Source organism: Anas platyrhynchos, chromosome Z (assembly GCF_047663525.1).
Source record: "Anas platyrhynchos isolate ZD024472 breed Pekin duck chromosome Z, IASCAAS_PekinDuck_T2T, whole genome shotgun sequence".
In the NCBI taxonomy this organism is placed as follows: Eukaryota; Metazoa; Chordata; class Aves; order Anseriformes; family Anatidae; genus Anas; species Anas platyrhynchos.
This window is the reverse complement of record NC_092621.1, coordinates 28,571,119-28,643,207: the sequence shown is the minus strand read 5'-3', so window position 1 is coordinate 28,643,207 and position 72,089 is coordinate 28,571,119. Positions and strand designations below refer to the sequence as shown.

The following is a 72,089-nucleotide window of genomic DNA, read 5'->3' as shown; positions in this document are numbered from 1 at the left end:
CTCAAGCTGATGTATATTTGCCACCTGTCTGCCCATCTCATTTCCCAGGCAAGCTGGAGGAGTACCTGCCCACAGCTGGTGGGAGATACAGGCTTAAAATGTTTTAAAGCTCACCTATAGCACAGGGCCCACTCCTCTAACTCAAAAAGATGTAAGCATCTAGTTCCTTGGGCACTGGGACAGACTCCCCAGCAAAGTGGTCACAGCACCAAGCCTAATGGAGTTCAAGAAGCGTTTGGATAATGCTCTCAGACACATGGTCTGAGTTTTTAGTTGGTCCTTGGGGGACCCAGGAGTTGAACTCATTTATCCTTGTGGGTCCCTTCCAACTCAAGATATTCTATGATTCTATGAGAGTAGCTGCTGGCCTGACTTTGGAGCGCTTGCTTTGGGGTATGCTGCTCCTGAGCTGTTCTTCAGTGTTTGGAGGGTTACAGTCACCATGACAGTCCCCTTGAGGAGCCCTGTGGGGAGGAAGGCAGGAGGCTGGAGATGGAGAAATCAGTCCAGATGGAGCAATCAAGGGGCAGTGGATGCTGTTCATGCTCCCTGAATGTTGCTGGGCTTGGATCCTGGGGATAAACCATTTGGAAAGCACAAACATTTGAGGGGATGCTTTGCATTGGCTTCACATGGTTTGGATACTCCTGAGTTTAACTTGTGAAGATTTCTTTTTCCCACTGGACAAGTGAAATATTAGAATCCTCTTCTTTCTCACTATGACTCTGAGGGAATCCATCAAAAATGGTAGATTTCCTTGATGCTTTTCAGTTAGTAAAGTTGAGTAATTGAGCACATTGGTAATGCTGCAGGAGCTGGAGTTCTCAATCAGCTTCTAGAGCAGAGGTCTCTGTGTCACAGTGGACTTTACATGACATAATTTTAACTCTCAAAGGTCATAGCCACCCACCCAAATGACAACAGCAAAGATTTCAGATTTTATCACATGGTGAGAATGTGGTCACATAGTTTGTTTCTAGTAGTTAAGCCTGTTTTCTTATTTTTTATTTTTTTTTTACTTTAAAAAAATATCAAAAATAAAAAATCTGCTGCCTGCATTTAGTACCCTAATTGGTATACACTGAAATCTCCACTTGCAAGATACAGCCAGTGCTGTGTTTATGAGTACTTATCATATAGCAACATGTCAAGTGTGAGCCAGCTTCCTTTTTTGAGAGACACTGTGCACTAAATTAAACCTTGACTCAAGGTATCTTTACAGCAGCAGCAAGGAGCCAAATGCAGCACATCATAAAAAGCTAGGGCTTATTGAATAGGGAAAGCTTACTGATACAGAAATAGGGATGTCAAAGTGCTATTTTTTTTTTGATTAAAGCAGAGGTATGTGTGATTTAGAAAAGCGGTCAGGAGCATTGATCCTTGAAAATTAGACCACAAATATCTGAAGTACACAGGCTCATAGCAGACCCAGGGTTGTTCAGTCTCCAGTCTGACAACCACATGCCCTGTCAGGCAGGCCACCGCCCTACCCAAAACCAAGGATGACTTAGGTGGAAAAAGGTGTAGACAGATGATTCTCTGCTTTCCTACATGATTTATCTCTAATACCTGCAAGAGAGGCTGAAGTGGTTTCAGTTTGTTTTGTTTTTGATGGAAACATTCAGTAAAATAAATAATTTTGATCTTCCTTGAGGCAAGTTATTTAAACAAATAGCAACTGCCAGGGCAATGCTGCATGTTGATGTACAAGACGTATTGTTATACTTACTGCATCAGTCTTAAAATAAAATAAAATAAATAAAATAAAACAAAATAAAATAAAATAAAATAAAATAAAATAAAATAAAATAAAATAAAATAAAATAAAATAAAATAAAATAAAATAAAATAAAATAAAAAAGTCAGTTTTGTGGTTCTCCTTCTGGTGCATTGCCTTACTGTACTTTCAAGGCATTTTTCTTCTTTACATTGTTATTGCAACTCTTTGAACAACAGACCAGTCTTTATTTATATGTGTACATAATATTTGTTTATTTATTTATTTTATTTCTGATTTTTCTAGAAAATAGATATTAAGATTTTAAATTAAAAAACAACTCATTATATTCAGGTATCTTTCATTGACCACACAGGATAGACAGACAGAATGAAAAAGTTTTACATCCATTCGCTTTCATACATTTTATGTCACATTTTGGGGTGTGATTCCAAACCTATTATGTGCATTCTGTTAACGTCAGCAGGACTGAAGTACAAAGTATCTCTCAGCATCCAGGTCTAAAATGTCAAATGATTTACTGTCAGGTTCAAAAGCTGTTTGATACATCAAGATCTGATTAGCAACCTTTGGGAATTCTCTGAAAGAAAAAGACACCAGGGAATGGGTTAAAGTATTGCCATACTTCCACCAAGAAGACTAAGAATTTTCAGCATAAAATTTGAGATGTGAACACACTGTAAGGGGTTTATCTGACAGTTTAAAATATGTGATATTTATATGTATATTTATATGTATATGTGATGTTTATATGTATAGTCAAAATTTACTTATACGGGAGGTATAGGAAGGGAAAGTCACTGTTTGTTGTACTAGTTTACTGCTTCCCATCCCAAAGTGGAGGCTGGCGTGGTTTTTGTATTATTATTTGTGGCTGAAAGAAAGGTTATTATATTTAGATTAAGAATGGAAGGGGATACAGTGAGTTACAAATGTGGCAGTTCAGGGAGGAAGAAATTTTAAAGAGTCAGGAGATCCAAACCTGCCTCACCAAAGAAATATTTGCTTTCTTTTTAAAATGTAATAAAACCTTTCCCCTTGGGTCAATTCAGTTAGTTAGGAATCCAAAATTTGTCTTCATTATTTACCAGCTAACCCTGAGAAGAGAAGACAGGCTGCAATCACATCTTCAGCCTTTTTAGTAGAGGCAATGGATGAGATGAAAATACCGCTCATGAAGTTAAGTTCTGGGAGGTATTTCTGGAATTGTTTATGAAAGGAAACACATCACCTTTTTTTTTTTTTCTTTAACCAGCCTCTGTCTTCTTGTCCACAATATACAGAGACACTTTGGTATCATTACAGAATTTCAGCATAATTTGCATGAGTACAATGCTCATGGATTGGTTTTGTGATGAGGACTTTTGAAATGAGCTTTGTGACATCTACAGTTCCCTCATAACCCTACCACAACTATTTTTCAGTCATGTGCTTCACCTCCCCTTTTATATTTCACCCAATACATATGAATTTTTCATCACTGAAACACCTGGTCACATAATTTATTGCAATAGAGAGGAAGGTTAAACCTAGCACAAGATTTGAAATGTGCCATGACTACTCTCCTTGTAAATGCTATGACATGAAGACATTGGTCACAATTTCTTTTCAATGATTTCAGATCTTGGAAGAAAGCTGTCACTCCACAGGGGTGGAAGGGGTTGGGGTTGGGGGGGGAGGAGAAAAAAAAAAAAAAAAAAAAAAAGACAGCTTTGTGATCTTATTCTGATGAAGTTGTAATATTTGCATATTGGGGGGATGACAACAATCCTGCAATTAAGAGTGGTTGCATTGTGTTCTCCAATAATTTAAAAATAGAGATGACTGCCTTGTGGCTGGGGGTTTGATCCCCAAACAAGGATGTTTGCTCCCCAGCAGGATGAGAGACCCTGAAGTAATTCTCCAGCTTCCACAAAAAGGCAAAGAGAAAAACTGCAGGATCTAGGATGATCCCTTTTCCATTCAAAGCCCATGTTCTCAATCTGTTAAAGGAACATAAAGCTTAGGCAGCCTTCTGTCTTTTCTTCTTTGGATCTGAAGTATAGATTGTACTTTGTATGGATGAGCTGCCAGGGCTGGACAACAGGATTACCCAGTTTTTCCCATCACAACTGCATGAGACCATTATTCAAAAGAAAAAAAAAATAAAAAGAAAAAAAAAAAGAAAACCTTATGGGAACACAAATCTAAATTTCAGTCCTAACCATCTGCTCTGATATACAATCAGAAAATGTAACAAAGCTGTTTTCCTGTAAAGACTGAAAGACTGCAAGGCAACGTGTATTAATTAAGTAATGATGAAAGGACTGAGCAAGGATGGAATCCATTTTCATGAATGTGTGGGGATATCTGTATTAAATATTTATTCAGCACCAGTATATAGTAAATACCTGTTTTTGTGGAGAGCATTTGTAAGCTGTTTTATTGAACTAAAGTTATTGTGAAAATCAAATGGTCTTATGGTTTCATTATTTCCACACACATTTTGTTGGAAACGTATGCTAGAATAGGGGTTTGGCATGTAATAACAAAACTTTATCACTCTTATTTATTATAACTACAACACACATGTATCCAGAGCGTTTTCATTAGTTTAGACATCTGCCTGTTGACATACAATTTACATTACACAGAACCTACCCACTAAAAGCTCATTTGGTTGGATGTCTAAAATGTATTTGTAAAGTCTGTATTCTCAACAAGCATGGATTTTACGTTAAAGGTTTCCTACAGCCATTTCAGTTGTAACTACACAAATTCAACATTTGCGATGCATATTTTTTCTTACAAGTTCATTCTGATTTCCAGGATGCTCAGCTGTTTTGTGGAGCTTCATCATAGTGCTATTTTTTATTAACCCTCCCCAACACATACAAAAGTTGTATACACATACACAAGTGCTATGGCTTGCTGATTTCCTTCTGAAATTTTCTATATATGGTGGTCAGATCTGTCATCAGCAAGCAATGAACAAATTCATTACGAGAAACAGAATTCCGGTCAGTAGTGCAAGTGACTCACCAAGAAGAGCTGCTCTTTTATTTTTGATGTCTGTCTCATCTCATTAAACTTCTAGTTATGGGTTTAGTTACAAAACTCCCACATAGGGGGCAAAAAAAAAAAAAGGATCCATTGTGATTTATGTCAGTAAAACAATTTTCTGTATTTTCCTCTTAAATTTCTATAAATGTAATGGTATTTTCAAAATATATATATATTTTAATTCTTACTTTCTACATAGAAAGTGTTAGATACCCTGTTTTGGTTTGATTTGTTTTGGTTTGGATTAGTTTGTTTGTTGTTGTTTTGTTTTGTTTTGTTTTTCCTGAGGGTCAAGAGCCTTCCATTACATGGGAATGGAACAACTTTCTTGCCCTTTCCTGATTGAATCTAACATAGGAGAACCATTTCCACCTACGCAAGTGAGAAACCTACACAAGTGAGAACTGCACTTGAACTTAGCCAGCAACTGTTTCAATAAAGATTGGGTCTCCCTGCCAGGACATGAAAAAAGAAAAAAAAAAAGAAAAAAGAAACGATGAAAAATAAAAATAGAAAGAGAAAGAGAAAGAGAAAGAGAAAGAGAAAGAGAAAGAGAAAGAGAAAGAGAAAGAGAAAGAGAAAGAGAAAGAGAAAGAGAAAGAGAAAGAGAAAGAGAAAGAGAAAGAGAAAAAAAGAAAGAGAAAAAGAAAGAAAAAAAGAAAGGAAGGGAGAGAGGGAGGGAGGGAGGGAGGGAGGGAGGAAGGAAGGAAGGAAGGAAGGAAGGAAGGAAGGAAGGAAGGAAGGAAGGAAGGAAGGAAGGAAGGAAGGAAGGAAGGAAGGAAGGAAGGAAGGAAGGAAGGAAGGAAGGAAGGAAGGAAGGAAGGAAGGAAGGAAGGAAGGAAGGAAGGAAGGAAGGAAGGAAGGAAGGAAGGAAGGAAGGAAGGATTGAGTGCACCCTCAGCAAGTTTGCTGATGCCACCAAGCTGTGTGGTGTGGTCAACATGCTGGAGGGAAGGGATGCCATCCAGCAGGACCTGGACAGGCCTGAAAGGTGGGCCTGTGCGAACCTCATGAGGTTCCACAGGGCCTAGTGCTACGTTCTGTGTCTGGGTCAGGACAATTCCAAGCACAAATAGAGACTGGGCAGAGAATGGATTGAAAACAACTCCGAGGAGAAGGACCAGGGGGTGCTGGTGGATGAAAAGCTTGACATGAGTTGACAATGTGCTCTTGCAGCCCAGAAAGCCAGCCATATCCTGAACTGCATCAAAAGAAACATGGCTAGCAGGGTGAGGGAGGTTATTCTCTTCTTCTACTCTGCTCTCATGAGTAGAGTAGGAGCCTCCCAGAGCCCTGCATTCAGCTCTGGGGCTCTCAGCACAAGAAGGACATGGACCAGTTGGGGCAAGTCCAGATGAGGGCTGGAGCACCTCTCCTATGAAGGCAGGCTGAGGCACTTAGGGCTGTTCAGCCTGGAGAAGAGAAGGCTCTGGAGAAACCTTATGGAGGCCTTCCAGTACCTGAAGGGGGCTTAGGAGGAACTCTTTGCTCTTTGAAAGGGAGTGTAGTGATAGGACAAGGCCTAATGGCTTTAAACTAAAAGGGGGAGGTGGGGGAGGGGGATGGGGGGAAGGGGGCAGCAGGAGCAAACGGCTGTGTCATGCATAGCTAAATGTCAGCTTAAACCACAGCAATTAATAGCAGTAGCACAAGCCTGTGTGAGGGGATAAACTTTATGCCAGACCTTTCTAACTGTGTCTTGATCTCAGGTCATTTTATGAGAGAAGGTACTGGGCTATACAAGCTCAAATAACTGCTGAAAGCCTACCTCAGTGTGGACTACAGGACATGATTCAAAAAATGTCAAGTGGCTTCTTAGGAAATATGCTTTTGACATTTCCAATGACTGCAGCAAAGCACTAACCATTCACTCTTTGCTCCAGTTGAGGAAGCTGGCATCTCCTCATCCTTAAGGATGACCTGTTGGACTTAGGGGAAAGGAGTCTTTTCAAGTTGATGCCTTTGATCATGGTAAGTCTAATTGCTAGCCAATGTCCACACCAAACAGTTAAAAGAGGCCAGAAGGCCAGAAATCAGAGGAATGTTCTCTTTGGTGACCTTCTGATGATGAACAAATGGAAGAGAAATATGAAGGGGGATATAAGGCTGTAAGGGATAAGAATTATGTAGATAGTGGAAAGAAGAAAGTATTAAGTCCATTGTTTTATTGTCCACAAATCTGGTCATTCCATCCTAGAAAAGTAGAATAGAATAGAAATTAGGATAGAATATGATAGGATAGGATAGGATAGGATAGGATAGGATAGGATAGGATAGGATAGGATAGGATAGGATAGGATAGGATAGGATAGGATAGGATAGAATAGAATAGAATAGAATAGAATAGAATAGAATAGAATAGAATAGAATAGAATAGAATAGAATAGAATAGAATAGAATAGAATAGAGTAGAATAGAGTAGAATAGAATAGAATAGAATAGAATAGAATAGAATAGAATAGAATAGAATAGAATAGAATAGAATAGAATAGAATAGAATAGAATAGAATAGAATAGAATAGAATAGAATAGAATAGAATAGAATAGAATAGAATAGAATAGAATAGAATATTTCAGTTGGAAGAGAACTACTAAGATCATCTAGCCCGACTGCCTGATCACTTCAAGGCTAACCAAAAGTTAAAGTGCATTAATGAGTTCATTGTCCAAATGCCTCTTCAACACTGACAGGCATGGGACATCAACCACCTCACTAGGAAGCCTGTTTCAGGGTTTGACCATCCTCATGGTAAAGAAATTTTTCCTAATGTCCGGTCTGATCCTTCCCTGGTATACCTTTGTGCTCTTCCCACGCACCATGTCACTGGGGATCAGGGAGCACAGTCCGACACCTCCTTCTCCACTTCCCTTCCTCAGGAAGTTGCAAAGAACATTGAGGTCACTTCTTGGCCTCCTTTTCTCCAGACTGGACAACCCTAGTCATCACAGTACATGCCCACCCAGTAACCAGCTTTGTTGTCTTCCTTTGGATGCTGTCAAGGACCTTAACAGCCTTTCTGTATTGTGGAGCCCAGAACTGCACACAATATTCAAGGTGAGGCTGCACCACTACTAAAGATAGTGGGAGAAATGCCTCTTTTGACCAGCTGGCTATCTGTTTCTAATGCAACCCGAAATGCAATTTTCCCTCCTGGCTGCCAGTGCACGTTTCTGGCTCATGGTGAATTTATTGTCAACCAGCACACCCAGAGACATTTCTGCTGAGCTGATACCCAGCCACTCATCTTCCAGTCTGTGCCTCTATCCATATTAACTCCTTCCCAGGTACAAATCATGGCATTTTCTTTGCCGAACTTCATGCCATTGCTGACCACCCAGTGCTCCAATGTATCTAGATCCCTCTGCAAGGTTTACCAGCCCTCCAGGGAGCCAACAGCACCTCCTGGTTTAGTATCATCAGTAAACTTGATGAGGATGCGTTCCACTGTTGCATCTAGATCATTGATAAAAATGTTAAACAGGACTGGCCCTAGAATTGAGCCCTGTAGACCACTGCTAGAGACTGAGCTCCAGACAGACATAGTCCCATTCACTACAACACTTTGAGCTCTACCATTTAACCAGTTCATCATCCAGCGTAGCATGAACTTGTTCATCTCACATTTGGACAATTTCATAGAATCACAGAATCATAGAATGGCTCAGGTTGGATGGGACCTTAAGGATCATCTAGTTCCAACCCCCATGCCATAGGCAAGCATGCCACCTTGAACACATCTAGGGATGAGGCATCCACAGGCTCTCTGGGCAACCTGTGCCAGTGCCTCACCACCCTCTGAAAGAAGAATTTCCTCCTTAAATCTGATGTAAATCTCCCCTCTTTTAGTTTGAAACCATTCCTTCTTGTCCTGTCATTATCTGATTGAGCAGAGTCACTCCAAAAATCCAGAAGGATGCCATGAGTCACAGTATCAAAGGCCATACTGAAATCCAGAAAGATTACATCCTTGAAGACAATCAGGTTGATCAGGCATGGTTTTCTTTTAGTAAATCCATGCTGAACGCTCCCAGCCACATTCTCCGTTATCAGAGGACTGATGTTTTTTATTTGCATGTTTACATTAAAGTTGGGTCTGAAACACTTGACAGAACTTGTGTAAACATTTTGTTTGTAAGTCTTCACAACCACAGATGAATATCCCAATCTCTCTCAATTGAGAGAGAGCAGTCAGAAGTTTTAAAATGTTCTTGGATGTTGGAACCATTTTTTTATAGTGCTCTTTACTACATGAAGTAGAATTTAACCTCTTTTTCAAGATTTATACAAGAGTAATAGAAATAATAAGAGATAATGTAACTTTCATTGAATTTCCAGTTTGTGTATGCACAGAACTCAAGACAAGCCTTTCTAAAGGAAAAAAAAAAAAAAAAAAAAAAAAAAAAAAACTCAAAATAAATGGTTCAATAAACACATTTGTTCGCTGCATTTATTTCTGTGACACGAGCTAAGAAAATGCTTTACTTTAATTTCATGCCCTGCAACAGAACATCAATTCATACTAAATTACAGTACAGTCCCTATGTTACCTTACACCCACAGGAGAATCACCCTTTGAGTGCGTGGTCTGAGCAATTTGACATCTATGAACAGCGGAAAAAATAATATGAAGCATCAGGACAAACATTTATGGTGTGAATTTGTGAGGAACTCACACTAATTTGTATGCCTTTTAGCTTTATGTGATGTCTGGATTGCTACATCCAAAAGAACTTCTGCACTTGTCTCTGCTACAGCATAAAGTATATGCTGTATTCTGTATGTCAGCAGTGTATAAATTCCTAATCAGATTGCATCTGATAACACGGCTGTCTGATTGCTCTATTCATCAGCTTTTTTAAAATCTCTTTCAAACCCCATTTGTATTACTGCATTCATAACCCAAATCGTCCCAGCTACAGCAAGCAGGATAACGTGGATTTACATTAATCTGAGATACTCAGCACAGCATAAACTGGAGATTTAGATTCCTTTTGGTTCCTAAACGCTGGGGACCCAGTTGGAGTTACAGCTTACATGCAGAACACTGCTAAGTACTGTTTTACCTATGTTTTAATAGCAAACATCATACTTTCATATTTCTTTAAATCCTTTTCATTAAGCAAAATGTTTCATGCCAAGCTTCCTCTGGGCTCACATTTCAGACATCCCATTTCAAGCTTCTGTACAGAAAGGCACTCAGTGACTAACAAACGAAATACCTTAATGCACTTCATCTGTAGCAGCACCCCAGGAACTGGCCTTGCACTGCTGCACAATAATATTATGTATCTGAATGAGGCTTCAATCTACTGGTGCCAAGAAACAACATGTTTCCAGTGTGGGGAACATCATCAGGTTACAAACATTGAATGGGCTAACAAGCAACCTGCAGCAATGCTAAACTGTAGTTTAACAAAGGAGGACTATGGGTGAAAATCATCTAGAAAACTGGGTAGAAAGATAAGTTTACATTAATCTTCGCTGTATCATCATCAAATCTCTCTCCCTCTCTCCCTTTCTCTCTCTCACACATACACACACTTAGAGACTCATTCCCCCTTCAGTTCCCTTCCCTTATGGTATGAGCACAGCCACTACTAGTAATGGCAGAAGCATATGAGGAAGCCAGTTGACTTCTTGACCCCCAAGTCATTTTGTAGATGTCACAAGGATGCCAAATGTGAAGCAGAAGGCTGTCAAAGATGAGCTGGGACTAAAAGCAAGACTATAAGCTGTAATACAAAGCAGAAGGACCCTCTGGGGAACAATCTGTCTTCCTAAGAAGTCTTGTGAACTGCTTTTTAGTATCAGGTGCATCATCTTGAGAAACCATCGTACATTCCAAGTAAAATTAGTTTAATGTTCCCACATAAAAAGGACCACAGCCAGGTGGAGGATCAGGATAGGAGCACACAGTGTGGAACTAAAAAGTTTTGCATGCTGCTGGAAAAAATTTATGTGGAAATTTAATACAGATACATTTCATATGTAAATCACAGCCACTTATTAAAGTGAGTATGAAAGAAAGTGATTTTATGAGTGCTAAATACCTCTACATTTTAGCCTTTGAGATAGGAATGTTCATTCCCACTGGGGAAATTTTACAGGTAGTGGGAAGCAGGTACTTGTCCTCTCAGATTCCCAGTGTTTCCAGGGTTATGACAGGGTGTTTTTGTTGTTGATGTTGTTTGTTTTGTTTTGTTTTGATTTGGTTTGGTTTGGTTTGGTTTGGTTGGTTGCATTTTTGTTGTTGTTTTGGTTTGGGTTTGGTTTATTTTGTTTTGTTTTCCCAGTGATTTTAACTGGAAAAGGATCAGGTGCAAGCTTAGTTTATCTTTCTGTGAATAAAACATCATGCATGCTTCAATGCTAAGAGTATTAAACAGGAGAAGAAAATGAGTGGGAATTAATTAGAACTACGATAACTGAATATTAAATCATTAATCTTGGCCAAAAAGGTATACCAAAAAGGTATACTTTATTTCACTGTGACCAAGGTGTTTTGAAGCATCGTTGAAACCCTGCATGCACTTAAATACCTACTATGTTAGTTATACATATTTTATCATGTTTTGTTTGTTTGTTTGTTTTTTGTTCATTATTCCATCACTATCTATAGAACTGTCATCAGATGCTGATACATTAACAAATCATCTGAATTTGCTCTGAGTAACCCTGGGAGAAAAAGTGGGAAAAGCATATGGTATAAGCTTATGCTTAAAAATATACATAATAATGGATTGAATTTTGCCTAACAATTGCATTTACAGCTTCTAGACATAACAAGCCATGTCAAGATGGAGCTTTTCTGCTCATTTACTCATGACGAGTGGTTACCACATGTTCCTTACCCATTGCACCATGTCCAAGCTTGTGAGTGCTGTAAGTGTCAAAGTTATGTTACAAGCCATGTGTTTTAGTTCTGTTACAGTGGAAATGCTGTTAGAGCCTTGTTAAGTGTGGTATGTCATGGGCTACAGTGCTAGAAAGCATTTAGGAGGTATGTCCAGTCACTTGAATCAATGTGAAAAGTGCAACATGGATTAAACATAGCTTTTTCTCTGCCAGTTTAAGTAAATGCTCAGGGTCTTCTAGTTAACCTGTTTGACTGAAGGATAAAGTTTCCAGGTCAAGTCATTCTACAGACAACCCACTTCCTTGTTCCTGTCTAAAGTTAACATACAAGGCTATTATAAATGATTCCATTATTACTGCTGTGTGAAAGAGGGGGATTTATTTACTTGGCATTTATCAATGCAGCAGGATAAAGAATTGCCTATCTAGGAACTGTGTGAGGTCCCAGAACGTATTTACTAGATTCAGTTTTTTGAAACCATAATCTATGACATCTCATAGTTCAGATCATTGGCAACGCCTAATGAAAGCTTAATCCAGAATTTGTAAGGCTATAGTATATGTCACGGGTAGAAATGGTAGGTAGGTATGAGCACGTAGAACACAGATTTACTTCTTTTATGCTTCATCACTGTAATACAAAACAAGTTCACAGAAAATATTCAGCTCATTCAGTAACAGGACAACACTTGCATGCAAAAGCATGTCATTGTTAAGTATTATGTTAGGACAGTTCTTTTAAATTAGAAACACATTATAGATTTGCACAAGTGCAAAAATTCAACCAAGCCTACTGTGGAATAACTGTTCTACCATAACTATTCCACTCTAATTGAGCTCTTCTGGATTATTTCCCTTATACAGATTCCCTATATTAAAAAAAAAAAAAAAAAAAAGTGGTTTCATTAGTCCAAAATAATGTCTCCTCTCTCTGAGCAGAGTGCCTGCTCAGGAATGAACTCATTCTGGAGAAGATGGGGAGGACAAAGTTGATAAAACTCCTCACTACAGATCCAGAAACAAACTGTTGAGCCTTGGTGTCCTGTGACAAAGGCTAACCACAACTGGCTTCTGTGTAAGTGACTACTGGGTTGTTTGGCCTGGAAAACAAAGATTTGGTTGTGGCCACATCACTTTTGCATGTTATGTTTGCTTTAAAAATTTGCATGCCTTAAGTACATAGGTCTGATGGGCCACCTAAGTTCAAACAGACAGAAGAGTCACTCTGCTTTGGGTCTTGCTGTCCACACAAAGGGTGACTTGGAGTAGATGTACTCTGACAGTTATTTAGTAGTAGCCGTTCTTATCAATGACAACAAACCCACTGGGCGTGCAAAATTTATGCTTATCCACCATTAGGGAAACTTTTAAATGTTTGACTCTATGTCATGTCTTTGGAAGCACTAAGGAACAAAATTATCATCACTATGATCAAGTTTTCATTTTCTTATTAAGAAAATTTTTTACATTTTCAGTGTAAGTTGCAGCTGAGATAGGAAGAGGAAATTCCTTCATAAACTTCAGCAGAAAAAGTGAACTGCTCACTTGCTGAAAATGGCAGTACCCTTAAACCTTTATAGATTGAAACTGGAAGCCCCAGGTCCATGTAGCTGTATGCTGCAGTTGACTGTAGCTGTGTGGGTACACCTGAAATGCCAGTGTCACTCCATACATCAGAAATTAGAACCCCTGTAAGTCTTATCATACAGGGGGTGAAATTCATTGTATGCCTAATTCTGGAATGGCAGGTACTGTTTGCCTTTTCAGTCTGTGCATGCTGTTGGTGAACTCATGCTGCTGGCTCACACATGCTAGGGATTTTTGCTCAGTAGCTGGCAGGGTTGCTGTTTTTCTTCATATGGATCAAACAGCAATAGCAGGAAGGGCAGGGGATAAATAAAGGTGACAATTATTACTGTCATTACCTATTGGAAGAAAGCATTCTGAAGGAGGATTCAGGCCAGCTGCATATTTGATGTGTGTTACGATTCCAGAAGGAGTGGTGTTGCAGAGCTGTTGTTGCAGAGCAAGGTTTGCCAGGGATAGTGTCTTTTATTGGACCACGTGATGTAGCTGGAAAACCAAGTAGCCAGGATTTCATGTTTTCAGAGTCTAGAAGCTGAGAGAGAGAATGTGGGAGGACAGAAACTCCTCTCTCTCTTCTCTTTTGTTCCCTCTCTCCCTCTCACAAAGATTGTTAAAAGTGAAAACAAGGATAGACTGCTAAATGATGGCCATAACCTGTGAGCTAAAAATAAAAAATAAATTAAAAAATATCAGTGATTTATGCCATGATATCAAAAGAATGGAACTACCACAGTTTGCAAGAAAAATAATGCATACAATGTTCTGTATACATCAGGAACATATTTATGCCTAGATGTATAAACTGTGCAGTAATAACTTCTTCTACTGCAAGACTTTACAGCAGACTACTGCAGCAACAGGCTGTCTTTTCCATATTTACTGTCTTTCAGTTAGTCACCATCTTGTGAATTTTCTATTATCATCAGTTTTACCAAAATATATTATCAATGGGGCTGGTAAAACTGATGTTTTTGAGACAGATTTGTATACTTACAGAAATCAGTTGGGAGCTTTAAGCTACTACTGTCTCTAAAACTAGCTATATCTGTGTGTTTTCTTAAATAGTGAGAAAAAAACAAAACAAACAAAAAAAAAAACACTGTTTCCTTTGGTTTACTTGTTTACTTAACATCTGTTGGTCTCATTTGCAGATTTAGAAAATCATTTTTGTTCACTCTTCCACCTGCATCCAGAAAAGCAAGGAATCCTTGGCTCATGAACACAAAGGTGTGTTTGCAAGGATACAATTACAGGATTTGTTGAAAACATGGATGAACACAAGGAGACATTGAAAACACAAACTTTCAAGAATGACTATGTGCATTCAAGTACAACTTTCCTTGTATGTTGTAGAACTGAAAGTGCCACCAAAAATTTTAAAGGAAAACTGATGTTCTTCGCTCTCTTGGAATTATTTTAAAATCTAATGTTCAATTAATTTTATTCTTCTTTGTGTTTTGCTGTGGGAAATGTGAAAGCATACAAGGATCTGATGAGTCAATATTCAATTATTTACAATCACTTTGTAGTATTTTATACAATGATTTAAAAATTTAAAAAAAAAAAAAAAACAATAGTTATTGCAAAAGTAACAGTTTTTCATTAAACATAGTCTTTTGAACATTAGCACAAAGAAGATAAAAAATGGAACAATCCACATTTGCAGCTCTTCTGAAAGCCAAGTTGCTTAGAAAACTATTAGTTTAAGGATCCTAACACTAGTCACATACTCTTAAATTCTTGACCCACCTCTTCTCAGACTGTCATCCAAGTCTCCTAGTGGAAATAAAATTAAGCATTTTAGCTGTCCCCAGAAAGACAGCTTTTTTTTCATAACCATTTCAGGGAAAAAAAAATAAAAATAATTAAAAAAAATCTTAAGTTTATGCATGTAGCCAAGTCCCATAGGCTTTAATAATATTTAAGCGGAAGAATAAATGTTAAATCATAAACTACAGTACTACCTCAAACAGGAGTGCACTTCTAAGCAGAAATCTCATACTGCAGGTTTGTTGGAGTTAGAAAATACTCTGTTTAGAAGTACAGAGTACTAGTTAAGAGAAACTTTAATGTGCCTAAATGCATTTATGCTTTTCCCTAGCTATGGGGTACAAAACAAGGTACTCATAATGCTTACTCTTCTTGTTGAGTGAAATTTCTTGCTTCCCTGATCTTCATTCAGGAATGCCTGAGCACTAGTAGCACACTCGTAATGTGAAGGCAGTTGCATGACAGGCCTTCACAAAGAGCAGGAGCTGCTTCTCCTGAAACAGATTTTCCACTAGTGGAGAGGGCATGGTGTGTTTTTACAAAGCTGAAGCATTGCAAAATTCTAAAAGGGATACAATAATATTATGGGTGATCAGGAATTTTAATGTCAGGCAAGGCTGGAAATAAGAAACTTTGACTTTGTCAAGGTTAATGATGTTATCTTTATTTACAAGAATGAGGCCGATTTAGTTTCTTCACCTGAAAAGTATTGAGAAAGTCTTTGATTACAGTATTATGTGTCTCTCAGTATTACTCTAAAAGCTTGTTTAATGTGACTATAAATTTCACTACATCTCAGTGCCTCTGATTGGCAGGTTCTGTACATTGACTCATATTCTTTCAAGAACCACATATCATATAGTAAATATTACATCTGTCAGTACTGAGCAACAAAAATAGTTAATAAATTAAAAAATAGTGGATAAAAGCAGGGTTGCAATTAAAGAGAGTCTGGAAGCAAAAAAATACAATTACCTGGCAGCAACCAAAAAATTGAATCCATCAGGAGTCCCAGGAAGACTGGGTCCAATACAAAAATGCCAGAACTGAACAGCTGGTGAAATCTGGTGGTTCACAGTTCTTTGACTCTTTCTTTTAAGTTTCAGTTTTCTTTGCAGATAGGATCAATCAAATTTAAAAGAAAGTTCTTACCATATTGCGGGGCAAAATGCTGCAAAGAAATGTACAAATGTAATACTTAGTGAAGAGCTTATAGCCAAGATCCTGGATAAGAATAGTCTCAAACCTAGCAGTTTAGATCCCTGTCCAGACCTGAATTATATCCCTGGCTATCACTGCTATAACACACTGAAACAAAATGCAATCTGAAGACTCCCTGTCTTAATTCCAGTTCTAAATTTTGTGGGTTTGTTCTATCATTACTGAAATGTAGCTGCAAATATTTGTGCCAAAACCTTGCTGCCTTCCTTGTCCCTCTTTCCTGTTTAATAAATCACTATAATATTTTACTTACCATATATAAAATTCCTCTACAGGGAAGAAATGTCATTGTTTTTCATTTCTTTAAATCACAGAGCATGGCAAAACCTCAGTTACAATTTTGTATCAATTTATTTAAAGAGAAAAATATTAAACAAAGGATCCATTTTCAGAAATGGCCATGGCAACTGGGAAAAATTCAACAAGTACGGGTAAAAAGTCTTGTGTATGTGGTTTGTTATTTACTTCTCAGATTTTATTATTTAGTCTCTTTTTAAATCAGTTATTAAATAAATCTTCCACAATGTTACTTATTTTAGGACCAATAATTTTTCTGTTATGAAAATTAATCCTTATTCCAAGGAAATACAGCTGGTATGAATCCAGGCTCCATTTACTCTTTCCAAAGTCTCTGTTCTTCATGGCTAGCTCTTCAGCAACTATTCTGTGAACACCAAGGGTGGGTTAAGTAAAGCTAGCTAATTTATCACTGAGACAATGTAGAAACCGGTCCACTTTATGGTCCTGCAGATGGACTGTGTGAGCAGTTCACTTATAAGGCTATGCAATAGACAACAATAGGAGGAAAGGCAGGAGCTTCTTACACTGCTCCAGTTAGACCTGGAAGCACATCCCTTCATTCCCTTAATGTATTCAACTTACTTAATTAGTTACTTACCTGCTTTCTTAGTTATTCATTCTGTGGTTCTTAAATAGATACAAAAGCATTTGCTGGATCAGGCCCTTAAAGACTCAGTATGTGTTCCCTATATTCTTTCATGTAGTCTCAATATAATATGATTTTCCAGTTTCTGTGCTAACCCCTTTGTAGCTAAAACTGATAATCATACCAGGTTCCCCAGCTTTTTTTTTTTTTATTCCCTTAAGCTTCAGTTTAGTAACATTTTGGCTGATCAATTGGATATAAAACCCTTTATTTTCTGTTTAAATTCCTATTCCAATAAATAAGGCTTTTAGGCTTAAGTCTACATAACTCTCTTTTGAAACTCTGAGCCAGAGAGTCAAGAATCTAAAAAACAAAACAAAACAAAAAAACATTTTCTACTTTGTGAATGTTTTCAATGTTGTGATCTCAAAAAGAACATGTCGAGGTTAGAACCAAAGAGATGGGAACAGATGTTGCAATTTCCATAAAAGAGCCTTCTTGGAAAACAGTAACTTTTTTTTACTTTTTTTTTTTTTTTTAACTTTAAAACCCCACAGACTTTACTTAACTAATAGTTTTCATTTAAACATCTTAGCAGTGAGACACAAGGGCATTGCAGCTTTATCCTCACCTAATTTCACATTCTGTACAAATTATTTTAAGATTCCTGAGATCCCTTCATACGATGCAGCCTATTCAACAAAGCATGAACTAACTTAAGTTGCTCTACATGTAAAGTCATATTTCTGTATTTTAGTACCCAGTCTGTCACCCAATGTTTGCATATTTGTATTGTACCATTCTACTCTTAGGCAGATTTAAGAGTTGTTATCCTAGATTCATAATAATTGCAAGAAAATCCAGTTCCATCTGTTTCTGCCAACATATGGAAATTAAATGAGAATATCAACAGAAAACGGCACTTGCTCAACATCAATTGCATGCCAGCTATTGTGTTTGTTGTAGAAACTTGTGGTGAAGCAGACAGAGTAGTCAGTAAACTGCCTGTCTGGTAAGAAATCTGGGCACTGATCTTGTTCATGCCAGTCTGTCAGTTGTCAGTTCTAGATTTCGGCTTAATACAGCCATTTCTGTCACTTACAGATGATGTGCTGCTGACTGAGGTCTGGTTCACCCTGCACTGTTTAATATATAGAAAAAATTTCACTGCACCAAAAGACAGATAGGGTTGTGTTGGAAAAAAAAAAAAAAAAAAAAAAAAAAGAGCATCTAATCTGGAGAGGGATAAGAAGCATGCAAAACATAACTCTAGGGCTGGGAGGAAAATAAGATTACTGCTTTATTCACTGCTAAATTACAACATTTAAATACTTTTCATCCTTAATATAGTCATCACATCCCCTTGAGAAGGTACAATTGTGGCATTGTGTCACCAGGATTCAGTTTTGCAACAGGTTAGAAAAATGTCAACCATATTTAAAACACACATGGAAAGAAAGAAGTGAGTTGTCTCCCAAGTGCCGAAGCACTTCAAGCCTTACTCTGCACACACCTATGATAAACAAAAATTCTCCTATAAAAAAGATCCACCTGAGGATCAGCCCATTTCAGATGCTGCTTGCTTTGTGACCCCAGTTAGACCTTTTAGGGTTTTGCTTTGTAGAAATGTTAGAGATACTGTTTTTTCTTGCACACACTATTCTAAGTTTTTGAAATCCAGGTATTTCTGAATAGTAAGAGTGTGCTTAAGAAAAAGTGTGTGAAGGATGTGCAAAGACTGAAGGATTTCTCAGGCAAAGAGACTGGCTTTAGTTGTTACTCTGTAAGGGGGGGCTACCATCTCTCTAAGATATGGGCTGATCATGCACTCTTCATCTATAAAATAGACATGTAAAATGAGTTTACTTAGACCAGCATGAGCATCTGAGAGAGTATGAGTACCAACCTACTAAGTAGATCCACTGATTTACCTATTTCAGTGGAGTCCACATTTTTCCTTGCTGTTGCATAAGTACTAGGAGTTGTTTTTTTTTCCACGTGTGACATCTATAAGACCAGGTTGGGAAGGCATTGTCAGGTAAAACCTATAACTGACTTACTTAGGTGCCTTTGTTTTTCTAAGCCACCTACTGTTTCAGGAGAAGTCATGATAAAAATGTGAGACAAAACTGCCTAACCCATGAAAGACATATTTTTCTTTCTCCTTCTGTACATCTGTGTATCATCTCCCATCAGATAAGCATCAAAACTGTTAAATCTGTATAACCTGGTCCTCTGAGTAAGAAGAGTATATGTGTACACCACAGAAGACCAGTGGCTTGGGGCAGTGCCCCAGAAGGATGTCTGCTGAGCATGGTCTAACATGACTGCCAGTGCTGTCTCAGTGGAGCTCCATGCAGACAGTGACATGAAAACTCCCTAAGCTATTTCCATTTTCCTCCCCCACCTTCTTCCCTGCTCTTTTAATTGTGATAAAAAGCCCGCGGCTTTAAGAACACTTAACTGTAATACAATTTTCATAGCTCAAGTTACATGCTAAGTAAGTGTTTTATGTACCCTGTTTGTGAAAGCCCAGACAAGCTCTTTGTAGGAAGGTAAATAATACTTAAAGCCCTCATCACAATCATCATCCATCTCTGTTATGTGATTTAATTTAATACCGATTATCAAGAGTTTTATTTTTAACAATTCATGTGGTGCTCAGCTGCCAGAAATGTGTATTCATTTCTAGGGACTCAGGAATTAGGCAAATCTAACATACTGGAGTGCATATCATAGTATAAAGCTGCTTTTAAGATATTACTGCCTCCTCAAAGGAGAAAAAATTGTTGGAAGACATTATAATCAGGGAAAATTCCATATCATATTATCTGGATTTCATTTCCTCACAGGTTCTCACTCCATTTTCCTTCTCAAATGCAGGGGTAGTGGAAAGGAAGAATCTTAATGGATCTTTTTCTCAGAAATTTATTTTTCCTTTGATTATTTTAGGTTCAAGGTTTTACTGCTGTACAACCTTCAAGCCTTTTCCACATTTCCCCACAAGTGTTAGGTGCTCTGCAAAGGCCTTAGCAGAATTTTCCTGGCCCCAAAGATCTTACAGATTATAAAGATAAGCAGAATAAAATTTATCGAAAAATTGCAGGAGAAGAAAAACAATGTGTTCCAGGAGCTAACTGAGACAAGGTAATGAATTCAGAGCCTTGCAGTTGGTTTCTTCTTCCCCTACCTCCACCCCCAGCCCTTTTTTTCCTATCCTATCTAAAAGGGACAAATTACATCCACACCCTTCTATATTCCCCACAAAATTCAGCCCTTCTTCTTCCTTCATACCACTGTCAGACTTCACACTTCACATCCACTTCCTTCCCTGATCCTTCTAAAACTTCCCATTCCTTCCTTGTTTTTCTGATTTTGCATGAAGCAGTAAAACAAAAATGTTGCAGGACAAGCAGAAGATGCGGGTCTTCATGAGAGAGTGGAACGAGTGGTTTTGCTCTCATTTCTGCTGGACGCATCTCACATTTCACCCCAGAGCATCCATTAGCTGTAGCAGGGTAGTGCCGGTTTCCACCAGGGCAGCACCTGTCCTGTTACGTGTCTGCAGCCCTGGTGCGTGCCTGCAAGCAGCACACGCAAGTGGGGCAAGCAGCATGCGTGGCAGCTGTGACAAATAGCACATGACGCCCTGCAAGCTGTGCGTTTCCCACTCACTAGCCAAGGGAGGTTGTCTCTGCCTGACCGTGTTCTCAGCACAGTCAAATATCTGTGGGATTGGATGTGTGGGGAACTCCCCAAAAGGTTCTGGATGCATAAGTTTCCTGTTGTAAAAATGACCTATGCTAAAGCAAAGGAAAGATGTAAGAGCACAACCTTGTAAGTACAGGAGACTGAAAAATAAAACCAGGAATGCTTGTTTCTTTTCATCCTGGCAACTCCTTATTAACTTCATAACATTAAATGTTCTGTTGCATTGCCTTTTTAGATTTAGCCTGCGTGACCTAGCAGCTGTTTCCCTTGGCTCAGGGCATTTATGACTTTATTTTGGACAAATCTTTAACATTTTCATTTGATTTTTTCCAACTCTGCTTTGTGCCTCAAAATTTGTTTTAAATTTTACGGTCATTTTTTTCCCCCCTTTCTTACCCTTCTTACAGCTGTAGACTTTGGAACCCAGCAACTGTGGTGTTCCTCTTCTCAGCCAACAGCCTATTTTACAAGGTAAAGACAAAAGAAAGAAGGACATTTGGGAGGGAAAGAAAAGCAAGACAAGAAAGGAAGGAAGAAAGAAAGAAAGAAGCAGGAGAGGTCATTTTACTGGATCTACTCAGAACAAGCTAAAACCTAACACTATATAAATACTGAAGTACACAGTAGACTAAAAGTATTCAATAAACATTTACTGTGAATGGAGGCATTAGGAAAGGCTTAGGCCCTGACTGAATTCCCATGAAATTTATAAATATTTCTTTCATTTGTTCTCCATTTACAATTAGTTGCGGTCAAGCTGATCAAAGACAGAAGAGGCCTGTTGCATGTGAACCAGCATCCCTCACAATGACATTCACAAAGCATAATGAAATATGAAATATCAGGTTTCCACGGATGTATGAACTTGTAAAAAATCTGAAAGAATAGGAGGTTTTTCACACTGAGTAATGTGAAACATTTGGTGAGGATTGTAGGCCTCTGAAGAGGAAAACTGAGAGCCAAAATCCATCAGGCAATAAAACAGAAGCAGGCAAAAGTTAAAACAACAGCCATTCACTAAAATCTATTGATTTAGATATCATGATTGTCCTTGGTATAGGAGAGGTTGAATCTAGCTGGAGCTTCCTTTGAAATCATGATCAGGAATAAAACCCAGCACAGGTCTATGAGTGGGCTTGAATAACATTTATGTCAGGAATCTATTTTGTCTGCCCCCTTCCCTTAAAAAAAAAAAAAAAAAAAAAAAAGGCTTTTCATAGCTTGTTCACACTGCTCCCAAGCTTTTCCAGCCAAACAGGTGTTGAGGTTAATTGGGTAAGTAGCCTGAAGCTTCCAGTTTTCAAACAAACTTTAAGTAAATAAATAACCCCAAGTGGACCCAGAAGGATAGCCTTGCACAAAGCCTCAAAGCTGTGTGTTACAGCACTCGAGGTTCCCTCTCTTATCTCTTTTGCAGACCCAGGCCTTTCAGAAAGTAGGGCCGTCAGCCTTTGTGGCTAAGGCAGGGTGCCTTAATTGCTTCCTATGCTTTTCGCAGCTGTCAGCCCCTAATGGGGTCGGGGTCGGCAGGGGAGGGGCACTCGAAGGCTTTGTGTCCTTTCACCACCTGAAGCACTCCTGGCTGCAGAGTAAGATTGTCCCACATTTGCCAGACCTCCAGGTCCCCAAAATGTGGCCTGTGCCTGCTCACCTTGTCCTGGTGCAGGAGAAAACTCTTTATCAATCTGCTAAAAAAGGTACAGGTGAGTGGAGACAGTGCCCTTAATGCATTCCCCCTCCCAGCCCTCTCTTTCCCCCCCATCCTCCCCGACCCAGGAGGCTCTAACTGCTTCTTGAGTTGTACAAAATTTGTTTATCATCTTAGCCAGCGCTGAACAACAGGGAAGAATGTAAAAATAGACTTTCACATTGTTTTGAGAAAGATTTGGGGGGATTAAAGGTTAACAGGAGCCTGCTAGCATAAACAGAGCAGACGCTTTGTGCTGTTTGTGGTATAAACCTCATTCTGTTCAGTCTGTACCAGAAAATGTCCGAAAAGGAGTAGTAGCTAAGGCAAGCAACAGGAGGCATAAACATGCTGCAGATGTCCTTTCCAAGGAAAGGCTTTCGTGGAAATGGTGTAAGGGGAATAGTTCCAAAAAGGGATTAGATGAGAAGACATATGAGAATATGTACTGTTTCCTTTCCTTCCTCAAACTCGCTGCAACCAAAAAATGCATGTATTCTCAGGTGTGCTGTAGAAGGGGGTCAGGGAACGGATGGTCTTGCTGTTCCTAGTGTTGCCAACCCTAAACACCAAGAAGGTGTGCATTGGGGCCCCAAAAGTTACGAGACCAGCTTACCAAAAATAATGTTTTTTGTGTATGTGTTTTGTTAAACTGACACAGTTGGGATTTTCGTGCTTTTCTCAATGCCCACAAGAGCTAGAAACTGACTCTTTTACAGGAAAACTGAGAGTCTGGAGTAATCACATATCTCCAAGGATCGGGGCTTTAAGAAAAGCATCCAGCTTTACATAACTTGCAGTAAAAAGCTTAGAGGCAGGAATACTGGACGGTGCCTTGGAAGGTTTGTGTCCAGTGATGTGCTCTGGACAGGTAGCTGCAATGCCAACTTCAACTCCTCACACAAAATGCAAAAATGTCACATAACCCCTCCTATCCTTTTGTACCCATCAGGTTTCTGAAATTTCCCACACTAGTAAAGTAAGTTACCTCATCAATCTGTGGCTCCATTTTCCAGCTACAGAAGCACTTTCGTTTATTTAATTATTTTAAATGATTCAGGCAATAAGTATACAGGTGGTTGTATACTTAGTACAGTGAGCAGGACAGTGAGTAGGAAAGGGTTTAGAGTTTAGAGAGATGGGTTCTAATTTGCAATGCTGTATAATAAAATAATGAGTCATAATTTCTTGGAGTAGTAGACACTAGCACTCTTAACAAGAAGTGATACTGAGAGATGAAGTCAGAGTGCTGATGTCTAAAAATTAGCAAAGTAGTATTCTGCAGTTGTAGAGAGGAATTCTTGCCAAATATCTCTGACTGGTCAGAGACCACGAATAGGGGAGAGCACAGAAGTGTAAGAATGGTTACTATTTTCAAAGACATTTCATGAAAATGAAAGCAATGGAGAAGGCAATAGGTCTTTATAATTTTTTCAGTGCAGTACATAAATTTGGAAAGACAAAGAAAAAGCAAGAGGCATAATTTCAAGATCAACTCATTTACCATCCTCCTCAGAGTGCCCATTATTTATAGTCCTCTGCTTGGTAAATCCCACACTAAAGTATAGTCTCTGTCAGAGGAGTAAACACTAACATTCAATGCATTTCTTCTTACAAAACCACTGTCCAAATACCCAACTTGTTCCTGCTCTACACCGGAATTTCTTGGATGTGATGCTTAGGGACGTAGTTTAGTGGGTAATGTTTGTGGTAGGGGGATGGTTGGACCAGATCATCTCAGAGGTCTTTTCCAACCTTAATGATTCTGTGATTACTGCTGTACCTTTCTGATGAAACTCAGTGTACTGGCTTTCTCATGACCACTCTTTCTTCCTCATAACAGATTCAATCTGCTCTCCTGCTAATCGCTGCAGTCTTCTGTCTTGGCTAGTCTTTTTCTTCCTTTATCAATGTCTTTATACATACTTGGGAACTATTTGAAGGCAAACCTAAAGGCACTTAAGAGATGCCTCAATTAGTCTGAATATCAACAGTGACTTCTCTAAATAGGAGGAGGGGGAAAATATTTCACACAGGCAGGAAGTATCTTTGGTACACTGCCGGTCTCTCCCTTAAGTACAATTTGTACTGTGAGACGTGTTGCCTAGATGTTGACTTCTCTCTTTTCTTCTTCCTTCTCCTTGCCACTTCAACATCAATGAAGGTATAAAAGGCACAACTGACGTTTTTTAGAGCTGGAACACCTTGACCAGATTTACTGAGTATTTTAAGGGCCTATCCACTCGAGTCTGAAAATAAGAAGAGTATTTTTTTTGTGCAAGCAGGTGAAGAATTCTCTTCACCGAAATGTAGCTTACATTTTCTAGTCTCCAGGCTTGATGTTTTCTTCTTGTGCTCTCCAAAAAGGCAAGCACAAACATGTGTACAGGAGTTCACCATCCCTAAGGACCATTCATGAAAGAGACCCTTGTCTCCAGATTAACACTAAAAAAAATCAGAAGCCAAAGCAGGCACACATTCCTCAGCACAGATGCACCTCTTTAGGGTTTCTTTCATACTGGCCAGAAGAATGCACTGCAGAAGAGGCTTCTGGGATAAATGCCCTGTACCTTCCTCAGGGGTGGATCTCAGGATTTTATTTTCATTTATTTTTCTTGGAGGGAAAGATGAGAGAAGCAAAGTAGTGTCCAGTGAAATGCTGTCTCTGCCATAAAACTGAAAGCAATTTACATTAAAAAAAAAAAATCTAATTGAGATGATCATTAAACAATCTTGCAGTGGCTGTGGAAATATGTGGTTTAAGCTTCTACTCATTTTGGTTTGGTCCAGCTAACTGCTCAGCTAAGAATTTCCAGAAGAGCCTAACCTTAACAAGATATGTTGTGGACTGTATCAGAATACTGTACTTTGTGTTCTTCCAAAAATCAGAGTTCCCATTTTTATTGGCGTGCATGTTTCAACATTTGTTTTTGCTCAAGTCCACTATAAAAGCATATACATATATATATATATACTTCAGAACTTTTTATGGCAAGATAATACACACAGCACTTCATGTAAGCCTGCCTTATCATGAGTCATAAAGGTCAATGTTCAAGAGACAATCAAGAGGTGGTAATTTTGCTCTCATCCTCTTCACACATTGCTCCTGTCAGCAGGGGAAGGCTGCAGAGATGTGTTGAACTCAGTTAATGAGCACAGCTGAGCCTCTTTGGTCACAGATGAACAGCAGCCACAGCATGGGCATGTCTCCCAGGCACAACACAAGCACAGTAGCATTCCTGACCACTCCCAGGTTAAAAGATTGTGGTGGTTCGCCTTCGTGCAGTATAGGTCCTGTGCAGAACATCAATGGCTGACATGAAGATATATTTTAAACTCATGGGGAGATAAAGAGAGAGTTAGACAGGGAGACAGGGAGAGAGGAAGGGGGATAGAGAGAGAAAAGTGAGGGCATTCAGAAAGGTGACCATCTTGAAAGTAAGATGCACTTTTGCATTTGCATTTTCAGAGGAGTCCCTGTCTAAGGTATGTTGTGCTCTGTACATTCATAGCCTGTGGTCTTTGGATGCCCCTTATTTGTCATGGATAGTGAAAAGGGTTTGGATACCCTTTTTCTTTCCCCAGGAGCTTGCCAGGAAGGTACAAGGTTTGCAGGCTGTCTCATTGATGAAACACTCTCCCACACCCACATTTTTAGATGTGGATTACAAATTTAATTTCATTTTTTAAATCACACTCCTATAAGGAGCCTCATGATACTCCCTTTCGTTCATATGGTCTTAACTTGGTCTGTAAGGTTGTTTTACTGTTTAATTCAGAATGTGAAAAGATACAGAAGTTAATTCCATGTAAGGTGTTATGTTCTCACTTCCCAGTGCATCTTTCACTCCATTGACTCCTGTGAGACCCAGAGCTATCTGCCATGTTTCCGCACCACAGACTGTTATGCAATGTGGTTATGCCCTAGGTTTGTTGCTTTCAAGTCTGTTGTTTCCCAGACTACTTGATGAAAGCAAACTTATATATTCAAAAGAGAAGAGTATATAAATGTATCTGTGCCTTTAGTGAAAAATATATTTGGGGATCCACAAAGCCAGTTAGTTCTTTTACCCAGGAAGAACATCCCAAAGCATTTTGTCAGCACAGTACAAGCACTAGCAGTAGTAACAATAATGTCTTTATTTCCTTCTGCAATTCACAGTGCAGCAATTTGATTCTATTTAACATGTTCTACTATTTATGAAGAATGTCATTAAGATCCCTATTTTTTATTCCTCACTCTGAATACTGTAGGACAAAAATTATTTTCTAAATTCTGCTTGTCTATTGATAGTGCCTGTTGGAAATATGCATCAGCTTATAGGAGATCTGGGATTAAACTTGACAGGAACACTTTTCCCTTTATGATGAGATCAGAACAGATTCCTGAACAAATCATTATGGCTCCGTTTCCAGAAAACATTACAGCAAAGCTTTGTTCATGCTACTATCATAAAGGCTTCCACACGTATTTCTATTACAATCTTTATTTTCAGTGGGTTTTAACTCAGCCAGAACAATTCACTATGGGCTGAAAGTTGTCATTTCATGGTGTTCACACCATGAAGGAATTTGTTTCACCATAAACTCTGAAAAATAATAGCACGAGCTATTTTGGACCTGGAAAGATGCACAAGCTAGTAGAAGGCAGTGGCTCCCCACAAACCTATCATGTAATCTACTGAAAACAAAATCAAAGGAACGCTTTCTTTGCTTTTAAGCAATGATCAGGCATGAGGAAAGATAGGAAGGAAATATCAGCTTTCCAACTGACTGTTGTATAGTAAGATCTCCACCCCTCAAGCAGGTCAAAATGGAAGAAGTCTGCATAGTGGATTTCAGGATTATCTCTGTATCTGTGAATTTGCAGTGGGCCATGCTACCCCAAAAATGGCAAAGCGTAATGTGCAAGGCCAAGTTCTTGGGTGGTGTGAATTGTTAGTTTTAAATTGGTTTTACAAACCAGCTTCAAAGGAGCTCAAGCAGCACCAGATCACTTGAGGGGTCTAGTCCCTAAAAGAATAGGACCTTCATTTGGTGCCTTGCAGACACAGTTGTAGTACTGGGGAACGCTGAAGGACTGCTTGACTGTATATCTGAGCCCATGTTGCCTGCAGACTTTGACTTATATTAATCAATGGTGTATTCTTACTTTCCTATATCTGCTTCCCTTACTACTATGCGTCGTAGTTTGTCTTGCATCATTCGTGAAGAAGAATCTTACTTTCTCTGTCCATTTGTACAGCATCTAGCACTATGCCATGTCAGTTTTACATGAGTCCTCTAGACTTCGCTGTGATACAGGTAATAATAGTAGTAAAGAATAAAAATGGGCTCCGTAGCTTCTCTCATTCACTTCCATGAGAAAAATCTCATCCCTCAAGCCTGGAGTTCTGCCCATGATAAATCCACAAGGTATGAGTTTGAATCCAAACTTTCCATACTGCAGCTCACAAGCTTGGCTCCAGGGTTTTGGTTATGGCCCATTGTTATTACTAAAACATTTCTCTGCCTTCCTCTGAAACATCCTCTCTACACCAAACAAGATTTCCTGGGATAGTGGGTATAATTCACATTATTGCACATGCTTTTTCTGCTTTAATTTTATCTCTGAAAGATATTAAATCTACATTTATTAAATGAAGTTACTTTTCCAGCCTGCAGGCACAAGCCCAGTATCTTGAAAGATGTAACAATGAGGTTTATGATTAAAACCTTTTTTGGAGAACATGAACAAATGATAACCAGTTGTGATAGTTTTCCACATTTTTATAATATCTAAAAATATGTTCAAATATCCAGAAATGATCTTGTGATTTGATTTATTCACAAGTCCCCTGAAGTGTTTAATAAGTACAATATGGTACAACTAAAATCATGCTTATTACTGCTATTAGCTTGGTAATTCTCCAAGATGAAATCATACTTTTCAGGTTATAAATATACATTTTTATTGTTGATTTTATGCTGCATTTTGAAATATTGCTTCTCTGCTTTCATATTTTCAGTGCTGTATTACAGTACTATAAATCAGCCCAGCAGTAAAGGAATTCTAATTGATATCAGGTGATTTTTTTAAAAAACAGGGAAAAAGTTTAACATATATCCTTTTGAATGAAGATAAATTCTCCTGAAGCTCTTAAAAAAAAAAAAATCAGATGTGTCCAAAATATATCTGATTTATCTTTTTGAAAGATTAATCAGATGAAAGTATGCACAGTACACATCAAAGTATATGTGTGAGCTTGAAACCGCTATAAAGGACACTTCTAGATGTCTAAGTACAGAGAAACATTTCCCTGATATTTTTTTTTTCTGTTTTGTATATACTATTCCAGTTTTTCCATCTCACTAACTACGTAGGCTCAAGCTTCTGTTATACCTCCAGCTTATCCGTGTATTTTTTATCATTTAAACAAAATCCAACTGTATTACAGAAATATATTCCTAATGTCTGAACACCTCTATAAAGCCAATTTGCTTCTTACACAATTGATTCCGTCTGTGGTAGACCTGCCCAGAAATGGTTCCTATGTCTATCAGTACCATGTCCAATGCAGTAGTTAGTTGACAATCAACTAAGAATTGTGTGCACAAGATTCTGGGATTTTTCATGACAGCTAGTGCCCTGTGGGTGAGAAAAACATTAGTAAATGAATATGTTGTGGGGTAAAAGGTACCAAAACCACACTATCTGTGGTATATTTCAAAACAACATTCTGGACTTCCCTTTTCCCATAATGAATCCTTAGAAAAAATTGGTTACCTGGGGGGGGGGTGGGGGGACGGAAAAGTGATTAATACAGATTTGATTCTTATGTGATGACATGATAGGGATCAAGAAGAGAAGTTGGGAAAGGAAAGTCATGAGGTGGAGTTAGAGAGTATGAACAGAGTCCATGCTATAATTCATGGGAGCCTGCCCTGGAGGCTTGCACTGGCTCTCCCATCAGTACTTCTGTAGTCCTTCCAAAAGGTGAAGCACATCAAGGATTTTGGAGCACCTAGAGAGCATACTTACAGGTTTCTGCAGAATCTCATTTGTTTTGATCTGAGCTTTTTGGGCAATGTCGCATAACCTCTTAACCTCTCAAAAGCTCCTGTCATTTTCCCTTTCCAGGCCACAAAACAGAAATCTCACAGTGCATCACCTGATGTATCCAAGGGAAAAAATATTCAAAATAATTATACCTCCTACTTTCTCAGATGTCCTTGAACTGGGTTAGGTATGATCTTCAGGTGAACTGCAACTGTGAGGCAAAGCCACAGCTTTAATGGAATAAATTAATCAATACTGTATGCTCTACGGTGTTACTTTTTTTTTTTTTTTTTTTTTAAAAAAAGCCTTTTTTATTATTTTTACAAGTGGAATGAATTGCTCTATGCAGACTTGAATCTCCTACACAACAGGAAGTTGACAGAGGAGCTTTGTCATGAAGGCCAGAAGTAAAATTAAAAATGAAACTGATCCAAATAAAAATCGTGTTAAGCAGATATTCAGCAGAAAGGCATCTCAGGAAAGATGAAACAAGCAAAAAAAAACAATAAAAAAAAATAATAATAAATATATATATATATATATATATATATATATATATACATACACCTTGGACAGCTGCTTAAGGTCAGATGAAAACCAGATGGATGAAATCAGGAGGCAAAAAAGGCTGAACAGGGACATATTTGGAAAGATTAAAGGTAGCATGAAAAGTCACCTTTCATTGGCATACTGAAAGTCTACACCAGTGAAGTGACAAAATATGGGTACATATAAGATATAATATGGGTTGGAGATACAATCTTATGCCAACAGAATGAAAAGTATAAATTTTCAGCCACTGAGCCTCTGTTTCCCGAAGGAGAGTGGAGACAACACTTTGGGATTTCTCTCTGGTGAACACAAAGGTGTGCCTGGAGTAGAAAATCAAGTGATAGTGTGAGAGCTCATGGTTGTTTGATACCCAGACAGTTCACTGATGATTCATACATGTATAGTTTTGAATTTTTAGGAATGTATGTAACTTACACGCTGCATGTGTGGGACAGACTGGTGTTGTCTCATCCACTGTAAGGTGTCTGGTGTAAGCTAGTATAAAAAGCCTATCTTAGGGTGCAATGAAAAATCTTCTCTTGTTTTCTATACAGTGTAAAATGGAATGGGTTGCCACTTTAGATGTCTAACTTGTATATGACTGATAGTATGTGATGTGTATCTCTGTTTCCACGGTTGACACTAACCTTTGAGAAAAGTGAACATGGAAATCATAATGATATTCACATAAAATATTCAGGGAACCATGATGAGTAACTACTCTGTCTTTGTTTCAGGAACCTTTTCAACACTTAGAAACTAGACAAGAGCTGAAGAAAACACACATAATCACAATAAGAGAGACTGAATATGCCAGCTTCTTAAAAACTGCAAACCAGACCAAGAGAAGTAATATGGTAATTAAAGCAATGACTGCAAGATGACAACTCATACAACTGGAGCTAGGTGTGGAAAAGGGCCACATGGGTCCCTCCGGTCCCTCCAAGGACTGTTGAAGACAGAATGGGACAAGAAGAGAGGCGATGGTCTCCTTGCTTCCCCTTGAGACCCAGTCCCACACGTTCAGGTGGTCCTGCAGTGGCAGTTGGTGGCAGCAGGAGATGAAGCCTGGGGAGCAAGGCGTGAAGCCAGCCCTTTGACAGCAGCAGGCAGGAGCAGTTGTCTCCTCTCTCAAAGTCTAGTTTTTCAAGCACCAACTTTTGTAATGTAGCAGTTTTGACCTGAAAAACACATGATCTCTTTTGTTGTGGTTTTGTGTGTGTGTTTTGTGTTTTTTTCTTTTTTCTCTCTCTCTTTTTTTTTTTTTTTCCTCTTCTGGAATTACAAATGTGGGACATGAATTGCAATAAGTGACCAGGCAAGCAGAGGAGGGGCTTAGCCATACCTCACCTGGAATCCACTCCAATGCCCACTGATGAGAGTAATCTCAATGGGCAGGCTCTTGACAGGACATAATTGCACTCCCAGCAGAGCTGGGCAGTCACAGAGCATCTCCACTTGAGGCCATTTACTAGCTATTGTGAGAGTATTTACTTATTTTGAATGTTTATAAACTCTTGTTGGAACACAAGTCCTATATGGATTCATCTAAATCCTGATCTTTTTGATCTGCAAAACCTTCAGTAATTGAAAAAAATCCATTTCATCTCTTGCTTCAGAACATCATGTATAGTTTATAACCTAGGAACCCATGGCTCAGATTTAATGGTAATCATATAACATCTGTTTAATTTTAAAATTTATATGGAGGCTTTTTTGGAAATCCCTTGGAGTTTTTTGACTTTCTGTCTTCTCTATGCACACAGAGGATGTAGAAAATTAATTTCCTGTGTAAAAATACAAGATGACAGAAGGTCCAAGGTTAAACCTATTTACAAAGAAAATCACTGCCAGTGTTTAGAAAATTCTGCTTTTATTTGAAATATTTGGAGGTGTACCTGGCTTCCCATGTCCTCATGGTATTTAAGCATATAAGGCTTTCTGTCCAATAAACCATAGTGAAAAACCTCCTCTGTACTGATTTTTCCCTGATGAATTGTGAACTGTCTATTCATATGGTGATCCATTTATTTTAATAAAGAAGACAAACCTGTAAGAGTTCCTTGTTTTCCCACCCCTCTGGCCTCTTGTGAAAAGACTTAGCCTGCTGCAGAGGCCAACATTCAGTTTACAGATGAAACCAGATGCCACTGGCTGACATCTACTTGGTTACTTTATGGCAGAGTTAGTTTACAACAGGGTAGGAATGTTGCTATCCTGTCCTTATCCAAGAAGAAAGGTGAGGAAATGCAAAGTCCAGACATGGCAGGGAACAGAGCAAGGGTCTCAGTGCCAAGGACAGCACTGAACTTCTTTTCTTCTATTCCTAGTGATGCACCGAAATAAATTAGTACTGAAATATTTGATACTCTTGAAGAGGGAACACTTTCATTCTTCATCTCAACAAAGGGAAGAAAGGCTGAGCAGCAATCCCTATTACTAACAGAATGATCTGGAAAGTGGTGAGCTGGAACAACACTTTCGTGCATGTCTCATCTTTGCTGAATAAGGAGGGAGATAGATGGGAAATGGTATCCAGGTGTCTGAGAGGCCCTGAGAGTGGTGATGCCAGGGCTCCTCTGACCACAGGCTGAGACTTCCACACCATGTTATCCTCCTTCAGTTGGCAGGCTTGAGGATCTAAAACCCTTTGCACCAACCCATGAGGGCAAGAACCTACTGGGACACAAATCCAACAGGAACACCTGGGACTTAGACCACCAGTGCCAGGTGAGAGAGCCTGGAGGAGCTGGGCTGTGTATCCACAGAGCAGATGTCAAGCCAAGAAGCAGCAGCAAATATTACTGCCCTGTTTATAGCAGGTTATTTCTGTGCTCCAGGACACCTCAGGAACCTCTGGAATCAACTGGTTCTTTTGATCCTGAATATTTTCTTTTATTTTCTTCCCAAGGGAAATTTCAAAGCAGCAAGTTTTCACCTTAATTCAGAATAGAAGGACCTTCAGAAGATCTGTATTTCCTATAGAACTGATTCAAAGAGCTCTATTAGAAGTAACTTTACTGCTCATGTTGAAATTTGACTTGCTGAAATCTGCAAGTAACCCAGACAGTGCTTTACTGAAGCATGGCATTCAGGTATAGCTTTGGTCCTTTAGTGATGCTTTGTGAATGTCAAGGCTCCAGTCCTGTCATTTCTTATTACTGATTTTTGCTCCAACCTTATTTTTTTGGCTGAGTTTTAAGTAACCTACACTTTCATCCCAGCCTTTGGCAGTTAGACTGTTGTTTCTATCTGAGGCTCACCCAGCAACTTCTGAGTGTGCTGCAGAACCAGTAAGCGACCAAAGCAGTAACACCCTGGAATCAAATACCCCTGCAGTAAAACCAGTGAAGTTTCATTGCTCCCAATAATTATGCACAGAAGTACATATAAAGAGGTAAATAATTATGCATAGAGGTACATGACTGTGCTGATGAAGACCAAGACTGAATACAATTCAATTCATATGGTCATCATTGTGCTGACCAGGTGTTAAAAATAAATAAATAAATAAATAAATAAATAAAATTTGTTTTTGTCAATGAAAAGAGTTCATACAACTTAATATGAGTAGAGTCGAGCTAAAAGGTGCTAATTTTGCACTCCTTTTTTTTCTGAGTTGAACCACATCTCAACATCAACTTATTCTAAATTGGTATTTGAGTGGTCTTCCTTTTTATTTGCAATGCCAGCCTTTGGGGAACATCTAAAGATCAAATAAAGAAGCCTGAAGCATTAGACATTCTACATAATGCAAGCTAACTCTCCAGGAACTACAGAAATGTGCTATGCCAAGGCAAGCTGTCAAAAGGCGTGATTTGCTACTTTTCACCACACAATTTCCCCCTTTCTTATGACTTCTGATAACATGCTTAACAGTTTAGGTTATTCCTAATAGCAGTAGTACTAATAGCATCTCAGCCTCCACTATGGTCTGAAAAGCAGAAGCAGTAACAAGCTTCACAAAGCAAAAGATATTTGGATTACCCAAATCTTTGATACAGGATGGCTCATCCACATGCAGGGACAAGAAAAGTAAAATACTGGAAAAGGTTTTGCTGTGACAGGGGGAAAAAAAAAAAAAAAGGAAGTCAGTGAAGCTTAAGCTGAGTAATGAGGGAAACCTGAGAAGACTAATAGTACACTATCCAGTAACAGAAGGATGGGGCAGACAAGTTCAATATTTGTATTTAGAAACTTTTCTCCACATTCCATTAGCACTTTTTATCAGCCTGAAGAATCTCACTGTATCTGTCTAAAACTGCTCAGTGAAACAGCTTCTTACTTTTCTGAAAAATGCACTGGCAGCCATTGAGCAGAACAACAGGCCACCTGCTACATGAAGCATTATAACTTGTGGGTTTGTGATGTGTCATGTGCAGTTTTAAAGATATATTAGGATCTGCCATGAATAGATTGAAAGTAAAGCTAAAGTTTCCTTCATTGTTGCTTTAGTACAGAAAATTAAAGGAAAACATTGAAGTATTGTATGAGGTTTCTCATCTGGATATTATTAGTTCTTTTTTTTTTATTTTTTTTTTTTAATCGTGTACAGTACTATACAGATTCGTGATTGCTACTGTTTTTCTTATAGTAGACCTTGTATTAAGTATAAAGTACATTGCAATTTATTTTGTCTATATTACCTATCAAACCACTAGAAAACACTTTCCCAGATTAATTTAGCATGTAGTTGGGATGGCAGTAAAATAAAACAATAATGTGCTGTTTTATGTGTGTGGGGAAGCTTTAGGTTATATACTGTATTATATTAAGAAGCTGTAATAGGTAGGAAATCTAACAACAACCTAGACAAAGAGAAAAGCAAAACTGCACTTGAGGCTTATGCTTAAAATGAACTACAAAAAAATCTGAAAATAAAATCTATTCTGAGGCTTCCCCAAGGAGCTAGTGATAAAATACTGATAAAAGAAAGAGTCTTGGTAGCAGCTTATGGAGACTTGGACCTGTTAAAAAGCAAGAAAAATGTGGGCTGCAGTTCTGTGTTTTTCTGCATGTTGTTGATACCACAAGAACCACAATACAGCTCAATAAAACATCACTGATTTTACTTCCTTTTCTCATTTCCATGTGTGTTCATGTCCTACTTCTATTGAACAAATGTCTGGTCCAATAAAGTTTTCCAGTGTCTAAAAGCCTGCCTAGGTGCTCCTAAGTTTCCAGAGGGCTGCTCCCAACCTGCACCTGGAGCAGAAGACTATGTGCTGTTCTACTTCCTCACAGCTAAGCTAAAGTGTCTCAAAGTTTAGAGAAGAATGGAAAAGCTTCACAAGTATACACCATGGAGACAAAACATTTTTGATTCAAAACTCTCAGTAGTCATAGCACAAGGGAACGCTGATCAGGAAATTTATTTTTTTCAGTTTACTGGGCCTCTTTAAAAGAAGTATATCATATTCACTGCTGAGTTTCATATTTTGCAATCTGCACAAATCACATGATGTGCAGCTTCTACTATGCCACTTGTTGTGAGGGTTCATTGTAGACCCTCTAATGAGCCTGCCATACTCCTTCAGCATGCACAGCACTGTCTTCTCAATCATGCTTTTCAAGAGATTAAGACTCAGTGATGCAATACAGCCCATGACACAAAGCCTCTTTTCAAACATAAAAGAGCCAATTGTTTTTACAACCTCCAAGCATGCACAATCTTTGCTTCACATGTCCATGCAATAAGTGGCCTAAAAGTTTCATATCCTCCTTGCAATATGGAACTTGACCCTTGAAAATCCCTCATGACAATTCAACTAGTAGAACGGAAATCTTTTTCCAATACCCTAAGGATGCTGGAAAAATATTTGTACTATTTCCATTTATACGCACTCCATTACACTGTCTTCCTTGCATATTACACAAACTAACAACATTTTTGAAGCTATGTATCCTCCTGTCTTCTCTATCCATAAATTATCTCAGCTGCCTCCAGAATCCCGAGATAAATTCTTTACTCCCTCTGACAGGAATTACATTTGAGAGTATAGCTAAAACCCCTCTCTCCATAGGCCAGCAGTCATTGCATGAACACAACTGTCCAGATTTGGCAGGGACAAAGAAACTGACTTTCACAGGCACAAGGAAGTGCTCAAAGCTTTCTGCATCCGTTGACTCCAGGATACACGTTTTACCACATGGGTCTGATAGCTGGTGAAGGATCAGGGCATGAGATTTGGCCTGACAGTGGAGGTACCTCCGTGCAGTTTCCAGCCCTGCCACAGGGATCTTGGTCAATTCAGAACAGGCATGTAAAGTGTGTTTGAGATTGAGCACCAAGCATCTCAATGCTCCCTTGGTAGTCTGTGGAAAAAGAGGCACCTCTACAGGGCATTTTACCCCTAGTGCTTTCAGTGTCTGTTTTGGAAAGGAGAGAATCACCCCAGGGTGCCAGCCTTACACCAGTGGTGGAGGCAGATGCCTTGGCAAGGACCAGCCAAGTTCACCCCTTCCCATACCTGCTGTCCCCACATGCAGCAAGGAGACAAATTCACCCCGCACCCCTAGCTTATGCAAGAGCTGCAGAAGTCCCAGCCCTTGTGGCAGTAAGTCCATCCCTGTCTGTGACCATTTACAGCCCCTTGGTACCACTGCATCAGTGGGCAAAGAAACATCACTATCCAGGGTGCCCAGCCTGAAAACAAACAAACAAAAATCTCTGTAAACTTCATTTCCAAACACCGCTAATAAGAAGTGAGTACAAAGAATTACAAAGAATTTCAACAAAAAATGTCAACAAAAGTGTAAATGTAATGATGCTATTTTATTAAAAAAAAAAAAAAAAAAAAAAAAAAAAGAGCTTAGAAAAGAAATCTGAGTGGAGAAACTGCCACATTTTCCTTATAGATAAAAAATAAAAATAATGTAGCATTTTTTGCAATACTTTGATACACCTGTTTTGAAAACAATATCTCGTAGTAATATTTTGCTCTGTTCATTTGTTACGAAATTGACATGGTCAAAGAACCTTTCTGCAAGATTTTATTTTTCCTAGGAGTGTACCAGGCCATTGTTTATCAGGTGAGGAAAGCTGTATAATGTCCCCCAAGCACTTTAGTGGCCCAGAAAGGGATCTACTTAATGCTCATGCATCTTTGTATTTGATCTATAAGCATTATGTATTTCACAAGGTAAACTCAAATAAACATACAAATGTCTGATGTGCTCTCTGGTATTAAGTGAATTTCTTTTATATTCCAAGGCATAAAAAAAAAAAAAAAAAAAAAAAGCAAGATCTGCACTGTTCAGGACAATTGCTATTTGAAATTTTGGAATGCAGCATAAAAATGCTAGTCTTTTTTTCTCTCTCTTTTTTTTTTTTTTCTTTCAGTTCTACATCTAGAAGGAAAAGTGACCAAACTTGCTGAACACAGAGATCAACATGAAAAAGATGCATAACTAGTTAGAAAAATTTTCACCAAATAAGTGAGATTATCAGTGGGTGTCTTGTCACCTGTAACTCATATATGGCAATAGTAATGGCTCTGGAATATTTTCACAACTATTTTTTCAGTATTTAATTAACTGCAGAATTTTCATTAACTGCATTAATTTCTGCAATATTTACATTAGTTATTTGGAACAGATAGCATTCTCACTAAATTCATAAATAGTGGAAAGTAGAGCAGGACAGTTCATCAGAGGATAAGACCAGAATTCAAAGTCATCTTAAGAAGCTGGAGGACTGATCTGAAATAAATAATATATGGTTCAACCAGGACATATTCAAGTCCCTTAGGGAAGAATAATCATCTGCATAAAAATACGACTGGGAGGCCTTGGAAGAGAAGCGGTACTGCAGAAAAAAATTTTGAAGGTTGAACACTTACACAAGGTGCACAAAAGTCAAAAAGAGCTAGCTGGTTGGGGAGGGGGAAGGGCTAAATGCCCTACCTAAATGTCTAAGCAAGAACATAATTTGATGATCTGATGGACATGTAAATTCATTATACTATTCCATTTGGCTCTGGTAAGTCTCTCCAGCTCAAGAAGGCTTCAGTCCCACTTCAAGTAGTCATGAGAGTGACTAGAAAATTGAGATCTTCATGGAAATATTGAAGTGCTGCGTTGTTTCAAAACGGAAAGGGAAGATAAAGGAGAGACAGCAATAACCATCTTTAGCTATGTTTAGGGTGCCTGCAAACAGAAAGGAGGTGAACTCTTCACTATGTCTACTGAAGATAAGGAAACAAGTAAACGAGCTTCATTATCAGCAAAGATTCAGACTAACTTTAAGAAGAACCTTTTTTAATGACAATGGCAGTTAAATGTTGGGAGATATTGCCTGGGGAGAGTAAGATATCTCCCATAGAGGAGCATGTTAAGGACACACAGGACAGATATCTGCCCAAACAAATGCTGGCATAGCTAATCCTGGTCTGGAGCTTGGGGATGGAAAGATGGTCCCTTTGATCTCTTCTGTCCTGCAGTTCTTCATGGAATCAATGCCCCATTCCCAGCTACCTACAGCTCAAGCAATGTACATGTTTTATTTCCACCCACACACTGATCCCTGATTTCAGAGCAGAGTTACTCCCCCCTGACCACCCTATCAGCCTTGATGGTGACCCCATGTTTGCAGAGATCTGCAGACACACACACACACACACACACACACACACACACACTCAGCAGCATATCAGGGATGCCATGGGCTGAGCAGGACTAAAGAGCAGGTCCCAAACCTGCTCTGACCTGCACTGGTCCATTCCATGTTCCCAGCCCAGCAGCTCTGACTCCAAAAAGCAAGCTACCTCAAGTCAGCATATACCATGAAATGAGTTGTTAAGGTAGTGAGAAAAATGCCAGAACAGAGGCAAGAGATGGGCAGATAGTGTCAGCTGCAACAGGGACTGGGAGGATAAGCAGTGGCTCATCAGGAGTTACCTCAGAAGCAAAGTGAGAAGATTCCTCAGCCTGTCCTCCTATCTGCAGCCTACCTGTATGCTGGCCCATTTGGAGAAAGACTTGCTTTAGCATTTTTTTTCACTGTCCTGTTCTCTTTTCCCCTGCCACATACCTTCCACTCCTCCTGTACCCACAGTCTTGCTCTTTCTCTCCATTACCAGCCAAGGGACATGGAAAACTGCCTTCTTGGGGTTTTTGGTTGATTTTTTAACACTGCTCAGTTGTTTTAATATAAACCCACACGTCCTCTAGTTAGTGGATGCTAGCATTTCAAACTGTAATATAATGTGCCATAAACGACATTCCATGCCATAAAATGTTGCAGAAAGATATACTTTTACTTCTAAAAGCAGTGGCTGGATTCTGCTGAGCTGAATTTAGTGGAGATTCAATCATAACTGAGACGAAACAAAGGAAAAAGATTCCAGGTTCACTGTAGAGTTCACTTGCATTTTTTTCCTGCCCCCAACAATAAGAGGATTACCTTAAATCAAGAGCATCAGTGTCAATGAGAACCAGAAAACTTAATACATAGAAGGGCAAGGAGATCAAAGCTTAGCACCTGGAGAATACCACATGCTCTGGATTAATAAAACAATACACTCCATTACATAAATCTTGAGCAAGGTTATTCATGGACACACATACAAAAAAGAAATTACTGTAGGGTTCGGATAACTGATATTTAATACTCATGCTCTCTCTATCAGAGAATACCCTCTCATATTATGGTGGTGTTGACACAGAGCAGTGAGACATTATTTTGTTTTAAGCACTTTCAGTCTAAACTTGACATTACAGTTTTTGGACTTGGATACTGCACATCTGCAAGCCAGCGGAAATACCAAAATCTTGCATGCTCCTTTGATTGTTACATTTAAGGTATCATATATGCTACCAGCTCAGCTGCTGCAAGGCATTAAAGTCAGTTACTCCAAGCTTGTAAAGTACTTTGGAAATACTATAGACAAGGATTAGAGAAGATGAGTATTCCACATGGCTTCAGAAGGGATGATAAACAGAGGGTAAATGCACTGTAGTTAAAGTGATATATTGACTACATGTGGGGAGCAATAGCAGGAGATCCCTTCTGATGAATATTTTGTTGAGTGGTTTTGAAACTATATGCTTTTATCAAGCCATTATATTTCCAAGAACAGCTCTGTTTACAGTGCCATAGACTACAAACTACCGACAGGCTGAAAACCAGAGGACTCTGAACTCACAACACAGCTCAATTTAAGTTCTGCCTGTTAGCATGATTTGGGAAAGATAAGAAGGTGGGAGAAGAGGTAGAAAGAGGATAATCCAAATACAGTTATTACTTTCATGAGGATGTATTGTAATCATAGCATTAAAAATGTAATATGCTTTACATATTCTTTTATCAACAGTGCACTCCAGTTTGGTTCAAACAAGAAGGCAAATTCTCCCTTAGGTATGAAAACAGCATCCAAACACTAGGTGAGTGACATTGTCACCTACAGATGCAACAGCGAATCATTCACCTGTGGAGCATGAGCACTGGAGGAAAAAACAGCTCTTTAGTAAAGGAAAACATCGGCAAAGAAAAATCCAAGACAGAAAGGGAAGAGGAACAGGGGTCCCTCTGTCTGGCACTAAGGGGTATCCAGCAACGCCTGAGGCAGTATAGCTGTGCTAGGAAAGTCCGCTCCTGGTGTCTTTCAGCATAGCCAACTGTTTACTACAACTCAGGTAATTTTCTGACAGAGTGCCTCTTCCCCTCTTCTGACTTCACACTTCTGCAGGTGAACTCACTACTAACCTGTTTTCAGAGTCTGAGGCTAAGGGAGAAAGGGGAAGTGCTTTTTTAACTGTGGCACAGCTTCCCAAAAGACCTGGCCACCCATGCCCTAAAACTGGGCTACTGACTCTTGCAGTGTCTGCCTGTCTGATGGTACATGGAGAAATTGTCACCTGTGAGGGCCGTACAACCTGCCTGACCTCAAACACAACATGGCAACAGCAAGTGTTTGCCATCATATCTCATACCGTATATGTCCCTTCCCCTTTCTTCTGCAATGGTGAGGTGACTGGGTAGGGCTTTGGACTTGTCTCGTAGACTACATTGAGATGACATGTTTGTACAGAAGGATCACTCATTTTTAAAGTTTGCAGAGAAATAATTAGGAACAGGTTTAAAGACGGGGAACCCTACAGGTTAACTGACTAGTCTCTGACATCTGAATCTCATTCACTCTGTGCCCACAACAACAAATCAAGTCTTGTCTTAAAGATGTCAAGGTTCAGACTTCTTTGCATAGCACTTGAGGCATCTGCCAATTTTCCTCTCCTGTAGATAGGTCGCTGAAAACCAGCAAAGCACCTTGTTTCTATCAGACATAGTGTCCAAATAGCTGCCATGGAGGAAAGCAAGTCTCTTACAAGTTCCAGATCCAGTACATGGAGTGTCATAAAGGCTGAGAACATGTGGATGCAGAAGTTTTACAAGAAGATGGAATAGACAAGTTCTGACAAAACTTGTCTTCAAGCACTGGAGAAAAAAAAAAAAATCATTTATATGTGAATCTAAGCAAACTGTCTCAGTGTAGGAAAAGCGAAAAAGGGGAAGTGGCAAGCAATGAGCACATTCAATGAGCAAATAAGGGGTGTGTCCACAGCAAATGAGGAGTCCAGACAGGATTTCTCCTCAGGACAGGACTCACACCATGGATCTCTTCACATGAAAAAACGTGGAACATGAGCACAGGCTGAGATGTGCTGGGCACAATGTGAGCGCTCCTCCTTTGTCCGACACCATCTGTGCCTATGTAAGTTAGGTCTGGACCTGCTTCTGGAACCAAATCAAACCCTATCTCCCTTTTGCCATCACCCTACACTCTTCCTTAGGAAATGGGTTGAATTTTAACATTACTCCTCTAATTCTATGTAAAAAATGCTTGAACAATGGAGTGATATTTTTAATCTGTTTAGTGACATAGTTGACACAGGGATCTCCAGTCTCCAGCTTCCTTCCCAGTCTCTGTCGTAAACTTGCTTTGTTGCCCTAACTGCTCCAGGACTCAGTTTACCTCTACTTAAAATGCATTTTATACGGAACTATGGATTCAGCTGGATACTGTGAGACTTAACGGATGTCATTCACACCACAGAGCTCTTCAAATGAAAGTATGGGAAGGTTGTAAATTAAAAGTACAGTAACAAATCTTCACAACCTTTAGATAGTCCCTCCTCAGTACTGCTGCAGGGAAAATGTAGGAATGATAATAAATACACCATAAACATTAAAGAGCCGTAAAATAGCTACATATAGATCCAATAAAATCTAATATTGAAATAATTCAAGCTGGACTGAAAAGCAAATACCTCCCACTCCTGAGAGCTTTTGCAGTTCCTCAGTATCCCAAGAAAGGGGGTTGATATTACAGCTGGGCTGACCGCTTATTGAAACTGACATTTTCTTTGAAGGTCGTTCTGTCATGATATTTTAGAAAGCCCTTTGAATACTCATGTATCTAACTTAATTTTCTTTTTTAACTGTAATAGTTCACTGGAATTCTTTGATATTACCAGCTCTGCTTTGAGAACAGAAAGACTGCGTATCTTAGAGAAATAGAGATTGCACCACTCAGAGCTGAAACGACACTGACAAAACATGTTTCTCTCTCTTTAAATTATGTTTGCTATGGTTACAGCTTCAAAATCTCAGAGGTTCACTTAAGCTTTGGGAAGAATATATTTTACGGCAAAAAGGCTTCATGTCCGGAAGCTCCAAATATCAGAAGAGTCCCAGTTTAGCATTCTGGTAGTACTGTAAAAATGTGCCTTTGACTAAAAGTGAGCATATCAAGTTCTTTGAGTTATTTTTCTCAGTAATCACAGTAAGGAGGCAGAAGAGACACACAGGTCAAAATGACTTTTCCATAAGCCCCTGATAGATTTATAATCATGTGCAAGGTTACTCCACAGAGGGATTTTGCTGGGCATGTTTGCCCAGCTTTTCAGCATCTACCAAGATGCCATTGGCACAGTTTGGGAGAGGTGGGGATGTGAGCCTGCCCCCAGGATCCCCCCACACTGATGTGTGGTGGCTAGAGGTCAGCCTCTGCGCAGAGGCTGGAGGAGCCCTGGGCTGCTTTGGTCTGCAGGGGCTGCTGCAGCTCTGGGGCACCTTTGTCCCACAGGGGAGCTGGTGAGGCAGGGGGTATCCTGGCTTCACACTGTCACAGGGAGAACAGACATGTGATGAAGGTCCTTCTTTTGCATCCCCCATCACCCCAGAGGGTTCCTGACTGGTGGAAAGGGCAAATGTGTGGTCCTTTCCATTCCTCCCACCCAATGACCTGCACAATGCACGGGCTACTGATCCCCTCAGTAGTCTCCTTAACCGTGCACAGTTCAGACATAATTATCTCCAACTGTCGTTCACAAAAACCTTAGTGGTTTAAAAGTATTTATGGCATGGGTGAGATTCTTTTCTTATTTCCACAAAGGAAATCAAAGATATTTCTAAGCGTTGCTATTCAGACGAAATAGTCTTCACAGTTGTCAACAGCTGTCTCGTGAATTAGTTTAGACCTACCACCCTGTCAAAACCCACAGTCTTCCATAGCCTGCTTGACAGAGGAGCCTACAAATCTTAATGTTTTGCATTTACTTTATGTACAGGCAAATAATATGGTAGCCATTTTAGAAGCATGTGCAAAAAGCGTAAGTGAACCTCATCAAATATCAGCTGAGGTGTTTGGGGTGAAAGGTAAACAGTGCCTTAATTTATCATGCCAAAGAAATAAAGCAACTAAGGTACAGAAGAATGTAATCCTACTTTAAATATTATTCCTGGGAATACTTTTATCACCAAATGTTCAGCTTCAAATTGAATTATACATTTTCACCACAGGTCCACATTCCTGGGGCTCAGCTCAAAAATGAAATTGTTTACACAGGCAAAAAGTAGTTGATTTTATGGCATGGCAGAGAAAAAAAAAATGGGATTTTGTTTCTGATTTTCCTCAACACTTTCTCCCCTAAGCTAGTCTCCTGTATCCAGCACCTAAAGCCCTGCTTGGTGTGCTGCATTAAGGGCAGCCCACGCAATGCCTTGTTAGTGCAACACAAATAAGAAAGCCAGCACTGATGGGTATGATGTGCAGTGTGGCTTCTCCCCAGGAATCAAAACAAACTAGTCATGGTCTACTTGAGGTGTATACGACCTTACAATGTAATCATTAAAGACACCCCAGCTTCCAAAAATGGCACCATATACAGAGAAAGCAGGTACCTGACTCTGCTGTCATACTTCAGGACAGCCCATCCTTTGGCATGCCTGTTGGAAGGGAAGGATAGTCCTGCAGAGAAAGGGTCAAAAAATGAATTTCCCCTGAAACTTTCATTTCCTCATTTATCTCTCCCTACCCTTGCCTCCTCATATGCAGGACAGGGTTAGTGACATGAAGGCGTGGAAGGGATATATGGAAAGAAGCTGCTGGTAAAACAGAGGTGGTGCAGTGGCTCGGAGTGCTCTGCTGGGAGCCACGGGGTGCTGCTGGGCTCCACACATTGCATGCAAGCAGCGGGGAGAGGCACTTCTTCAGCTGTGCCGGGGAGCAGCTGCGGCAAACACCCCCTCCCATCTCCGGTCACAGGCTTGCAGTGCCAACAGACAGATCTCGCAGAGCAGCTGGGAAAGCCAGCCATATTTCGCTGTTAATTCAAGAGCGAGCCTTGCTTTCAGCTGTAAAAGTGCAGTTGCTTTGCAAGCAGCACGGCCAGAGACATTGTTTCTATCTAGCAGTGCCTCCGAAGGACACTCCTTGCGTACCAGTGGCACTTTGGAGGAGCTGCTCTTGTCCAAGTTGGGGTGCCCAGCTTTCAGTCAATTCAGTCATCCCTAAGGAAATGTCATTGATTTTGTCGTTTCCAACAAGCCCAGGTGTTCATTGCTGTCATGCAATGCAGCTAGGGGCTTGTTCCAGCCCACAGTTCTGCTGGCTTCCATTAGGCGACGCTAGCTTAGAGCCAAGTCTTCTGCATGTTTTAACGATATGCATGCTTAGCAGAGGGGGTTTATGGCAGGCTCCAAATGCTGTGGATTGAGTACATTAGAAACAAAAATAGAACTGAACCAATACCCCAGATTTTATCCAAACCTCACAGCAGGAGCCTTTCCATGTAACAGTCTGGGAAAAAAAAAAAAAAAAAAAAAAAAAAAAAACACTTTTGAACTTCCAAAATAGTCATTAAAAAGACTGAATCCAAACTTTGCAGCTTGCATCCATGTTTAATGAGACAAAGTCTGGACTTAAAATGAAGCATATTAAAGAGCACTACACTGTACCATTACTCATACCGATTCCCTTAGATGGTTTGTAGGATTTCAGTGCAGGAAATTCACTGTAATTTATTCAGAGTTTTTTGTCCACCCAGCAAAATGCAACTTATGAACCATTTCTGTAGAAAAAAAAAATATATTAGCTTCTTTTTTTGGACGTGCTGATTGGTTGTAGGAGGAAAAGGATTTTTTTTTTTCATGTATATCATTTTAAAATCACAGTTTTAACAGCAGAAAAAGGATAGAACACAGAGCATTCATTGGTATGTAGTGTATTAAAAATTGTTTACAAGACACAATAGAAAGAGTCAATTGCATAATTAAATTACAAACTTGGAATTGCCAAAACATTCTTTTATCCTATAAAGCCATATATATAAATGACTTTGGAATGCTCACTGGGATTCTGCAGAACTGCCAGCTAATTAACAAGTCTAACGAAGGTCTCCTATCTCTTGTGATTTTTATTTTTTTTTCCCACTGCAAGTTAGAAATCTTGGAGTTTAACAAATCTGTGACAAAATTCCAAATAACTTCATGGTCATTGTAAGTGGTATGTATGTGAGTGTATATGTGTGCACAGTGAAATGCTTAAGAAACCTCATCAGTTATCATTTCTGATGTAGTGAGTTAAGTACAAGTACAAGTGCTTTATTTACTTTGCCAGAATAAAGCAGGCAACAAAAGTATGGAAGAATGTAACCCTTCTTCAAATATTATTCCTGGGAGTACTTTTATCACCAAATATTCAGCTTCAAATTGAATTACATATTTTCATCACAGGTCCACATTCCTGGGACTCGGTTCTAAAATTAAATTGTTTATGTAGACAAAAAATAGTTGATTTTATAGCATGGCAGAGAAAGATTCAGGATTGTGTTTCTGACTTTTCTCTCCATAACCTCCCTGAGTCAACCTTTAACAGCCTGTATATAAAGTGTTATGCAGCGTGCTGCAAATTCAGAGCAGCATATGCATTGCCATATCAAATACAAGCATGGAATTCATTTCCCTTTTAAGATTAAATATTGTTTTGTATAGTGTGGGTCACGTGACTACAATCTGTCTCAGACTTTGCTTTAAGGGAAACCTCATCTGATTTGAAGGCAAAATGTTAAGTCCTAGACATGCTTACAAAATACTTCAGTGGTGTCAAAGAATTCTTCATCTTCAAAACAGAAACTCTTCGCAGTCTTTCTGTGATCCTCTGCAACCATTGTGTGCTGTTAGGAGGACCATCCCGCAAAATTACAGCTTTAAAAGTCAGCGTGAAGTCTAAGTCCAGAGGCATTGGACAGATGTTACTCTAGAGAAGTGGATGTACTGATACCACTCATAGATTATTTTGCTTGAATTCCGGCTGTTCAGCCCATTTCCCCACAGCTTATAACAGTGGGTTCCTGCTCACAAAAAGGGCATGCCCTCTGCCTCATTAGCTTCAGTGCAGGCAGGCAGAGCTCAGTCTGAAACCTGTCACTGCATACCACAGTGGGACAGTCACTGAGGAAAGAAAGTCATTATCTCTTCATGTAGATCTCAGCATTTTTACAGACTCATCCCAACAGGTTACTGTGGCAAGGTCTTGCACCTAGGGAGGACCCCCACCCCCGCCCTAGTCACTGGGACACGCTGGGGATCACCCAGCTGGAAAGCAGCTTGGCAGAAAAGAACCTGGGGTTCCTGCTGGACACAGTTGAACATGAGCCAGCAAAGAGCCCTTGCCACTAAGAAAGCTAATGGTATCCTGGGTTGTATTAGGCAAAGTATAACCAGCAGTCAAGAGAGGTGATTCTTCCCCTCTAATCGGCATTGGTAAGGCTGTACCTGGAGGACTCTGTCCAGTTCTGTGGCTCCCCAGGAAAAGAGAGACATGGCCATACTAGAAAGAGTCCAGCAAAGGGCCAACAAGATGATGAAAGGACTGGAGGTGGTGAAGGGAGGGTGCAAAGAGGACAGAGCCAGGCAATGGGCAAAAAGATACACACAGGGAGCTCCATCTGATCATCAGGAAGAACTTATTTACTGTGCAGGTGACAGAGCACAGACATAGGTTGCCCAGAGAGGCTGTGGTGTCTCCCTCCTGGAGATCTTCAAAAGCCACCTGGATGTGGTCCTGAGAAACCTGCTCTGCATGTCCCTGCTTGGGCAGGGGATTAGACCGGATGGCCTCCAGAGGTTCCTTCCAACCTCAGCCATATAAAATGTGTGCATGAGATGGCATGCAGATACCTCACTGTCATCAACAATCAAGAAAAGTCACAGGTACCATTTCTTCCCTTCCTTTTCTGCCTTTTTGCATGGAGTAAGGGTAGTGCCTTAACAAATGACAGTTGAAGACAGCTCTACATAAAATTCTTCACAAAGCCACTGGCTGTGGGAACCCAGAATAAGGTGGCTAGGAACATCTGGTTCATTTAGGAAGATATATACACAAAGTTAGAAAGTCACAGGCAGTACAGATGGAGAACGATTTCTTAAAAGATCCTCAGAATGGTCATTTACTTTGAGGAGATAACATCTTGGTCTTGGAGTTAATGACCAGAGAGTTTGTAGTGTAAGTTAATGGATGGGTTTGTTCAGTGGTCCTTGAAAGACAGTGGTGCTATCAAGTCCTGCATAGACAGGCTGAGCAAAGGAAGCATTGCAGCAGGTGTGTACCTATTGAGAGGACAATTCATACTGGAGCTCCTCTACACTTTCTCTATGAAGATTTCCTTTGGACTAGAGCTGTTTTGATTTCCTGGATCAAGTGCTCTGAACACTTGTGTGGTTTGCAGCTGCCCGGAGGACCAGACTTTTGTTCAGACCCTTCTTCCTTCACAAGACCCTACTTCCCCCTCAGTGAGTTTATGGTGCTGCAATTTGGGATTGATTTCCTACAGAAAAAATCTAGTTTGCTCTGGCAGGAACTACACTGCAAATCTAACCAAAGCAAGCTGAATGGGGGAAAGTAAAGGTCTTGTTTCTATACCACATTAAACTGCTGACTTAGCAGCTGTGGAATATGAGCATGAGGTGCCCTGTATCACCATCAAAATAGCACTGTAATCTTCAAGCAGATAATGCTTTGTCTTTCAAAATGGTTCGTATGTTCCTACTTAGAGTTCTGATACCCTTGCCTATGGTGGAAAGAGGAGAAAAAGTTAAACACATTCAGAGCTTACAACTTCTCAGACTCTTGTGTTACTCCTGTTCTTGTGTTACTGCCTGTTCCCCCTAAACAGAGCAAATTGAATGAAAGTCACAGGCAATCTGGAATGCTACAGAGGAGTTGCATTAGATTAGGAATAGACATTGCAAAAGCTCAGTAAATTAATGCTGAAAAGCAAGTGAAAAAGCATGAAAATTCAAAGAAAGGACTTGGAAACATGACTTCAATGGCAAATTATCTCCTACGATACAAATTCTTAATTATCAGGGATTACAGGAAAAACTCCATCCACAGGTGCTCAGAATCTATTAATGAAGTAAAACTCAGTGATTCTCCTGGGGAAAACCACAGGTACCATTTTTTCTAGTTAAGTGCTTCCTCTCCTTATTGGAAGAGCAAGGGGAAAGGAAAAAGGAGAAACGAATTTGCGTGCATACACCATTTCCCAAGAAGTAAGTTCCTCTTCCCTAAGGAATGGCCATAGCATGTCAAGTTATCATTTTGCCATCTCCAACAGCTCTCTCCACCTCTACAGTTCCAATACCTATTGATTGTGCCTGGCCAGTCAAAAATAATGAAGGGGATGATGTTGTTTTTGTTGTAAAATACATTTTTCTTTCTTTCTTTCTTTCTTTTCTTTCGTTCTTTCGTTCTTTCTTTCTTTCTTTCTTTCTTTCTTTCTTTTTTTCCTTTTTAATAATAATAATAATTATTATTATCTAAAATGGAAGACATGAGCTGGAAAAAACTGTTCTTAGGACATTTTGCATTTTCTTGTGCTTTTTCCATTATCATTTTTATAGCAGAGATTTCTGTGAGGATTCACAGTGAGTCATTTTATGAGGCAGCTCTGTACCATCTGCACTAAAGAGTTTCCTATCACTCTAGACATTACGTATCTCTTTATGGCAGCCTGGACACTGTAGGGAAATTGCCAAGCCAGGTCACATGCCAGTAGGCCATCATTCATCCAAAAAAGGCGGGCAAAATCTGCTTACAATTAGGTTCAAGCCTTGGTTCTGGATAACATGTCTTTGTGGCTACAGATTCTTTCCTGCCAGCCCCCCACAGGGCTCAGAAGGAGTCCTAGGATGGTCGGTGCCTGACCAGAGAGAAGAGGTCCTGGCCTCTCACTTTCTTTCTCACCCTTTTTCAATCTTTCACTCTTTTGTGAGGAACAATATGTTTCTGTATTGTCTCATGCTGATAGTGAGTGCAGCTGCTGTTCAAAAGGTTTATACAAGAGATACAGTTAAATGCTGAAACTGAAGAGAAAAAGTAAGAAAAGAAAATAGGAAGCTGCAATTTCAAGGAAAAATATAGAATATATTAATTTGATTTTCTAACTTCCAAAAGGAAAATATTTCTTGAGAGTACTATATATATAGAAATAAGCCAAAACACTTATAATGTAAATGGGGCTACCTTGTTAATCCCACAGCTCTGCATACCAGCAGAAAAAAAAATAAATTAATTAATTAAAATTGAAATTAAAAGGTATATATAAAGAAAAAAAAAAAATTGAATACATTCAACTGAAATTCTTCTCCTGTGGCATAATCTGGTTAAAAGGAAGCATTTGTTGTGAGATGGATTCCAACCTAACAATAGATTATGTGAGGTTCAGGAGATTTCTCCAGCAGAAGATGAAACTTTGATTTTAAAGTAGGTCTGAAATTATTTGGTTATTGGACAGTGCAAGTCAATTCAGAAATTATAACAAGTCATTTGGAATTCCTTCCCTTTTTCTTTATGAGCCAAGACTTGAATTCAGTCTTCCCCAGTTGCTCTTGGCAACTACAGTTACCTGTAAAGAGCACAGATCCCTGTCTGCTAGCGGTATTATTTGCTAGAGCAGGAGTGTAGGACATGGTGTGGCTGTACTCAGGGCTAGTCAGGAAACATTTTCAAATGATTTTCACTGTAAAGCTTCATTTAAATAGACATTTATAATTTTAGCCCCACGTCCATTCTCCTTTTAGACAACTGAAATCAATATGGCTGCTGGGACTACAGGTCACAGCAACATTTACCCCACCTGGAGAATCACATCAACAAATCTGCAGGCTTTAAGTCCAGTGGATGTAGTCTGCAAAACTTAGGGATATCTCACATAAGTCCTCTCCCAGGACAAACATTTCAGCTCCATCATACAGACCACAGCAGATGTTTTTTCATTGCAGAGTTATCTTTATTGAGCATGATCAATGATCATTGCAAAGACTGTTATCATGATTTAGTGTCTGAAGGTGGTCAGGAAGCAGAGAAGAAAGTGCTTTCTTTCCTGTAGGTGACTTCCTTCTCATCTGGCCAATAACATAGTTATAAGATAGAAGCAGAGACAATGCACAATCAATGTACATCTAAGAGGTCTTTTCTATTGTGACCCACTTCTTGGAAAATACATGTAGTCTCTGAAAATTATAGCTGTACTATTGTTGATGGTATTGAAAGCAACAGCACTATTTCAGAAAAGAGAAATGCAAGTGAGACTTCATATTCAGAGACTCCTACATTCATAGAAGATTTTAATTCTGTGAATCACTGAGAATTTAAAGGAAAAAGAAAACATTTTTGTAAAGTCCATGCTTGTTTGTGTAATGACACATTCTTATAAATGCTGAAGAGTCAAAGTTATGGAAGCAAGGCATTGGATTTAGGAATACGCTAATTATTGTGATATTGAGGACAATGTGAAGCTATTTGAGATTTGGGGTGCTTTCATGTCAGAAAAAAAGTTTCTGTTCCAGCTGCTTTGTTCTTTCAGAGAACAAACTACTGAACCAACTCAGTAGTCTAGAAAGACACGTGTACATCTGGAGACATTCATTGATGCTTATGCACTTTGTGAGCGTGGTTACCTCTGATCCAGATGGAAAAGAAAAACTAAAAAAAATAAATTAAATTAAATTAAAACAAAACAAACAAAATTTTTTCTCTGTTACCTGCAGGCTGCTACATAAATTAGTCAGCAGGGGAATACAGCAAGGCTCAGTGCTTTGCTTAAAACTTGCCTCCAAGTGTGTGCTGTTGTTGCTTCCAAGTGTGTGCTGCTGGGCTGCAGCCTCAAGTAAAAAAGCTCTCACAGCACTGACTCCTGCATCATCTGAACCCAGCTATGTCAGCATATATCTAAAATGATCTGATGAGACTACTGCATTCAGCACCTTACCCTGAAAAGCACTTGCTGTGACCAGCACTGCTCATAACTCACTTGCAAGCTGGCCAGTCAAGTGCGTAATGGCTTGTGCAAAGAATGCTGCTGGCCTCTACCCTCAGTGTCAGTTTTATTTGTGGGATCACTGAATAATAAACAAAACCTGGAGGACCACAGAACAACTTTGACCTGAACTAGAGTTGTCCCTACTACTTGGCTCTTTTGCTTTCTTCTCAAATGTAATAGGCAGAAGGTGCAACCTGTAAACAAATTATAAATTAGTGCCACCACCACCCAGCTGATTTGGTGGAATAAAATTAAGAATAGAGACAGAAAACTTCCAATCTCTGGAGGCACATGAGCTACCCACCAGAAAAAAATGTACAAGAAGACCATGTTAGTGATTGGAACTCTCAGAAGATTAAAGGGTTGTAGAAAAACTCTACAAGAAAGACACAGGTACAGAAAAAACTGCAAAGGAGTGAAAAAAATGCATGTGGTACATGGGAAAAAAAAGTAATAAAAAATATTTAGTAAAAAAATAAAAAAGTCCAAGGACAAAGAGATGCACACAAGGAAAAAGGGGTGAGAAAGAGGAGCTTCTGTTTAATTTTATTCTTATCTGATATTGATCTGATGACAAGAGATTTGGTGCCATCATTATTTCTTTACTTGATACTGACTCTTGACCCAAGGAAATCCCTAACAACAGGTCATAGTTCTCTTTTACTTAGTGCTGTACCGTCATAGAACAGGAAGATGGCACTTGCTCCAGTGAGCTTCCAGTCAAGCTGTCTTTGGGTTTTGAATAAGAGGAGCTGGTGATTTACACTGTGCATTATTTTTCTTATAGAAAGCAGGGAGAAGATTAATGTTTGGACATCTGCTATCAGGTGAGGCCAGTCTTCTGCAGTGAGCTAGGCTGTGTCAAGCCAAGGCCAAAAGCCTGCAAGAAAATAAAAAATAAAATTAAAAAAAAAAAATTAAAAAGTGCTACAGGCTGGGAGATGAGTGGTTTGAAAGCTGCCTGGCGGAGAAGGACCTAGGAGTATTGGTTGACAGTCCACTGAATATGAGCCAGCAGTGTGCTCAGGTGGCCAAGAAGGCCAACAGCATCCTGGCTTGTATCAGAAGCAGTGTGGCCAGCAGGGCTAGGGAGGTGATCGTCCCCCTGTACTCAGCTCTGGTGAGGCCGCACCTCGAGTACTGTGTTCAACTTTGGGCTCCTTGCTACAAGAAGGACATGGAGGTGCTCGAGTGTGTCCAGAGAGGGGCAACAAAGCTGGTGAGGGGTCTGAAGAACAAGTCTTACGAGGAGCAGCTGAGGGAGCTGGGGTTGTTCAGCCTGGAAAAGAGGAGGCTCGGGGGTGACCTTATTGCACTCCATAGGTACCTTACAGGAGGCTGTAGTGAGGTGGGATTGGTCTGTTCTCCCATGTGCCTGGTGACAGGATGAGGGAAAATGGGCTAAAGTTGTGCCAGGGGAGGTTTAGGTTGGATCTTAGGAAGAACTTCTTTACTGAAAGGTTTGTTAGGCATTGGAATGGGCTGCCCAGGGAAGTGGTTCAGTCACCATCCTTGGAGGTCTTTAAAAGACGTTTAGATGTAGAGCTTAGGGATATGGTTTAGTGGAGGACTTGGTAGTCTTAGGCCAGAGGTTGGATTCTGTGATCTTGGAGGTCTCTTCCAACCTGGATGATTCTGTGATTCTGTGAAGAATGTGAAGATTCAGAGTATGGGGTGGGAGAAAGTAAGTCAATGGACTTCCCATTGCTCTTTGCTTTCTGGGGGCAAGAAATGAACAGCCATACTGCACTTAATGCAGACTGTGTGGGAGGGCAGACCATGGCAACTGCAGCAGCAAGTTGGCTTGTACAAGAACTTTTTTCATTGAAAATTTGGTGGTAGCTGGGGTGCACATCAGGTCTTCCATAAGTCTTGGCTTTACCAGGGAGGTCTTTTGCACAAACAACTGCAGGAAACTTGACAGGTTTTCAGCTACTTGCAAACTTAGATCTGTGCTTACCAGCTCTTCTGCACTTCATTTTTCCAGTGGTATTTCAGAATTGTTTGCTTCTTTTCTTCTTAAGAGTAAGAAAGAGGGGGGGGGAAAAAAGTGCAAAATTTAGGAAAAAAAAATACTTCTGAAGACTTTAATTCAAAAAGTAGCACTAGTTAAGACCAGTCCTATTTTTTATCCCAAATCATCTTGTTCATACATAAGTTTAATAGTTCAGGAAAGGAGGGAAAGAAACTTTTATGTTGTCTACACTTCAGATTAGAAGAAGAACAGCAACCTTTCTGTATAAAATCACGCTACATTTTGAGATACCATGCAGTAATACATCCCAACATCAGACCTTTTCCTTTCACTCTGCTATCTAAATCCTCATCTGTTTGTTTTGGTTGTTTTGTTTTGTTTGTTGTTGTTGTTGTTGTTTTGGGGAGGAGGGATTTCTTCTACAATTCTTCCCACTTCACATGTGCTGAAAGTCTCTAATTAGCACAAGCTACCACGTAAACAGAAGTATAAAGAGCACATTCATCAACTGCTCCTGTCTAAACTCAATGGGTGCTCTGACTCTTGACTAATACTAGAATTTAGGAGGTGCTACCTGTCATCTTTTCCACAGTCAGTGCCTTGCTTTTGAACACATTGGGCATCTGGGGGTAGAAAATGGAGGATCCCAGTGAGAAGTCTAACAGGGGAGTTACGGCTTCTGTTTTAATAATTGCTCAACTGAACTACAATTACCACAGCTCAGGGAAATAATAATAAACAGAGCTGCTGTCAAATTAAGCAAAGCACATTTCATATGTCTGTGCCTCTTTTATATGCATACATAAGCAGAGGGAGAGGAGCAGAGAGCATACACATCAAGTGATAAATACCAGCCCCTGGGGGTTCTTAGAAAACAAATGGGATAATTTTAGAGAACCTAACTATCATTATTACTATTATTTATTATTAAAATCCATGCAGTAAGAAAAAGCAGCATCAGGTGATTATTGCTATGTACATAGAGAACTTTCAACATTTATTGTAAAATATTCTCTCATGTCAAACCAATAATCACCCTTTCAAAATGATGCCGTGGAGAGCTATATATATGGAGTGCTGAGTATAAATCTTTTGATTCCCTGTTGTAATGTGCAAAGTGTCGCCTCTCACATGAAGGCTGCTGCTGCAGGGCTTTGTGGCAGCTGAAAAGCACATGTTGTACTTCCCCCACCTTCTCCTTCCCATTTCCTTACAGATTTTCAAAGTCTCTCTTGATAAATGTCTTCAGAAAAATATTTTATGAGGTGCTTACCTATAAAAATATATCTTTCAAGGCCATGTACACAATGAAGCCTTAAACACTAACCACACACAAGAAACACTGTTCGTTTGGTCCAGAATGTAGATGGGAGGAAATCGAAACCAATCAGTTTTCAGTGAGGGCCAAGGTGGAACCTATTAACAGTTTGCTGTGACTTGACGTTATTCACCTGCTGCGGGAGAGAAGAGAAACCCTCTCACGGAGGATGCCCTTTTGTTCAAATGGTGGCTCATGCCTCAAGACATAGAGCCTAAAAACCTCAGCATGCATGATCAAAGACTTGGGACAGCTTCTGCAAGAGGAAAAACCCACAATGTGCTGAGACTCTTCAGTGGAAAGGGGTTGAATGCTGAAGGCAGGAGATGGCCCAGATCCAGTGATAAATATCATGAAGAGTTTAAAGAAATGATTGGGGAAAAATCATTCTTTTTTTTTTTTTTTTTTTTTCCCCACATAGCACAGTAACAAGTTACTGGATTTAAAGCAGACAAATTCAGGTACTTTGTCATCCAGTACATAATTATGTTTCAGAGCTCATTGTCACAAGACAAAGTAAAGATGAAGAATAGAAGTGTATTCCATGAGCAAAAGAAGGTTGTATTACCAAAGTGCCTGGACCTTGATACTTCAGTGAGCCAGTGACAGACCCTTTTCTTTAGGAGAAAGATACTGAGGTCATGATGGTCACAAAGAATAAATCCCAAATCTCATAGCTGAAACCTTCACCATTGCAGTCCTCCTAAATAACTTGCAGAGGCATCGGTTCAAGTATGACCCACAGGGAAAAAAATCACTTAAAAATCTCTGGGCATGCTTGTGGTGCGGTTCACATTTCCAAAATATCATACCTATTTTACTGCTGCTCCAGGAGCAGCTCACAACAGGTTGTTGCTTCTATAAAGTGTTTTCAGTTGTTTTGCGGATGTTCACCATACCACACTGAAAGGTAAACAGCCTGTGATTGCCTGAGAGAAAATAAATAAATAAATAAAAATTTACTGTTACAGCTCTCCAATTCAGAAGAAAATACCAAAATGTGTTATTTTCAAGGGAGGTCAATTGTCAAGGTAACTTCTCAACATGTACCTTTTATTCCACCTTTTCAACATATTATGAATATCCTCTTAAGTCCTGATGTTTTTTTATCCATGGTACAAATATTACATCTTTTCCCTCACATTCTATCTAGGATCAATGTGCCAAGAGTGAATCACAAAATTGCAAAACGTGGCACCATTACAGCTTGACTCAATGTAGCAGCTCCATTTATCATTTTAGGTGAAATTATTTTAGCTACGTAAAACAAGGAAACATCAGTGGATGAGGAAACAGATGTTACATCTGTTCCTGTTTCACTGTACAGACAGCAAGAAAATATCAGCATAGCTTATTCCTAAATATTGCTGATTCTATACAGCCACGGTCATTTACACTGAGATCTGTGGGACTTCAAATTTCTGAGACAGCAGTGCTGCATGGCCTGTTTCAGTTGTCCTCTGGTCTAAAGTAAATAAAATGTCAATATCAAAGAAAAGAGCATACAGAGGACAGATGAAAGGGAAGCTACTGCGGTGGGGGGGGGGGGGGGGGGGGAGGGGAGAGTTGAATTAAAGGACAAGAAAATAGGTAGGTTATTTCCACAAGGCCCTTGCCACTTTGCCTGTTACTTAGAACTTGCTCCTGAACAGGTGTCCTCAGCTCCCGGTCCCTCACTCACTCCATGGCATCTGAAGGCACTAAGCTTGAAAATGGAAATGTGGTAATGCTGTGTCTTATGTACCTTTAGCATGCATTGTACCTATCTGCAGTGAAGTATAATAGGCTGTCAAGTGAAGTATAATAGGCTGTCCCTCTTTCACTATCCACAGGAAGCCCTTTGCACTCCTGGATTAGAGACATATTTAATTCCAGGCAGAAAAACACTATTGAGGTGTGAGATTGCCATGATGTAGCTGCATGAATTTGATTTTGCTTTTTTTTAACAACTCTGCATTGGGTGTGATTTTTGCAGTCTGTAAGAAGAAAAGTAGAAATAGAAATATGTTAAATCTACTTTGAAAATTTTGTTGTTTGTACTTTAAGAAATTTTACCTACTCCAATCCAAACATGCTTTCACTCTAAAAATTACACTGCCTTGGTTTGATACAGCCAGGAACTATTTGTCTATTGCATTTATGATTTATTTAAAGGACTGCCTTGGGGTTCAAAAGAATTTCATATTCTGTATGGGCATTGGTCATTGGGTGGTGAGCAATTGCACTGTGCATCACTTGCTTTGTATGTTCTTTTATCATTATTATTATTGTTATTATTATTACCCCTTTATTTTCTGTCTTATTACACTGTTTTTATCTCAACCAAAATTCCCCCCCCCCCCTTTTTTTTGTTATTAATATTTCTTCCCCATCCCAATAGGGAGTGGGAGAGAGTGAGTGAATGGCTGTGTGGCGTTTAGCTGCCTGCTGGGTTAAACCACAAGCCTACACCTACTCTTACAGAAAAATGTCAGCCTTGCTGTACAGTCTTTTCCCATCAGATGGAAAAGCTGTAGCAGAAAATAGACAAGGACTTAAGCATCAGAGTTAAGGCTCCCTTTTGCTTATCCCTATCCCTATCCCTATCCCTATCCCTATCCCTATCCCTATCCCTATCCCTATCCCTATCCCTATCCCTATCCCTATCCCTATCCCTATCCCTATCCCTTCTTCATGCACTCTTGTCAAAGGAAGCTTCCCTAGCCCAGTCCATATCATGTCTCAGAAAAAACAGAACTTATTCTTTCAGTTGTTCCATGAACTAACATTCTGTATGCCTTTCAGTAACAAAGCTTAGCTTCAGGGTTAACTTGTGCCATCTTTGAGGATTTAACCAAATGATTTCAGTGCTCTTCCCAGTGCTAAGTGTCTCCCAAGACTGTCTGCTGAATGGGGGATATCTTTTGTTTCAGTGCTCATACAGGTTTATGTGTCTCTTGTACAACTTACATTTAGCTTAGATTTTAAGTATTATATACACTGTGTGTTCTTGCTGACAGTAGAAAATCTAGGATCATCCAAGGAAAATCAGAGTAGACAGTACTCTGCTTATATCAGCCATCAGTCTTCAAATGAAAGTGACAAACTACAGAAAATTATTTCGTGCATTTACTTATATAATAGCATTGGTGGCAGAAAGCTACCTTCCTGCCCTGCTGAATTGACCCAGACACATAGCCTTGGGTTATTTCTATTACTAATGATACAGAGCTACAAATGTTACTATGCATTGCTGTGTAGCAAGTGCCTTTATAAATTTGCCAAGGTTGTGTGCAGCTGGAAGTAAAGGTGGGGTAGCTCCTTTGCTTTTCATCTTTGGACACTAATCTATTGTACAAATGTTTAAACACAGCATGGCAACTCTTACTGGTAAATTCATGGAAGAAATATCATCTGTAGACAATGACTGATGTCTGCTTCATGCATTTCTGTCCTACTTCCAATCCATATATTTCGGAGGAGAAGATACCATATGGATTAAGTTAGTAACACTCATCCTCACATTTTCAAGGAGCACTTCCCTTTAAATCATATCTCTGTGGACCCTGACAGGCTTTCGCACCTAGTCTTATTTCATGCTGGAACTTTCCAGGGACACATTAGTCATGCCTCACAAATCACCATGTTTACTAGTGAATGAAACACCGTACACAAGCATTACTTAAATCCATGATGGAATCAGGAGCATTTTACACTTGTGTTGGTGGTAAGCTAAAGGACTCATCTCCTTGAGGTTTCTACCATATGTTTTGTTCTTAAAGCAAGCGTCTTAATATGGCACTCACAGAAGATTTTGATTAGTGGAAGGTTCCCATGATATCTTTATCTCATGGTAGGTTTCCTCTATACTCATCTGCAGGCGTTTTATTTTTGTTTTGTTTTGTTTTGTTTTTTAATCTAAGGAGTATTAACCAGGGATCCCAATACATTTTTAGCCAACATCTCACTTATTTTTGTGCAAAATAAAAAAAAAAAAAAGAGTAAAAAAAAGTATCTCTTCTCTCTGGTTCAACATGTAAATATCTGAATACAGGAAACATATATATAAACTACTAGTGTCTCTTCCAAATACCTAGAGCACGACTTCTATGATACTAATGGTCGTGCATGTATCTAAACTGACTACCCCTGTCAAATGTACGCTTCCGTGAGTCAAAGTCTGAAGTGTTTAATTTGGAAATAGACTTTAAAGTAACCTCTGAAAACAGCAGGAAAATGAGCAGAATCAAAGTCTCTGAAATACTACTGTATTCTGTAGAAGGACTTTATCTCTACTCAGATAATTTACTAACATTTTGGTGGACATACGATATTCTAAACAGTTTTGAGACTAGGTTGTAATGTTTTGGGCCAGAGAAATCACACTTTTCAAAAAACAAGTTCAAGGAAAGTATCATCCAGCCTGACTGCTGCCTTCTATAGTACAGGTGGAATAAACCTAGGCAACTCTAATTAGGATGCAGTCAAAGTAATGTTCACAGGTAATAATGCAGCAGAACATAAGATAAGAGCCAGGCTAAAGCAGGTCCTTATCAGCTCCTTCAGGGCTGTGATTGGTAATTTTACAGACAAAATTTTCCATGAACCCATTTATTCCAGATTGTTGTTTTTGACTCCCTTTTCCAGAAGACATGGATCCTGAAGTATGCAGAAGGTGCGCAGGTCGATGATGTCCTAATAAGGATAAGCACAGATTTTGTGTTACCTAAATTGTTTTGTTGGAAACGGATCTAGAGTATCCCACTGAGAGGTGGCACACCATGACATAAAGAAACACCATATGGCTGTGTCATAACGGAAGAACCCAGGTTGCTGTGGGTTGGTTTTACTGCACTTTCTACTAGAGCTGTGCAGAAAGAGCATTGTTTTTTTTTTTCTTTCCAAAGGATGTAGCCTGTATTCCTTCGTGTGACAAGGTACATCAGCTGGCTATTGTTGATACAAACTTCCTACATGAGGGCATGAGGTCTTTTAAGCTCTCTCAGTTCTTGGAGGAGAAAGATAAATAAATACCTCAAGAGGGCAGTAAATTTCATCTGAAGACAGGGAATCTCTGGAGCTGCTTATCTAATTATGGAGTCAAAGTAGACTACAGACTTACAGCAGATAGCTGGTTTAGATAGTTAAATGTAAATTGAATTTAGTTTGTGTCCCATTGCACACCCATGTAACACAGAAGGAGCAAAAGGACTATTTCAGTGTGAGTCTCCAGACTTTGTTTCTGCACCCAAAGACAATGGGAAGGCAGGCATGCAATGCTTCGTGCTTCCAAGGAAGCCATTTCTCACCATGTACCTGTGAAATTATCTTGTCTCTGAAGATGAGATACAGAATAAATCTATAAGGAAACCATGCAAAAACAGACAGCCAAATCTCTGTCTGGGCAGATAAATAAGCTGTTTGATCTTTAAAAATTCTCTGGTTGATGAATTTTAGTGATTCATATTCTCTATTTTGGTGTCACTGCAGATACAAGTACATTCCCCACACTAGGTAAATAATAATGTTCTTCAAGTCAATGGATATCTTTAATTTTAGTTTATCCATTTAAATATAATTGCTTACATAACTAGAACCAAGCCTATAAGCCACGAGACATATCATCATCATGGTATCTACTGCATTGAACTAGGAAATTAGGACAAACATACAGGTAACTGGCTCAGTAAAGTAAATGAGGAAGAAGAGAGAACAAATCAGTGCCACTTCATCAAAAAGCCTGGATGTTGCAGAAATATGTTTTGAGCTGTTTGGTGTGTAAACTGCACGGTCTTTGTGACCTAACATACAAAATAGCTTTCTGTCTACCCTTAAACATGCTCTTTGTCACCGTAACAAAAGCCACAGCTGTAAACAGTTTATGGTGCAATTGCTTGATCAACAGCCACTGGAATAAAAGTAAGATGAACCCATCTTTGTTGCCTCAACAGCCCTCACCTCTGCTACAAAAATGCTTTTTAACTGCCTGCAGACGGGCTTCTTCACAAGTGTTTCTAATTCAGCTAAACATCTTGATAGGAAATGTCATAAATTACATGTATGGGACTGTCAGTAGAATTTTCAACAGATGTAACATGAGTTCATATTGAAATAAAATGAGAACTTTGGACAATTCTGAGCCCATAAACATTTAACTTCACCTACAATCCCACTCACATAGATATTTGGGAAATATTTGATGATCTCAGCTACCATGTGATTGGAGGGAAAGAAAGACTCATAGTCTGTCATTTCATTACACCTTGCATTGTAATCTTCCTGCATTTTCCAGAAGTGATTCCACTTACATATTCCTGAAGTGATAAAATGTACCACAGATGAACTATTGTGTCCATTTCCTGAATGCTCATCTTGGACTGGGACAAGAATTTCTCTCTAGACTTTGATATTCATTTCCTGGTATATTTATTTCTCTGGTAGGCGTTTGAGATCTGGGTGCTGAAAAGACGCATGCATGTACTTAACATTATATATGTGAGCACTGCCATTGATCTCAGCAGGACTACCCTTTTTCTGAAGTCAGTGAGACTACTCATGTCTGAAATTGGGCAAGTAAATTAAACCATTTCAAGATCAGGCTTAATGCAAATATTTTTTCCCTCAACAGTGTTCAGTGGAAAAAAAAATAAATAAATAAAGAGAGAGAGGAAAGAGAAAGGAAAAAGAAAAAAGAAAAAAGAGAAAAAAGAAAAAAAAAAAAAAAGAAAAAAGGGAAAAAGAAAAAAAAAAGAATAAAAAGAAAAAGAAAGAGAGAGATTTCCCTTTCAGACCTGACCTAGTATTTTCTATTCTTGACACTTTTGTTATCATCAAGACTACCTTATTCCTGGGTCTAATTCTGTTCTATTTTTTTTTCTGCAGTTGTAAAATGCGTTTTTTGAATTTCTGTGAAACTTATTTTCTTCTTGTTTTCACTGCAAACTCTGCTAAATTTGAAGTATTGTATGCTACCATGTAGCCACATTTTAAAGGTGTTGATTGGTTTCCTGAGCAGTTAGGTGTATCTTACTGTATGTGGTTCTCTTCTATTTTATGGGATTCATATGCCACACTACTCACTTTTATGCCTCTGGTTCTTCGTTAAGGAGTGTGATTAACATCTATCATTGTCAAATTTGCATTGAAATAGAAACCATTGCTTTGAAGCATCATGGAGTTGAACTCCATGTTCTGGAACTGATGTGATTCTACACACACCAGTCATCCTAACATGGTTTCAGGTTAAGGCCAGTTGCTGCATATCTATAACTCATAGTGTTACCCACCCTTTTGACCTCTCTGGAGTGCTCCTTAAAATCTCCATTCTTGTGCTTCATCTTGTGCTTCACCTGGTCACCTAAGTATTCTCAGAAAGTACAGCGGGACTTAAGCAGATGCTACTTTTCCTTTCCAGATTGTATAAACAGCAATAAACAACAACTCAGCAACATACTTCAGTCAAAGAAGTTGCTTATAATTATACTGGAGGAATAAAACTAAGGAAAAGGAAGGCCATAATACAACAAAAATCTGTAGTTATATCCATCTTAAACTGACGTGGGATATCCAAGGAAAAGCCCAATTTCTTCAAACTGCTTAGAAATGTGAGAAGCAATTCCACTGTTACCGTATGGATGGAATTGGATGCTTTTTCATCCATTGTTCTTTACACATGTTGCTTCTCATAATATCACATTTGGTGACAGCCAAATAAGCAGGATTTCCTCAAATAACAGCTCATACTTCACCATTTACATTTCAGAAATATTTAACCCCAAGGTGTCCTATCTCCACTCTTACTAAGATTCTTTCTTCTATCTACCAGCAATTAAGTCCACATGTTCAACCAACAATAATTCTAGAAACGCAAACACAAATCCATATTGATAAGGTAAGCAATGTAGTACAAGTATATGTTTATGATTATAAATTTTTGTATTTCATTCTGTGTATTGTAATACCTAGCACTTCGTTTCCAGGCAAAAGAGTTTCTTTTTTTTTTTTTTTTTCTTCTTCTGTGTTCACAAAGCAAATATTATCAACTGCATAATAAACTTGTGATTACATTCTTTAGGAGTGATTGATATTGGATGCCCTAAAGCCATACATAGATTGCATTAGACCTATTGCTGTGAAATTGCTGACTCAGACACCAAACATAGAAATGTCTCCATTTCACAAGAGCATTTGACTAACATTTTCTTGCTAGTCCGAAAATATTCAACCTGAACTGATAATTTCAAAGCTGGACTTTGTTTTCCGGCAAATTACACTCAGAGAGACCCCAAATACTTTCTCTTATGGGAGCATTTAAAAAAATAAAATAAAATTTTAAAATATATATATCTTGAGAACTTTTTCGTAATCCACTTATATTTGCAGTTTATTCCTTTCAAATGATTGTTGAACCTAGCAGCATTGGGTGGAAAACAAGTTCAGCAAAGACATTTGACTCAGTGTAAACAAGTTGCGAAAACATTTTTTAGCCTGTTTCCTCAGAAAATTTGCCTGTATATGCAGCTATTCATCGGTCTGTTTGTACCTCCAAGTAGCGTTATCTTTCACTGTTTTTCAGTTTTAACTGATATGTAGAGGTTACAGTATAATAAGTTTTCATACACTTTTGGAAAAGAGGCAGTAAAAAAGAGGGAAAAAAAAAAACACAGCAAAAGCTATATGCTGCACTCAACACTGATGAGTCCTAAGGGGATGCCCATGGATAAAGATATTACAAACACCCCTAAGAGAGGAAAAGGTTGTGTCAGTGTTTATACCTCATGAGGCATCAGACAGCCCAGATTTGAGGCACAAGTCACGGGAGCCCAGACACAATTTTCCTTTTCCTCTTTGAATTAGGTATTGATACAGCCATTAAATATCATTGGACATGCTAATCACTGGCATCAAGTTCACTGCAGTACACATAAGGATCATAAGAGATGTATACAAAATGACTTACTAATTAAATGGCTGGGAATACACTTGTGCACATTCAGTATTTAAATGTTCCTACAATGTTAGTGGTACGAATAGTCACAGCAGTACTACAGAATTATGTATTTATTTGTATCCTACCACAGATCAACCAAAGAATTTAGAAAATGGACAAACATTTTTACCTTATTTTCAAAGATAAGGCAAAGGAGGCAAGGGGTGCAGGTAACTTACAGAGGGTAAAAAAAAAAAAAAAAAAAAATCCCTTATCCCTCAGGCTCCAGCACTATCTTATAACTGTTTGATTCTGTCACCAAACAGCAGCAAGTGCTGGAGCAGTAGTTAGTAAATACCATCACCCAAGAACCCTATTGGACATTTTCCATGATATCACTCAGTATCAGAGCAACAGCATGAGTATAATTGCTCTCCTCTGCCTAACCTTCTAAACATTAATTCATGGTCCTTTCACCTTCCCCATGTTCTCAACTTTATACATAGACTATATAAAATTGCCAAATCACCATATAGTTAAGTGGTTCCAGGTTTATATTACAGTATTCATTGTGGTCGGGAAAATATTCTCAAATACTGTTTAAACTTACAATAACTCTTCAGAACTTGTTTTTATATTTGACTGTGTCCTTTTATCTCTTCCTAGTGCAGACAGGGACCTGACTCCATTAATCTGCAACTGATTTGTGTGATGGCAACATTTCCAGCTGCACAAGTGCTGTAACATCTACACCTAAATTAGCTCATGAGTCAACATATCCAGTTGGGTTATTACATGTATTGCATCAATTATCTACAAATGAAATACAGCTGCGTTGTCTGTTGCACCATTTTAAAACATCTACTTAACGAGCCTCAGAGCTCAGAAAGATTGGGAGCATTTGGTGACAACAAATATAAAAGAAACCTAATCTGGTTCTACATTATCCAGCTGTAATTGTTTTTTTATTATTTTTTTTTAGTAGAACCAAATCAGTTGTTTACCATAAACATAGGCAGTACTTTTAGTTTATTTGCTAAATAAGAGCTGGACACAAGAAGCATGCCTATGTCACAGTCAAAGGTTTTCACTTGCAAAACAAGGTCACCCAGGTCTTTGTGACACACTTGAATAAAAACAAGGCTTCTTTTCCAACAGTTCAAGATCAGGCTGACATTTTGATTGATCCGCCTTAATCTTTTTCACATTTTCTTTTACTAAACAAGGCAGCATCACCATGGCCTCGCAGTTTCCTCCATTTCTGGGAGGAGGGGGAGCAGGGGAATTGGAGGGGAAACACAGGATCGGGGTCTGGGAAGTTGTCTCCATATTTTCAGCAGTTGAAAGAATCTCCAGAGAGCTCCCAAATTGCCTGTATACTTTTTTATGTGTGGCGTGTTGGGCACCTGTTTTCAATTGCATCTTCAGATCAGAAGATCCTCCTACTTGGGGTCTGCAAGCCTGGCCATAGCATATAAAACGTCCTGTGCATATGGCTGTCATTTCTGTTTTCTTTGCAAATGATTTCTGCTCTGTGTGTAGGTGAGAGTCTTGTCTGAGGCCTGCTTACATCATATGTATGGAACTTGATCCCCACTGTAGGAAGTACGTACGGAGGGCATTTGTTTAAATTTTTGGTCAGTGGGGGTCATTCTCATTGTAAATGGATTTTCACTCATAAACTATGTGAGATTAGTTTAAGTCATCACTGGAGACGCCAGCTTTGCGGAATTCATGGCACATGAAAGCAAGATGACTTCTAGTTCAAACTTGTCCCCATGCAGCTTCCATAAGCTGGCACACAGGCGAGCAGCTTTAACATGACTGTCCATCACAGCTGCAGCCATGAGGGCTGGGGACATTCCACAACAGAATAAAGTGTGGTACGCCCTTTCTTGGAAAATAGCTGTCTCTATGAAGTGAGATCACCAGGAGGAAGCTGACCTTCTTCTCACATGAGGGTGGCCTCATTTGCTCTGCAAATCCCTGATGTCTGACCTGGAGACGGTCTGGACTTAAAATCTGAGCAGACTTTTAAACACCCATGTTTTGGGGAGTGTAGAGAGCAATGCTTGGCTGAGCTCATGACTGAGGTATGGTGTGGGAATGGAGGTCAGTGTGAAAATGGAAGTTAAAGAAAAAGGAGAAAACAGCCCTTAAAATAAATGTTTAACCTATGGCTGTTCAGTCACAAAACATCACAGTGAACAACCAACATGCCTGGAGAGGCAAGCTAGCACTCCTCTTCACCCAGGGTACTATGCAAGCCAAATAAGTGACCCAATAAAGCCAAAGAGGCCCTTTCTTCCTGATAGGGACATCTGCAGACAGTCAGCAGCTGTCCAGCAGCAGCAGCACCCTTTGGCAGCATCGCAGACCCCCCCAGGGAAAGGCTGCTGCGGTGGTGCCCAGAATCAGGGCCTGGGGGAGGCTGCCCCAAAAACATCTTGTGGGGCTGAGAGACCACAATGCCCATGCTGCAAGCCAGATGCCTCTGAGGAGGTGGCCCCCATGGCAATGTACAGTGGACAGCTAATTGATACGTTTTCTCCTACACAATGTTTTTTCACTGTCAGAAATGCAGCTTGGAAGGGCCAGTAAGGCATTGTAAAAGAAACACGGGGTTGGGTAGGCAGAAGTGTTAGAGATGGTAGAAAACATCCTCCAGTGTGACCAGCGTGGGAGGTCAGATGAGCGGGTGACTCCAGAGCCTTCCCCACAAGGCCTCTAAGAGATCTGGAGTCACCTCCAGGTGTGCCCACCCTGAGCTTCCAACCCACCTCACAGGGTGCCCAGGTCCCAGCCTGGGTGCCCAGAGCTCCCTTGGCCTCCCCACAGGTGCCACAGCACTGTGTGCCACATGAAGCAGGGCTGGCCACTCAGGATGGTACATCACTTGAAGGAGCAGGCTGACGCTGCTCTCCCAGGGGCTCGGGTGAAGTTTTGGTTTGTAATATCCAAACATCCTTGATGCTTACATTCCTCTGGACAAAGGCTTTCACACTTGAGACCCTCAGTGTTTTCCTTCCCATTATCATGATTACAGAGCATGTAATCCCCCTTCTCCTCTTTTTTTGCCTTCATTTGATCTGTCATCAAGGAGCTGTTTTCTTTGCTCCCCTGGCTGCTGTGCCCCTCCCAGCCCTGGCTATCTCTGGGAAACACACGTATGCACACATGGCCTTTACTGTAGGCCATCCCCCAAAGTGAGGGGAAAAAAAAAAAAAAGTAAAAACAAGATCAAAAAGTCACAAGTGTAGCAGATGTCAAGTGGTCCCTCAAGACCTCTACTTAACCCCTTCCTCAGGCTTTGCTGGACTTTGACAAGAAATCAATCAGAAGGAAAAGCAAAGCTTTTCTAAAACTTTACTGTGTTTTATTATAAATCAGGGCTCAGTTTATATATCCCAATGCCTTGCTCTACTGCAGGAAACATTTAATGAAGCCAGAACTGGCTTAAAACCCTGGCTATGAACCTACTTACTACTAATTGGGGTTGTTTATGACTTTATGTAATAAAGTTTGACATTGCAAACTGTGAACACTTTTTACAGTACTTCCTTCTCTTTCTGCCCCTGAAATGTCATCTAAAACCAGGTGTATGAAATGTCTGTGCAGCAGTTAAGCAATCAATGCCTCTTATCTAAATGACAGAGATGTATGGGGCATTTAAAGCCTAATGATTATAAATGGGTGAGAAAATAAGCGTGGAGGAACTTTTCCATCTTTTTTCTCTAAGTACAGTATGCCTTGCAAATTTATCATATTCTCTGCAAGCCACCTCAGGATTGCCTACAACTCCTTCCACAATGAAAAATTGCAGACCATTTTGCAGAGGGAAAATATCTTCTCAGGTTGCAGCTTTGTCTACAGTTTGGGGAATACTGTCCAAACTAAAACTGAAAAATTTTTAATAAAAAACAGTATGTCAGCCTGAAAAGATAGAAAACTCCGAAAACAGTTACTTGGAATAAACCATTGAAAAATTATTTTCCTGTGTGTGCAGTGGGCTTTCAAGGTCCTCTGAAGACTGTTTTTTTTTTTTTCCTAGTGATGTATTCTGAGTCAGTTTTGGTTTTCAGCTGCTGGTTCCAGTTCTGCAATCAGTTCTACCCTGGCAGACCTTTTCACCTAGGCAGAGATCCTGTGAGGGCTTTTCATCTTTGCACAAGACATAACTCCCCCAGTTAGATCAGATTGCAGGATCAGGGCCTAAGCATGAATACATCCAGTCCTCTCCGGAAATGCTTGACTCGGCCAAAGAAGTGTAACCCAAGAAACAACACTCGACTTGGTATGGAAAAACCAGCTTCACTGAATATATTAGTCTGCAGTGCTCTTCCGTCACAACCAGCAGCTAGAAGAAAAGGTGACGTTCTTACCTTCTCTGACATGCCAGTCTTCTCACAGGATTATTTTGGAAGACTAAAAATACATGTATAAATGAATTCTGCGCAAGCACAAGGGTCTGTAATTATGGCTCTTCATGCATGACTGGCACCTTTATTGTGTACGATGCAGTTTGATCTTTATCTACCTGATTACAGGCAAAAGGAGAATGGGGACATGGCCTTCATCTCTACTTTACCTCCCCCAGCAGTGTTATACATTTCAGCCTATTGTCTGTCTTATCACTGGCAACCCAGCCACTTTCCAGGACTCAATAATGGATGTCTCTGTCCAGTGTCTGTAGCTCATGCTCAGTTTATCTGTTCATGTGTAAGGTCGTGTATATGTTCAGGTCTAACAACCTTGGGGTACATGAGTCCATCCAACTAATACTAACCAATTGCACTTGCACAGACGGTTCAACAACAGATCAACCTTCAGCCGTCACACCCTTTCCCCATATTTTTTTCCTTGTAACTTATGTCCTACACAAATCTGTGTCTTGCCTGATAGCTGAGGAGAATGGATTTCATGTATTGATGCATATGTTTCAGAGGCATCCACCTAGAAAACTGAAAGTGGAAACCCAGGTCATACAGGCTAGTACTGCAAGGATGAAATCCAGCATCATGGACCCAAAGCACCAGAGGACACAGTGTGACATGCAAAAGAGTCAGACCTCCATCGACATATGAAATCTGAGCTGAACACCTAATAGCCAAAGGATGAAGGTAGGCATCACACTTAAGGGCACAGGGAACAGCACGTTATTCTATGCACGTCCAAGTTGTCATGAGCTCTGGGCTGGGTATGCAATACTTGGCAGCCTTGTAAGTGTGTCTAATTATCTAAGCATGTGATTAGATCCCATCTGACTGAGATATTCAAATGAGCCTAAGAAGGATAGACATCTAGCATCAATTTTTCCTAGATCCTCATCTTCTAATTTGTCTTGGCATGTCTCAAAACTTTCATATTATCTATCTATCTATCTGTCTATCTATCTACCTCCCTCCCTCCCTACCTACCCATCAACTTCTGGTATGTTTAAACACCTTCGAAATACTGGTACTGAAGTCTGGGGTCTCTGGAGCATTGCCTTGTTACAAAGCTAGGTAAATGTATTCACAATGCTTCTAGTCAAAACAAAAAGGAGCAAATCCTTTCTTTTTTCTTAAATTGTCAAGAAAAAAAAGTGTCTAGAACACAGCCGGAATGCATGGTGCACTGTCTAACATACTACTATATATTATTCACTTTCCTATAACTAAGGGGTTTCTTTCTGTGTCTTTTATAGATAAAATAGTGTTAAGTCAAGTCAACTTCTCTTTTTTCTTGATGTCCAAAGAGGATAAAAATATAGTGCAGGTGTAATTAATCTTCTTTAAAAAGCAGTTCACCTTTCTCAAAGTACTTCTTCTATAGTATGTGGAAAAAAAAAAAAGAGAGAGAGAGAAATGGCCCTCTCTAGTGCTACAGGATTTCTCTCTTTAATCAAAAGCATTTGATGGCTGATCATTAATAACATGTTTGTCAGTAACTGTAGTCTGGTTCAAACACCATTCTTTGAACTGGAGTATCATATTTGGGTACATTGCAAGTCCACAGTGATTTTTACACAGCGTTTTATTTTACCTTTTCCTTGTGTCAAGAGATTCAAGTTACATATGAACTGACAGGCAAATGCAATAGATCCTCTGCAGAGAATGATGATAGGCAATGGGTTTTGTAACTTTTCAAAGTGGACTGCCATATTTCAAGTGTCTAACCTGGTGATGAATCAGCTATCATATACCATTAAATGCTTTGGTCTCTGCCTTCAGAAATGTGGGGTTTGAGGTGGGTTTGTGTCTTTTTTCTCTTCTTTTCTTTTCTCTTCCTTTCTTTCCCCTTCTCATGAAACACAAGAATGTCCAGTTTTGCTTTTATTAAAACCCATCCCAAAACTATAACATACTTCAATGCAAACAGGATAAAGCCCAAAATAAACCTATGAAATTGCTTCAAATTGCAACATAGTCATATCCTTGAAGAGACAGCATTGTCATTAACATCTTCTACAGCCATCAAAGTCTGTGAGAATGTCTACCTGACTATGTCTAGCAGTTGAATAGCAGCAAATAAATATTTAAGATTTTGAGAGTATGTTGTTATTTGTTCCAGACTCACATAAGATATCAGTCTTTGATCTTTGAAAGAAAGCATTATTCTTTGTGAAGGAAAGAGAGAAAGAAAGAGAGAAAGAGAGAAAGAGAGAAAGAGAGAAAAAGAAAGAGAGAAAGAGAGAAAGAAAGGAAATGTATGAAATTTTACAAAGATTTCAGAGAGTTTGATATTGTTATGGTTTGTCTAATGGCTCTGGAATTGGCATACACAATGCAGCGAAATGACAGATTGATGTTCACCACAAATATCAAAGAATATCACCTGCTGGCGCAAATATGGTGTACCCTTATGGTATCAGATTCTTCTTTTGCTTTTTATTATGCTTTACTTAAAAAGGTCAGGGTAGACTGAGAATCCCAATGAAATTCAATCTCTCCATTTAACAGGGAATCTAGTAAGATGTCTTGAATAGTATAAGAAGACTGTATTTTGAGGACTGGAGAAATCCCAAGGGAGTCTTATCCTGCCTACAGATGAAATACAACAGACCTGATACTTTATTCATAGTCAAGCAATATTGCACTTATTATTTTTAATTATAATTCTATTATTCATCTTTTCAAGCATTAGCTTGATGTACAGCTATAGGGTTTGTGAGAAACAACATTGAGCACATAGAGAAATGACCATTTACAATGGTTAATTCTTTTTGCAGAATGTTTTATACAGAGATGTAATAATCATCATCATCATCTCTCCAAACTCAGGAGCACAGAAGCCTGGAGCTAAAAATGCATGTCTACCAGTAGCAATACATTTGTCTGTGCATCTTCTCCATATAGTGTATGAGGAACACAGGAATATGATCCCATTAAAGAATGGTTTCTTCTTCCAGGTTTCCATTAGCATACAACCCATAAACTCACATTTCAGAATATCAGACCCAGTCCCAGAACAGTGTATCATACTATAGCTCTTTGTCGATTCCTCTTTTCCAGAATGCAAAGAAGCCATCCTGTTTAACACTATGACAAGATAATAGCCTCATATAACCTTCTCCCACCTCTGATGGAGGTGTTTGCCATTCAAAGATTGTTGCCTTTTAGTGTATGCATGAAAATAACTGAAAAAGAAGTAAGAGTCTAAGATAAACATCTCCCAGCTTTTAAAAATCACTTCTGCTGGGGAAGAAAATAAAATCATTCTTTGGTTACCAGGGTAAGTAGGACAGTTATTGGCTTGGTTGTCTTCACCTGGGAGAATGTCACTGTTGAGAGGACCTCTTTCAGAGGTCATCTTTGCAGCCTAGAGTCAGATCCTAGTTTTTTATTCTTTAGACACTGTTTATTTATGCTTGACTCTAATGAAAGGAATTAGTCTCCCTGATGTCATGAATACTAACACTGCATGCAGTTACTTCTGAATAATGAGCTCAGATCCCTTTGCTGTTGCCCTTGACTTCAGACAAAATATAGGCAACTTTAACAAAAAGGCAGTTTTAAAGTTACAAAAAGACATTATTTTTCAGTCCACTCAACATCAAAAAACAGTATGTGCAATAAAAGGCAAAATGTTCCTGCAGCATCCATCATCTCTGACAAGACACTTACAAAAATCCACGTCCTCTTTTCTTCTCTGTTCTTGTCTCCACCATCAGTCACTTGTCTCAAGCCACAAGTGGAAACCACTAAAGTG

The 72,089-nt window shown here is 39.4% G+C and overlaps 1 long non-coding RNA gene across 1 annotated transcript; it reads right to left on the bottom strand.

Annotated features, from left to right (window-relative positions):
• Window positions 1-52,237: 52,237 nt before the first annotated feature.
• Window positions 52,238-55,107, bottom strand: LOC106014572 (uncharacterized). Its single transcript, XR_005261497.2, has 3 exons — window positions 54,947-55,107; window positions 53,659-53,716; window positions 52,238-52,578 (listed from the first exon to the last, which is right to left on the bottom strand). It is a non-coding gene; the product is annotated as an uncharacterized lncRNA (long non-coding RNA).
• Window positions 55,108-72,089: the final 16,982 nt, after the last annotated feature.